At 55.3% G+C, this 53,402-nt stretch overlaps 1 protein-coding gene across 1 annotated transcript; it reads right to left on the bottom strand.

Annotated features, from left to right (window-relative positions):
• Positions 1–3,744: 3,744 nt before the first annotated feature.
• LOC133349149 (DNA (cytosine-5)-methyltransferase 3A-like) lies at positions 3,745–43,502 on the bottom strand. The gene is made up of 23 exons (XM_061562388.1): positions 43,373–43,502; positions 34,498–34,608; positions 31,551–31,857; positions 31,054–31,136; positions 29,185–29,316; positions 23,174–23,332; positions 22,683–22,907; positions 21,997–22,104; positions 20,266–20,301; positions 20,038–20,134; positions 19,399–19,515; positions 18,840–18,884; positions 18,553–18,632; positions 17,753–17,865; positions 16,045–16,228; positions 14,973–15,057; positions 14,043–14,188; positions 13,302–13,392; positions 12,540–12,688; positions 11,907–11,992; positions 11,077–11,146; positions 9,921–10,039; positions 3,745–9,640 (listed from the first exon to the last, which is right to left on the bottom strand). Exons 1-23 carry the CDS (start codon positions 43,403–43,405, stop codon positions 9,499–9,501), a joined length of 2,718 nt encoding a protein of 905 aa, XP_061418372.1. The 5' UTR covers positions 43,406–43,502; the 3' UTR covers positions 3,745–9,498.
• Positions 43,503–53,402: the final 9,900 nt, after the last annotated feature.

Genomic DNA, 53,402 nt, shown 5'->3' with positions numbered 1-53,402 from the left:
AAAGGGACAAACCCGCCCATGTGTGACACGGGTGGCCGCGCCTTCTCGAAGCAACCCTTTACACGCGGCGCGCAAGCCGCAACAACTTGAACCAACACGACAGAGCACACGCACGACACCACCACCATCACCACGGTAGAGGTGTCACGACAAACCACGTGCTCACTCTCTCGCGGGAAAGGTTAAAACGCGGTTCACTTGCACCAACAAGCGTGAACCACGTGGCTTGCTTGAGCCACGCGCGAACCACGTGGCTTGCTGCACGTGACTTACTCGAACCACGTGCCGAGTTCCACGCTGAGGGGAGGGGGGGCGGGCGGGAGACGTCAGAGCACCAGAGAAATTCCATCCCCCCCAAAGAGAAATCACCTATCGAACCACGAGCCCTCGCCAACCAAGCATGGAACCGTTGGGCCAACAACTGTTGCGGCAACTTTGGAACCAAAGGTAACGACGAAATGGCCAGCAACATTGCATGTTGACTTGGTCGCCCTAGCAACATACAAGACAACCAGCCACTAGTGTACTATCATGCCCCCCGCTTTATAAGATCCCACCCCCGTGCCTGTGTGAGACCAGATCCATCGAACTGGGACCGGGCACAAGTGTAGGGGAGCGTCTTGCTATCCGGAGTCCAACTAACCCGCCCCCAACTCAACTCTACCCACCCCAATCCCCACCTGCACCCAGCCCCCTCCGACCCCACCTCCTACCTGTCCACTTGTGTCTGTGAGTAGCACCTGGGGGGAGACGGGGGGGGTCATCTCTGCTGTTGGCTTCGTGGTGCGGGAGAGCGAGCGGGAGCGAGAGACGCAGCCGAATGATCGGCGTGTCAACGTGTTTCGGGAGACAGTATTTTGCGGTGTCAATGAACATGCTACAAAATGAACATGCTACAAAAATACTCCAGGGTAATTTTACGTGTAAACAATCCTGGTTTTCCCTACAACCACCTCCGAACCTACCCATCACAGCAATGTGTGCAGGCTTGCTACTGCTGCTGCTGCTATTGCTCCTGTTCAAGGTTCAGATCCGGAAGAAGCTCCTGGCACTCGGAGCGAAACGTCGGACGTGGGTTCGCTAAAGCAACACGTGGAGAGAGGTGTAAGCCAGGTGACACGTCGGAGAGGGCTCAACTGTGGTGTTTTTATCTCTCGCCAAAAAAAACCACACGGAGACGTGAAATCCCCGTCGCGCTTTAACCATTGTGCAGAAGCCTTTGGGCCGAGTGATATTGCTTTGTTTCCGCTTGTTTGCTGCGTGCCGCTAGCACCGTGGTCAGCCGACGGAGCGCGCACGCCGCTCTCACCACCACCACCGCCGCCGCGTGTCAGCGGCAGAAGCGCCGACACGGGCTGCCGATGCCCGACTGCTCTGGGACCGCTGCGCCGATCAGAAAGTTTTTAGCATCGCACGACCCCGGCTGTAGCGGCCGTGGTGGGGCACCCTGAGTCTTGTGTGTGAGGAGGGGGGGGGGCGTGTGGCTTCCGGTGTCTCTCTCCGCGTTCTTCACGACCGCTGACCATCAGCGATGCGCGCTAATCGACTCCACGACGGGGGTGGGGGGGCGGCATTGCCATCTCGGGGAGGGGGCCGGGAGGGCGTCCCCTGCCCGCCCTGTCGCAGGGACACCTTGGAGATGTCCCCGACGTTTCGGGAGAGTCCGCGGGCACCGCGGGGGATCGAAACGTCGCCCGAGCTTTGTGGCGAGTGGACGGGCGACGGGGATGGATCTCCCCCCCCAGCTCCCCCCCCCAGCTCCCCCCCCAGCCCCCCCTCCCAGCCCCCCCCCCCCCCCGTCTCGGCAACACATCGATGAGAATTGTGCAAAGAAAACGTCAATGGTCATCACACAGAAACGTAACGTATCGCATCACTGCCATAATCACAGTCATTATCAACACCGCCGTCATCATCATCATCGCAAGACGAGGCAGGGCTCCCACCTCCGATTAACACGACGCTGGCTATGCACGGTGCGCGACACAAGTTCCACATCCACGCATCGCCCTCCCCTCCTGCCCGACTGGCAGACGTGGCCTCGCGGTAAAGATCCCGTGGCGTGATTTGCAAGAGCTGGCCACCGCGTGCCGCCGTCAGGGTCCACATTTGCCCAAATAAAAAAATTCACTCCGCGAATTACGCAATTGGGATGGCACGCACGTACACAGCAGCCGCAGCAGTCATCACCCCGACTGGAGAGACTGATGCCCGCTTCCAGGCCGGGTGCTGCGTCACCTCGTGCCACGCAGGGACAGCTGCCACTGGGGGTGTGCTTCGAATGTTTGAGATGCGATGTAAATAGCTTCGCGTTTGCCGTGGCATTTGATTCACACATGCAAAACATAATTGTCCAATTTACCAGCATCGTCGAAATCTAATTTTACATTTACAGAGTGGCCTTCACTCGAGCCTACATGATACATGACGAACCGTAGAACGATACCAAACGATGGTGGTGGTGGCCCTTGATGAGGGTGCGCTGCTGCCGATTTCTGACGACGATGACCGCTCTCCGCCTCTCTCAGCGTCGCGGCCACGCGTCACACCGCGCGTCGTTGGTTCGGAACGACGTCCGACGTTTCGCGTTCCACGTGCCGCTTCAGGAACCGTTGTCATTGGGCGGTGGGGAGATTCCTCGAGGCGTTCTCGGCACGTGGGATGGAAACGTCGAGATAGCACGCGGTGGCACAGCCGCAAGCACGCAGCTGATAGAGGGACTGCAGCGGCTACAGCGGCTGCAGCGGCAGCAGCTGCAGCGGTTACAGCAGCAGCAGCTGCAACTGAAGCAGCTGCAACTGTAGCAGCAGCTGCAGTGCAATAGCGAAAACCCATCTCGGACACACCCCATGCGCGACCGGGGGTGGGGTTTCCCCCATCTCAGCTGGTGCGAGATTCAAACGTCCGCTCCACGTCGCGAGCCGACAGAGTACAACGTGACTGCGAACACGAGGGGCAATTTCAAAATAAAAGCCCCCACCACCACTCCACAACAAAGCACCTTGATTTCTATGTGTGGTGTGTGGGTGGTGTAGTGTGCGGTGTGTGTGGGTGTCGTATGTGTGGTGTGTAGTAGGCGTGGTGTGTGGGTGTAGTGTGTGTGGTATGTGTTGACCCGTGGCACCTGGGTCTGCCCCGTGACCTACCAGCGGGCGTTCGACACTTCACGTGGCCTCAAGGTGCACATGGCCTGGCACAAGCGTCGTGGTGACGTCGCCGCCACTTAGTGGCGAATGGCGGTTGTTGTAGTGTGTGTGTGGTGTGTGTGTGTAGTGTATGTGGTGTATGTGTGTGGTGTGTGTGGGGGTGTGTGTGTGGGGGTGCGTGGTGTGTGTGGGGGTGTGTGGTAATTGACCTAAGCTGGTCGGATAATGAGAGGTCGTCAAACCTCGGGAGTAGCCAGCGTTCCTCGAATATAATTGCCCCCCCCCCCATACAATTTTCCGTGTTTTTGTGTGTGTTGTAATAATGATAATAATACCTATTACGATAAAAGGCACCACGATTCCTAGACGGCCTGAGGACAACGGTAAAACAACGACAACTCACAAACGCCGTGGCGCGGTCACGGAGAGACATCGCCCGTCCCGTGATATTCCACAACTAGAGCACCATTATCCCATTTAGGTACCGCGTTCTCTCCGTTTCTCTCCCAACATCTTAACCCCAACCCCCCACTCCCCCTAGCCCCCCCCCCCCATAACCCCACACCCAAGTCCCTCCGCCGCCCCCCCCCCACCCCAAAACACATTTCACTTTAAAATCCAAAATCTGCTCTAACGTCATTATTTCACAAAACACCCCAAAAATATAGCACCAATAACAAGAATGGTTTTTTTGTCTTTTTTTTAGTTTTCCTCCGTTAAAAACCTTAAGCCTACTTTATTATTGTTTTAAAATGCGTAATAGTAGTAAGAGTCGAGTAGCAGTAATAACAATGTCCTTTGGCAATAGTCTGAGTGGCGTTTGGTTGAGAATGTCCGAGACGCCACGGGCCTGGTCCTGGTTCCCGCGGGGTCGACACGTGGCCCCCACCCTGACGAGGCTACAGCTGCTGATGATGACGATGATCACGACGACAGCCGCAAGTGGCCCTGTAAAGTTCCCATTTGTTTTCTCCCACTGGCACGTCCGAGCCGAGCCAGCACGGGGCCATCACGGTACGGGTGTGTTTTTTTTTTCTATTAGCCGAGCCGGAACCAAACCGTGCTTACCTATACGCTCGCCTCACGACACACGCGAGGCCACGGGGATAGGGTGGGTGGGTGGGGAGGGGCTGATGACGCGTTTGTTTGTGACGTCACTCGGTACGCCGTGAGCACGTGGTGTCGTTGGCCACATCATCAACGCGCGACTCAACTCGCTCCTTGCGTGCGACTGGCCACGAGCTGGCAGTACAGCAAGCGGGTCGGCTATTAACACAGACCCGCCTGTATGGACCTAGCAGCCAGTGCTAGCCACCCTGGTACTGTAAGTGGGGGGCTCTCTCCGCTTGACCGCTCCCACGAACCAAGCGCCCATTCTACACGGACGTGGACAAACAGTAGCGGGACCCTTCCGTGAGCCGGGCGACACTTTCCTGATTCTAATCATCCCCCCCTCCCCACCATGACGGAGACACGTGGCTCTCCCGGGGCACTCACTCATCCCTGCCCTACTGACGGGAACCCTCACCCATCCCTGCCCTACTCACCAGGCAGGAACCCTCTCACCCATCCCTGCCCTACTCACCAGGAACCCTCTCACCCATCCCTGCCCTACTCACCAGGAACCCTCACCCATCCCTGCCCACACCTGGTCCTAGAAAGGCGGGGTGGTGGGGCAGCTACCCCACACGGGCTGTGTGTCCCGGGGTGTCTCCCCCGAGTTGAGGGAGGGAGGGAGGCAGGTGTGGGTTTTGTTCAGGTCACGGTCTGGATCGTCAACTATTAACTATTGCACCCCCCCCCCCCAAGTGACATCACCGTGGTCACGTGACATCACCGTGGTCACGTGACCTCCGCCTGTGCGGGGGCAGCACTGGGAACCGTCCACGTTTGGGAAACTCGAATTCACCGTTTTGATTTTGTTTACACAACGGACACAGCAACAACAACAACAACAGAATGATTCGCGTATAGCCACTGCTGGTGACGATTACCGGCTAGGCAACAGTTGCCGGCGACGTTGCCCTGGGTGTCGCGCGCGCACGGGGGGGGGGGCACAAATCTCGGCACCGGCAACGCCGCCACGGCGCGTGGCGCTGAGCACCCAAAAGTGAAAAGCGGAACAGAAACTGAAAAAAGGGGAATGGACGAAGTCCCAGATGGGGTTGCAGCTTTTTTTGCAAACAGGTCGAGGGGGAAAATTTCGATTTAAAGCTTTCGTGACTGCAGGGATTCTTTTGGTAAAGTCGCGTAGAAGGGAAATAATAAAATAATAAAAATAAAACATCATAAAATAATTCTCAAGACGTTTCGGCCACAATGCAAGCAGCCGTCCTCAGTTGAAGAACAGGTCTGTCGACAGACCTGTTCTTCACCTTCTACGTGACTTTACCGAAAGAACCAAGAAGAATGTCGAGGGGGGTTTGGGCGAACGCTATGGTCTGATTGGCCAATCCGGCTCGGGGCTATGGTTAGTGGCCAGTGTCTGGTTGGCTCATTTTGCGGTCGGGTTAGCGGTACGGCTAGAGCGGTTGGCTACGGACGGTGCGAAAGAAGTTCAACATCCGTAACATGAGTTACCATTGGGTTACGAGATCGGCGGGGTGTTTGGTTTGGGGTAAGAGTGGGACTTGGCCTGCCATTGGCCACTGTGGTCAGGCGTGGGGCCAGTTTCTCTCCAGGCTGCTTGCATGCTGCACACTGCAACACTCCCCCCTCCACCCCTCTGTCCCCCTCTCTCCGCGTGCTCCCAACCCCCCCCCCCCCCCCCGACCGCACAAAAGGTCACGTGGACTTGTCAACTCCCCGTTTCACTTTTTTCAGTTTTCGTTCCGCGCCGCGCAATACCGCACGGGGAGGGACCCCTCGCGCTGTGCGGAGAGCACCAGGTACGGGTGAGATAGGTTCACAGGTGACGATGGTGGTGATGGTGGTGACAGTGATGACGATGGGGACGGTGGTGACGATGATGATGGTGGTGGTGGTGACGATGGGTACGGTGGTGACGATGGTGACAATGGCGAGGATAATGACGATGGCGATGGTGATGACGATGGCGTTGATGGCGTCGTACGTGTAAGAGTGACTGAGTTATCGTTGTATTGAGGTAGACGTCGGTCTGTGTGTGTGCGCCTGCGCGCGAGTGATGCTGGTGATTATAATCGGGTTACGCAATCGCGATGCGAGCGGGGGGGGGGGTCTGAAGAATCAAGGGAATCTATAAAATTATTTTAAAATAATAATTGTAGAGGGGGGGGGGGGTCTAAAAACACACCGCACACCGATCGTAAAGCCGCACACAAACGCTCACGCGAGTTTTAAAATCGCAGCCGAGAATCGGACAATTTTTTTACCGTTACGCTTTTCAGTTGTTGACCCCTCTGCTCTAAGGTAAAGGGGCAGGCCTGCAATTGTCCTGATCATTATACCGCTGCAAGTGGAGCAGGGGAAGGCCTCCTCCTCCTCCACGAGAGAGAGAGAGAGAGAGAAGGGTGCTCTATCGGTGTGTGGCGGCCTTCTCTCTCTCTCCACGCTGATGAGGTGGTGGAAGTCCCCACACTTTACCCCACCCCACACAGGGAGTCCCGTCCACCGCCCGTGCCCCGTGGTGAACCTGCTGACCCCCCCCCCCCCCCCCCCCGCGACGAAGGGCAGTACCGCGGAGGTGGGGGGAGGCCTTCATCCAGCAGCGGAGTCAGAGCGGGCTGTCGATTACTGGCGGCGTGCTGCTGATGAGTTGTCGAAAGACGGGGGACGGGGAAAGAGGTGAGGGTTTAAAATTCATGCCATCCTGTGCCCCGGCCACAGAACTGTGGATAAGTGCACAAACGCCGCCTACACGGTGTAATACACGTCCAGCTCTACCGATGTAGCCAATTAGACATTTAAGTAAAAATAAAACAACGGTGTGAAGTCTCGCTGCAATCGTCACTTCTTGCGTTGACGATTTCCATCTTTCTCTTCCGGTGGGGGAAGAGAAGATGAATTAAACTAAGACGTTATTGTTTTGTTAATGACGATATTTATCGTCGGTATTTTATTTCTTCTTAATTTGCAACGAGACCATCTGCACCGTCGCGATGCTCGGATGAGACTGGCAATATCACGGGGCAGGACGTGGCCGGGAAACCCAAAGATTTAAACTCAAACCGACGACTAAAATTGAAACTTCGACGGTTTAGGAAACGTGAACGGGAGTTTTTTGCCCACGTTTAAGGCAGCTGGGTGTCATAGACACGGACGGACCGGGAACACGGACAGACACACCGAGACAGACACACCGAGACAGACACACCGAGACAGACACACCGAGACAGACACACCGAGACAGACACACCGAGACAGACACACCGAGACAGACACACCGAGACAGACACACCGAGACAGACACACCGAGACAGACACACCGAGACAGACACACAAATAGAACGCAGCGACACAGTGAGACGTAGGGGCACACACGGAGATACAAGTCCTGATAACGAGAGACACAATGAGACAGGGACACAGTGAGACACACACGAACGTATCTACACAGGAAGATATGAAGACAGAGATAAAGACATGCACAGATGTGCAAACATAAGTGAACATTAGTGACATAGAACAGGAGACCAGATATACACGCAGACGCATTAAGACCGACACACAAACATCACAACACTAGCGTACACATACAAAATATGTGCATTGGGAAACGCACAAATGTGAGATGTACACATACATGTACAAAGACACATACATGTACACACACACAGACAGACATTGAGAAAAATACAGCCCATCAAAAGCAGAAACACACAGAGATAGACAGACTAAACTAAACTAAAACAATTGTATTTGACCAGGTAAGGTCCACTAAGCTATGAAGCTATTTTCCAGAAGCGACCTGGCCACAAATGACAGCTCAAGGAAGTGGCTGGTCACCACGTGGACATTTATAAACGCACGTTTATAAACACACAGCCACGGACACAGGCACAAGCACGGAGACAGACACAGAGACAGACATAAAACTGTGCAATCGCTTTTCACCGTGGGAGCATCGCCTCGATGTGTCCACCGCAGAGGGGAAGTCGCGTGGACAGGGGGTGTGCGATGGGTCATCGACCGATCGCACGCGACGGGGGAGGTAGCCACGGCCGGAGGGATACCCGACGTGGTGTGCCGGGCACGGAAATATGTTTTAGAGACTCCGACGCGGACAAACCCGAAATCTCACCAGCCACACGCGCGGCCAGACGAGCGCACGGACGGATGTCCGGACAGAGGGACGGACGGACGGGCGAGAGAAGGTCCTGACTGCCGGACCGGTGGACAGGCGGGACGGGCGAGCGAGCGTGTGAGTGAGTGAGGCTCATCCGCCACTCATCTCGCTTGAACTGCTTGTTGTGTGTAGCTTGTTGTCCTTCACCCCTCACCGCACCTCCGATTAGCAGAGTTGGCTACGTACGGTGAGAAAGAAGTTCAACAAACGTACGTACACACACATACGTACACACACATACGTACACACACATACGTACACACACATACGTACACACACATACGTACACACACATACGTACACACACATACGTACACACACATACGTACACACACATACGTACACACACATACGTACACACATCCTCAATCCACCATCCCCCCCCACCCCCGTCCCACAGTCCCACCCCTCGGGGCCAACACGCAGCAAGGGGCGGGGATTAAACAAGAACGATAAAAACCACACCACCACCGCCACCACCGCCACCACCGCCGCCACCACCGCCACCACCACCGCCACCGCCGCCACCGCCGCTGTCCCGAGATGGACACCGAGGGCGGGCGAACGCGACGACGATGAGGGTAGCGGGATCAAGGTCAGGGGTCAAACGAGGCTCGTCGCCACGCCGTCTCCGCATGCTTCGCGACGACCGACCGCCGCGATTGGTCGAGCCAGCGCCGACGCTAAAGTTTGGAGCACCTGAGTTTGACTGGTGGCTGTGGTGGTGCTGGGAATGGGGGGGAAGGGGGGGTAAGGGGTGGGTCGAGGAGGGGCCGACACAGGCCGTACCTCCCGGTTTAAGAAGTGAAGCGGTGCGGTTAAGTGGTCACGTGACGTGACTGCCGCCCCCCCCCCCCCCCCACAACCCACAAAGACAAAGATCCCCTCTGTAGCCTTCACAGACTGTTGGGGCAAGCTCTGTTAGCGAGCAGCACCTACGAAGGCCGGCACGGCACACGAGGCGGGTGGGCGGCTAGCACCACGCGCGACCAAACCCCCACCGTGTGTCGTCGCCACCACCGCCGCTCTCCGCCGGCCCCTCCCCCCCGTTCCCCCTCCACACCCTCCCCTCCACCCCCCGCCCCTCTAAGTACAGGCGAAGTAATCCTTGAGTGGAGCGAAGAGGTGGCGGATGACGGGGACGCTCCAGGAGCGGCCCAGCAGGCGCTGGCGACCCAGGCGGCTCATGTTGGACACGTCGGTGTAGTGCACGGGGAAACCGAAGATCCTGGGGAGGGGTCGGGGAGGAGGGGGGGGCAAGGGGGGGGGGGTGATGTATAAGAATTGAATGTCATCAAAGTTGCCGAGTGAGATGGCCGGCAGATGCACTACCTGCACTCCCCCACCGCGTCGCTGCTCCGCCCTCCGTTGTTGCCGGGGGGGGGGGGAGCGACTGCCCCCAACTGGCCCAGTCACGAGCCTCCTCCCCCACAGGAGAAGAGCTACTCACTCCTGCCAGCCGGGGCACGACCCGGCTGGCGAATGCCAGTGGCGGGCGTGGCGCTCACCTCTCCATCTCGGTGCACCACAGGATGTCGTCCTTGCCGTTCATCATCACGGGGAAGTGCTGGTCCTTGCCCTGCTTGATGGAGTTGGAGCGCGTGGTGATGGTGCGCACTTTGCTGAACTGCAGCGGAGAGACAAAGACAAAGGTTCCCCATATAGCGAGTAGCGCCTATGAAGGCCGGAACGGAACACGAGGGGGTGGGTGGCCAGCACCACGCCCGGCCGCCTTTGTCTCCCCAGTAGCGATTTTTTTACACACCGCACCAGGTACTCATTTGAAGCTGAGTCGACCTTGGGGAGTTCCCAGGACCAGTTCAGATAATCTTCAATGGTGTTGGCTGTGAGCGGGAATCGAACTCGGATCACCGGGTTTGTAGTGCGGCACTAACCATTACAACACCACTCCCCAGAGCAAGCACACACACACACGCCACCACCACCACCACGCACCCACCACCACCACCACCACACGCCACCACCACCACGCCACCACCACCACGCACACGCCACCACCACCACACGCACGCCACACTCACCCCGACTCTCACTCACTCCAACCCACTCTCACACTCACTCAACCTGACTCACTCTGACTCTCCCAGGGTGGTGGTTGTCCACCCTCCCAGGGTGGTGGTTGTCCACCCTCCCAGTGTAGTGGTTGTCCACCCTCCCAGTGTGGTGGTTGTCCACCCTCCCAGTGTCGTGATTGTCCACCCTCCCAGTGTGGTGGTTGTCCACCCTCCCAGTGTCGTGATTGTCCACCCTCCCAGGGTGGTGGTTGTCCACCCTCCCAGTGTCGTGATTGTCCACCCTCCCAGTGTCGTGATTGTCCACCCTCCCAGTGTCGTGATTGTCCACCCTCCCAGTGTGGTGGTTGTCCACCCTCCCAGTGTCGTGATTGTCCACCCTCCCAGTGTGGTGGTTGTCCACCCTCCCAGTGTCGTGATTGTCCACCCTCCCAGGGTGGTGGTTGTCCACCCTCCCAGTGTCGTGATTGTCCACCCTCCCAGTGTCGTGATTGTCCACCCTCCCAGTGTCGTGATTGTCCACCCTCTCAGGGTGGTGGTTGTCCACCCTGCCAGTGTCGTGATTGTCCACCCTCCCAGGGTGGTGGTTGTCCACCCTCCCAGGGTGGTGGTTGTCCACCCATGTCCTCACCTTGGCCATGCGGCCGTGCTCCAGGCAATCCTGCAGCTCCAGCTTGTCAGTCGTGTACGGGAAGAGCGGTCTACACGGAGGAGACATCGTCGTCATCGTCGTCATCGTCATCATCGTCATTGTCGTCATCATCATCGTCATCATCATCGTCATTGTCGTCATCATCATCATCGTCATCATCGTCATCATCGTCATCGTCATCATCGTCATTGTCGTCATCATCATCATCATCGTCATCATCGTCGTCATTGTTGTCATCATCGTCGTCGTCGTCATCGTCGTCATCATCATCGTCATAATCATCATCGTCATCATCATCATCGTCATCATCGTCATTTTCGTCATCATCATCATCATCATCGTCGTCATCATCATCATCATCATCGTCGTCGTCGTCATCATCATCGTCGTCATCGTCATCGTCGTCATAATCATCATCATCATCGTCGTCATTGTCGTCATCATCATCAGCAACATCATTATCACCATCATCATCAGCATGTATGTTGAACTTGCTAATGGAAGCATCGTTACTCCCACCATCATAATCATTATCACCATCATAGCGGCCACCACCACCACCACCAAAAGACAAAGGTCACCCGTATAGCCCTAACAGACTAATAGGGCAAGTGCCGTTAGCGAGCAGCACCTACGAAGGCCAAAACGACACACAAGGTGGGTAGGTGCCCGGCACGACGCCCGGCCGCCTTTGTCTTCCCAGTGGCGATGTTTACACCGCACCAAGGCTGAGTCGACCACCACCACCACAGCCGCCACCACCATTCTTATTGTCATCACTCCGCTGCGGGATGAAGGCGTCTCGTCACCTGTTCATGCCGGGCAGGTTGCCCCAGAAGTAGCGCGCGCGGTGAGCTGGCGAAACCTCCTTGGCGTCGATCATCGTGGGGCTGCACTGTGGCGCACAGCAACCGCACAACCGCACAGCAACCACTCAGCAACCGCATAGCAATCACTCAGCAACTACACAGTAACCGCATAGCAACCGCATAGCAACTGCATAGCAACCACTCAGCAACCGCATAGCAACTGCACAGCAACCGCTCACCAACCGCATAGCAACCACTCAGCAACCGCATAGCAACCCCATAACAACGGCATAGCAACTGCACAGCAACCACTTAGCAACAACTCACTTGTGTATATCATCGTACTAGGATTAAAATTATAATCGATGCCTCGAGTTTGCTTACTGTCTGGCTGCTGGCTGGGCTCCTTTCCACGCCAGCAGCAACAACAACAGCAACTCTGTTGGTAGTGGCTGCGGTGAGGGCGGTTCGTGTTGTGGCTGGACCGTGGTGAGGCTGTATCATGTCACATGGGGTGGTGTGTGTGTGTGGTGTGTAGTGTGTGTGGTGTGTGTGTGTGTGGTGTGTGTGTGGTGTGTATGTGTGATGAGTCCGGGTCGCGGTGAGGCCGGTGTCGTAGTGAGGCCGCCTCACGTTGAGGAAGCGGGAGATGTCGCGCTTGTCGCTGACGCCCATGGCCACCACGTTCTCGAAGAGCCAGAAGAATGGCCGCTCGTCCGTGGTCGAGGGCCGTGCCTCGTGCAGCAGGCGGTAGTACTCGAAAAACAAGCGGCCCGTGCCCTCTGTGCCGGGGGGGGGGGGGGGGGGTAGAGGGGGGAACGAGGGGGAGGTGTGTGAGAGGTGGAGGGCGCAAGTGTGCGCGTGCGTACAATGCCGCGCCGGCCTTCATAGGCGCTGCTCGCGAACGGGACTTTCCCCAATAGTCCGTGGCAGCTACACGGGGGGATCCTTTGTCTTTGTGCAGAATGGGGGAGTGGTGACACAATGGTCAGCGCACTGCACTGCAAACTCGGCGACCCGAGTTTGACTCCCGCTCAGGGCGAACACCGGTGACGTTCATGCGAAACGGTCCCGGGCCTCCCCTCGGTCGAATAGCCCTAGGATGACTGCCCGGTGCCGCGGTGCCTAAACATCGCCACGCGGGAGACAAAGGTGGCCGGGCGTGGTGCTGGCCAACCAACCCTGTGCTGGCCTGCATTGGGGCTCGCTGACAGCACTTGCCCCAACAACCCCACCTACTTGGTGGTAGCCAGTCGGTAACACCGTGGTGGTGGTAGTTGCTGGTTGTGGTGGTTGCAGTAGCCATGAGGGTATTCAGGCTATACGGGAGAGTGACAGAGAGAGCGACAGAGAGAGCGACAGAGAGAGAGCGAGAGAGAGCACAAATAATCTCACCGTAGAGACCCTTCCTGGCGGGGTTCACAATGGACAGGTCGTTGCAGGGACTTCCTCCGATCACCAGGTCAAACGGCCCCCATTCGACAATCTGGCCCAGGGGGTCACAGGGGTCGCAGGGGGTCGCGGTGGGGAGGGGGGTCACAGGGGTGGGGGGGGGGGGCGATCGTAAATCAATTCGGGGGCGATCGTAAAAATAAAACGCGCGCGTTCGTAAACACACAGCGAGCGGGCGGTCAAAGGTCACGGAAACTCTGCTCGGAAACGCGGGGAGACGCGGGGGGGGTTCATAATGGCCGTGTCGGAGAGGCTGAGATCCGGGGTTTGGACCCGGGTGTGAGCCGCCACGGCCACAGAGAGTTGAAGGTCTGGGCCACGCTCGCATAGAGACCCATCGACTCACACAAAGAAACATGGACGTGCATGTTTCATGTGTCTCGTATGAGCACACCTGTGTGTCCACGAATGAGTGAGTGAACAGGCGGATGGGCGGGCGAACGAGCGAGTGAGCGGCCGAGTGAAAAGGTGGGTGGGCGAGTGAAAAGGTGGGCGGGCGAGTGAAAAGGTGGGCGGGCGAGCGAGCGGGCGGGCTAGTGAGCGAGTGACTGAACAGACGGATGGGTAAGCGAGCGAGTGAGCGAGTGAGTGAGCAAGCGGGCTGGCGAGCGAGTGAGCGAACGGGTTAATGGACGGGCGGGCGGGGGAGCAAGCGTCCGGGCGTCGCCGCGGGCGGGCACTCACGTTGCGCGGGGTGATGTTGCGCACGTCTCCCACGTAGGTGATCTTGCCCTCGTGACGCACCTGCCCCACCGTCACGGAGTCCTCGCACACCTCGGAGGCCACGTAGCGCTCCACCTTGAGGCCCAGCTCCTTGAGCACCAGAAGCCCTGTGTGCGTGCGCGTGCGGGTGTGCGCGTGCGTGCGTGCGTGCGCAAGTTTATTTTGTTTAGCCGTGAGAACTGAAGAGAACAGAATGGGTCTCATTCGCGAGAGCGACCCGGGTCCCCGTGCAAAATCAAAATACGCTCAGCGTGTGCGGATGAGACGGAAGAGTGAGTGTGTCTGGCACAGGCCCCAACGTGCGTGGACAAATCAACGAGTCGCGCTCGCGGGAGCGGCAACCGTGGCGGTGGTAGCGAGCTGGCGAGCGCTGGCTCAGGAGCGAGCTGGTGAGCGCTGGCTCAGGAGCGAGCTGGTGAGGGCTGGCTCAGGAGCGAGCTGGTGAGGGCTGGCTCAGGAGCGAGCTGGCGAGCGCTGGCTCAGGAGCGAGCTGGTGAGCGCTGGCTCAGGAGCGAGCTGGTGAGGGCTGGCTCAGGAGCGAGCTGGTGAGGGCTGGCTCAGGAGCGAGCTGGCGAGCGCTGGCTCAGGAGCGAGCTGGCGAGCGCTGGCTCAGGAGCGAGCTGGCGAGGGCTGGCTCAGGAGCATCCCACTGCTTCACAGCGACCCCGATCCGGTGCGGCAGGAGGCATGGTGCTGGCCACCCAACCGCTCGGTACTGTCCACCCAACCTTAATTGGTGCTGCTCGCTAACAGCACTTGCCCCAACAGTCTGTTAAGGGTATACGGAGGATCTTTGTCTTTGTGAGCACGTGCGTGTGTGTCTGTGCCTGTGTGTGCGTGCATGTCTGTGTGTGTGCACGCGTATCTGTGCGTGTGTGCGGGGGGGATTGCCTGTAGCGATGCCGTCGAATAAGGAGAGGACACGGATCGGCTTGCGCTGAGACGCCGGGATCGGGGGGTAGAGACGCGGGGGCTCCTGCGCACACAAAGACAAAGGTTCCCCAGGTAGCCTTCAACAAACCAGTTTAACACGCAGTAGTAGTAGGGTTTTCGCGACCAATATCATCCATAATAGAAGTTTTTTTGAGTTAGATTGCGTAAATATAAAAGTGTGCTGTACTAGTAACGAATTGGCACGTTGTGTTCACGTGACAAACCTTACTAATTGGCTGTGTCGGGTGGTGGTGAGTTTAATGACACATTAACATTTACGCGATCTAACCCCCAAAAAAACCCCTCTATAACGGACTTGAACAGACCGTAGGGAGCGAGTGCCGTTGGCGAGCGGCAGAGGCGGCAGAGGCGCCGACCAAGGCCGCCACGGCACGGCAGCGCGCTGCGAGCAACGTGCACATTAAATTTCGATTTAAAGCTTTCGTGACTGCAGGGATTCATCTTCTTGGTTTTTTCGGTAAAGTCACGTAGAAGGGAAATAATAAAATAATAAAAATAAAACATTATAAAATACAATTCTCACGACGTTTCGGCCACAACGCAAGCAGCCGTCCTCAGGTGAAGACCAGGTTTGTCGGGGAGACAGCGTCTGAATGAAACACCACCACGTTTGGAGCGTATATTTAAGCTGGGTTGGAAGGGGGGAAGGGCGCCTTGACAAAATAATTTGCATATCAAGATGAATTTAGCATATTTATGGGAAATGCAGGTATGTGATTAGTACTACTTGTGAAATGCGTAGGAGGTGTGCGGGGGGTTTCAAAGTCATATTATGCCCGTGCATTATGCAGGATTAGCAGCATCAAAGGGAGGGGATAGGGGTAGCATTAATAAAGGGAAGGAATGTTAATAGTATGTAGCTGCAGTAACTAAACAACCACGTAAAAAACTAAAGTATACACTACATAGTATCATCAGTATACTAAATATACTCTCCAATAAGCTGAACGTGCACATTGCTCGCCGCGGACGGGCGGCGGAGAACGCACGGGGGAGGCGAGCCACTCACGAACTCCTGGTCGCGGTCGCTGGTGAAGAAGAGCTGGAGGCGCGTGGCCCAGTCGTCGCGGCGCCGCAGCAGCCCGTTGGTGCCGTGCGGCAGGCACATGTAGCAGGTCCACGGGTCCTCGGCCACCGCCGCCTGCGCCGCCCCGGCCCCCACCAGCAGCTCCACGCACTCCATGCAGAAGCAGCTGCGCGCCCCGGCATACAGCGTCCACTTTGGCTCTGGCGGTCGCCCGCCGCCCGCACCGTGTCGGCGGGCGGCGGCAGGGGCGAGCGTCGCGCGAAGGTTTGCGGCGAGCGTCCCGTCTCAAAGAATGAAACTATAAAACGGTGAACTCGTTGTTGTGTTACCAGGCAATGGCCCACTGAGCCTTTGCACGGCTCTTTTTCAGAAGCGGCCTGGCCGTCACGAACGATAGCTGTGGCTTATCATCACGTGGCAATTTGTAGCAACCAAATACTCTGAGCACGTAACGCTGATTGTGAGTGCGGAGAGGGAAAAAAACGAATGACCCAAAGAAAAATCCACGCTACCACAGGGAGAAAGAGACACACAAACTCCGAATATGAGTCGGGATCGACACCAACGACCTCCCGTACACCAGGCGAGTTAGTTAACATCTCGCCCCCACCCCTGGCAGCCATCCCTGTGCAGCTCAAGGCAGCTCGGAGGCTCGCATTGCGAGCGGCCATCGGTTTGGCGGAGGGGGGCGATGATTGCTGCGACTGCGCGCGATCCCCAGCGACGCGGACAACGCACCCTGCGCCCGGCACACCACGACACGGTCGACCGTCTCCGCTCAGAGCGCTCATCCGCCGTGCGCTCACTCATTTCACACGAAGGCTTCCCGTGACTTTGACGACAAGAGTATAGAAGTTTGGGGGGGGGGCCGTGGGGGGGGTGGGGTGTGTGCGGTGGGGGGGGGGGGGCGGCGAGGGGTCGGGTGTCGTGCGGGAAACCAGACGCGTGGCGTGACAATGACGCGCCGACCTGCGGGCGGATGGGGCGGGAGGAAGTCGTTAGCCTGCGACACAAACAGAGCTTGTAGCTGCACCCAGGCCGCCACGGGCCCAGCTGGCCGGCCTGGCCCACCAGCGGCCGCCAGTTTGGAAGACCGAGCGAGACGGAGCGGGAGCGCGCCCGAGCTCCGGACGGCGCCGGCTCGGGGGGAAAGATTTCATCCAGCAGTGGATAGGTCACGGCGGGGGGGCGGCGGCGGCGCTTGTTGCGCGGGGATTCCACGGTGACGATGATGACGATGAACGCGACTGTAAAGATGATGATGACGATGATGACGATGAATGCGACTGTAAAGATGATGATGACGATGATGACGATGAACGCGACTGTAAAGATGATGATGACGATGATGACGATGAACGCGACTGTAAAGATGATGATGACGATGATGACGATGAACGCGACTGTAAAGATGATGATGACGATGATGACGATGAACGCGACTGTAAAGATGATGATGACGATGAACGCGACTGTAAAGATGATGATGACGATGATGACGAATGCAACGGTGACGACGATGATGAAGAACGCAACAGCAACAATGATAGCGATGATGATGTCGATGATGATGACGATTATGACGATGAACACGACGGCGATGATGATGATGACGATGACAATGATGATGATGATGAACGCAACAGCGACGATGATGATTGACACCACCACGACGAGGTGGTTTACTCACCGGCAGCAGTTGACCTTGCTGCACATGAGCACCTCCTTGCCAGCGCAGCAGGCGCTGCAGTAGGACTGGTAGCCATCGTCGTCGTAGAGGTACGAGCACTCCAGGTACGTGTCCTGCAGACGGGGTCACGGATACACGGTGGGGGGGGGGGGGGGTTCAAGCCAGAGGGTGAAGGCGCAGCCCCTGCAATTGCTCCGCTCACGCCAACGCTGCGGATGGGGGCCTCAAGTTTGGCCTGCGTATTGGAAGAGGTGGGGTTACCCACATTTTACCCCACCGTTTACACTGCTGAGGGTACGGGTTTTAGGGTACGGGTTTTAGGGTACGGGTTTTAGGGTACGGGATTTAAGGTACGGGTTTTAGGGTACGGGATTTAGGGTACGGGTTTTAGGGCACGTGTTTTAGGGCACGGGTTTTAGGGCACGGGTTTTAGGGCACGGGTTTTAGGGCACGGGTTTTAGGGCACGGGCTGGTATTCGTGGCGCGCTTACATTTCTCAGCAACTCAACGCAACCATTCATTGTTATTAACCTCCCCCCGCCCCTGGCCCTGCTTGGCCCCGAACCAGATTCCGATGGCTTGTCTGGAGGCCAACAAGCATGGCACAGTTTGGTTCTGGCTCGGCTCAGATGTGCCAGTGGAAAAAAAAACGGAGGTCAAACGTTCTCCCCACGGTGCCAGCCGGCTGGACGGTTCGACGAACACTTCCAAGGGCACAGGTCGCGACGAAACCCTCTGACGTTGTCCGTGACCTACGATGATTGCGACGATTGGGGCCGGGGCGGTGGGGGTATCCGTACCTTGCAGGTCTGGCACAGCCCTCCCTCGAACAGCGGATGCTGAGCCGCCACGTACAGACTGCCACAGCCCATGCACATGTCTGGAGACACACGCACACACCGTCACAGTGAACCCACTATGGAGTTACAGCAATACCCACGGCGGTATTCACCAGGGCAGAATTAACGGACACACGCGTGGTCAAGGACACACCCAGTGGCAAATACGCGTGGTCTAGGACACGCGTGCTCATGGACACGCGTGGTCACGGACGTGGAAAATGTTCACGTTAAGGAAAGTGGCTCACCTTCAATGTTCCGGACTTTCATGCGGATCTGCTCGATGAGAACATCTGAAAGTGGACAACGTCGTTCATCGCTTCCATCAACGTCCCGATTCACACACGTCATCACACGTCATCACACGTCATCACGCAAACTGTGCACCATTCAATCTCAACAGGACCGGCAGTACAAATGAGACAGTACAAACAGAGCACTGGTCATAACCCATTCATTGACGTGGCTCGCGAGAGAGCGAGTCATCTGATCGCCCACTCATTTCAAATGAGCGTCAATTTCACCACCGCTGGCCGCACAAACAAGTTGGAACCACCAGTGAGCGAGCAGTCAAACATCCTAGTATATAGGACCACAGAACTTGGCAGATTGTGGGCAGCGCCCGGGTTTATGTCTGCGGATTCCCGTTCGAAAAAAAACTGCAAACTACCCTCCGTGATTCCATTCGCACGAATGCCGCGATATGAAGTCAAAAAATAATAACAACACGGCAACGTTCATTGCTGTCACCCCCGACTGCAAACCAATTTCAGGGCTGCACCTTGACCTCTGTACCGGGTCACTCACCCTTGGAGCCGCAGGGCAGCGCTGGCAGGGGAGCCGCTTTGTGCTTCTTGGGCGCCGGGCCCAAGGGGACGACCTCCGGTTGACTCGGCGCCATCCTCTTGGGGGCCTTGCGATCCTCTGGCACGCGGTCACGACACAAAGGCAAAGGGTCCCACCGTGTAGCCTTCGCCGAGCGTTGGGGGCAAGTGCTGTTAGGCGGGGGCGGGCGTGCATGCGCGTGTGTGTGTACACAGATAAAGATCCCCCGTATAGCTGGAACAGGCTTTTGGGACAAGTGCTGTTAGCGAGCACCTATGAAGGCCGGCATGGCACACGAGGGGGTGGGTGGTCTCCCCAGTAGCGATGTTTACACACTGCACCAGGTAATCATGCCGTGCCGGCCTTTCATAGGCGGCACTCGCTAACAGCACTTGCCCCGACAGTCCGTCAAGCCCACATGAGGGGGATCTTTGTCTGTGTTGTGTGTGTACATGTATGTGTGTGTCTGTACGTGTGTGTGTGTGTACGTGAGTGTGTGTGTACGTGTGTGTGTGTGTGTTGTTCGTGTGTGTACGTGAGTGTGTGTGTACGTGAGTGTGTGTGTATGTAAGTGTGTGTGTGTACGTGAGTGTGTGTGTGTACGTGAGTGACCGTGCGTACCCTCTGTGGGCTGCAGGCCGCGTGGGCCCGTGGGCTGGAACCCGCCGGTGGCCCAGGCCAGCAGAGGCTTCAGCGCCCGCTCCAGGCCCGGGGACAGCTCCCCCTCCCCCCTCCCCCCAGCGGCCCCTCCCCCCCGGCGACCCCGGATGACCCCGCTGCCGCCGACCCCCCCAGCCCCTCCCCCCCGCCGGTGACCCCCAACGGCCCCCCCGCGGCCCCCTCCGCCGCCGGCTCCAGGATCTTCCCCGCGCGCTGGCTCGCCATCTGCGCGCACAATTCCACGTTACCGTGGCAGGAGCCGCGCCGCGCGTCCAGGCAGGGGCGAGCCACCGCCGCAGGACCAACGTAGCAGGCGGTGCGCGCTGTGCACAAGGGCCATTACCCGAAACGTCGTCTGTTGTGTTTTCTCCTCTTAAGACAACCCATATAGCCTTCACCAGGGCCGTCCACGTTGGGGGGGGGGGGTGCCCGCGCTAGCCGCTACGCTCCCGCTCCCCACACGTGCACACACACACGCGGTGTTGTGATTGACACAGTGTGTTGTTGTTGACTGTGCTTGTGCACCGCTGACAATGCAGCAGCAGCAGCATCAGCACCGCGAGATCCGCCGTGTGAGTCTTGAACGTCTTAAATTTCACGTCTTCCGCGCCACAGTGCGTCACTCACTACACTAAACTATTTATCATTTTACCAGGAAAGCTATATAGCTCTTTTTCAGAAGCGACCTGGCCACAAATAACAGCCCAATGAAGTTGCTTATGATGTGGAAATTCATTGCAGCCAAATGCTCTAAACGCACTGTGATTCTAAATGTGGAGGAAAAAACCGGAGGACCTGGAGAAAAATCCACGCGACCACGGGGAGAGAGACACGCAAACTCCAAATATGCAGCAGCAGGCGTCAGGGTCGGGATGGAACCCACGACCTCCTGCATACCAGGCGAGGTAGTTAACATCTCGCCATCACATGGAAATGTATAGCAGCCCAAATACTCTAAACGCGTGTTGTTGATTCTAAATGCGAAGGGAAAAACTGGAGGACCCGGAGAAAAATCCACACAAAGAGGGGAAGAAAGTCACGGGGACTCTGAATATCCAGCAGGCGTCAGGCTCGGGACCCCTCCTCGGGGAATCACCACGTCCAGGTGCTGCTACCCCTCCTTGTATTCTCGTCACCATCCTTTCCCGATCTTTCCATTGCTCCCCACTAATCCCAATCATTTCCCCCGTAACGGTCTCCCAACCGAAACCCTCATTTGCATTTATTTTTCCCCGACGACCAATCGGATTTGAACGTTCTCCACCTTCAAATCCGATTGGGCGTGCCCTACGTCTGCCCCCCACCCCACCCCTGCCGTGACGGCTGCCCGCCAGCCAATGGGAGCCGAGCACGCTATTCGAACTTGCGTGGAGCCGTTAAGACTCGGCGAGCGTCTATTTATTTATTTCCCAATCGGTTTTGACTCTCGGCATCCCTCCTCGCACATGCTGCGCTCAACGCAGCCGGTGTGCCGCCGCCTGGCCGGACCACTGACACACACATACAGAGCACACGCGTGGCGTCACGCGCACACGCGTGGCGTCACGCGTGTGCTACTGTGTGGCGGCGCCGGGGTGCCTGGGTCACGGGCACGACCCCACAGGCACGACCGACCCAGGGAAGCCCGTGGGTGTTTTCGGGGGGTTGCTGCAGAACCGGGGGTTTGGTTTGGTGGATATTTCTTTTGCCACAGGTCACAGCCCACTGGGCAAGGAGCAGCCCCATTGTGACGGTGACGACAATGACGACGATGACAACGACGACGACGATGATGAATTGCTCGACGACGACGATCGTGATGATGTTGTTTACGATGGCCACGTGAGGCAGACCCAGGCGCTACGAGTCAACCGACCCCAATTATCATCATCATGGTGACGATGACGATGACGACAAATAGGTTGAGGAGGTGGGCGGTACCTTGAGAGCCTCGTAGACGGCCCGCTTGTAGGCGGACCGCTTGTTGTAGGTGGCCAAGTGGAAGTGGTCGTTGAACTCGCTCAGAGGTCGCAGCTTGTCCCCTTGCACCTTCGCATACACGCACACAAAGATGCCCCGCGTAGCCTTCAGCAGCGCCTTAGGCAAGTGCCGTTCGCAAGTAGCACCTCTTAACGGACGGCACGGCGCACGGGGAGGTGACGCGGCCAGCGCCACGCACAGTCGCCTTTGTCTCCATGGCGCTGATGGTTACGCATCGGGTACTCATTTCAGGCCGAGTCGACCTAGGAGATGCGCAGGTCCGGTTTGCCACTGTTAGTTGTAGTGAGCGGGATTTGAATGCGGGTCGACGGGTTCATGGGGCAGTGCACGAGCCACTACGCCACCGCTCCCCACACCATTACACAAAGACAAAGATCCCCCGTATAGTCTAAACAGACTGTTGGGGCAAGTACTGTTTGGGAGCACTTATAAAGGCTGGCACGCACATACACACACGTACATACAGGCACGCGGACACACACGTACATACAGGCACGCACATACACACACGTACATACAGGCACGCACATACACACACGTACATACAGGCACGCACATACACACACGTACATACAGGCACGCACATACACACACGTCGCCGCGGCCGGCGCGGGTTGCTCGCTCACCATGGAGAACTTGCAGTCTCCGAACCAGCGGATCCAGCTGGAGCCGATCGGAGCGGGGTCACGGCCCGTCTCCAGCCAGGACACGGTGCAGCCCGGCCACCAGCTGTAGCCCTTGATCTTCCCCCACACCAGGTCCCCCACGCCCAGCGGCGGCGGCGGCGCCAGCGGCAGCAGCGAGGATGAGGACAGCGACGAGGAGGAGAGCGACGAGGAAGAGCCTTCGTCCTGCGGCCCACGAGGAAGGAGGGGAGAGAGGGAGGAGGAGGAAGAGGTGGTGACTGACAGGAGTACACACAGTGACATGGAGGTGATTGGCGGTGGTGGGTGGTGATGGTGATGATGGTGATGATGATGATTTATAGCAGTGATGATAACAGTCACAGTGACTACAATGATGTTTATGATAATAATGATAATCGCAATGATTATCATAACAACAATGATGCTGATGCCCACGATGATGATAATGACGAAGTCCAATAAATTCTCACCGGCTCTTCCCTAGCATGTGACGCTGTGGGGGTGGCGACATGGTTGCTCGGCATTGTGGGTAGGGGCGAGAGGCCGGGGGGGGCATGGCGACTCCGGGGCTCGGGGGGGGAGCCCCCCATGTCCATGGCAACCGGTGACTTGGGCACTCCGCGGAAAGACTGCGGGAAAATCCCGCGACAATCAACCAATGAATCAATTATAATCAATCACCTGCATAACGAGCAATTAATCACGAGCCTAGATCCGATAGACCGGCCATCACCACACCTTTGTCTCCCCAGTGCTGATGTTTACACTGCACACCAGGTACCCATTTAAGGCTGAGTTGACCCAGGGGAGACCCAGAACCGGTTCCGATATCACTAGCGCCACTGATGTGGGCCGGAGTCGGGAATCGAACTCAGGTCGCCGGGCGTCGTAGGGCAACGCGCTAACTACTGCGCCACCACTCCACCCACAAACGCACACAGGACACAAACAGGCAAAGACAAAGATCCTCCGTATAGACTGTTGGGACAAGTGCAAATGGAGAGCATCTATGAAGGCTGACACGTCACACGAGGGGGTGGGTGGCCAGCACCACCCCTGGCCGTCTTTGTCTCCCCAATGGCGATGTATGCACATAGCACCAGGTACTATTTTGAGGCTGAGTCGACCTAGGGGTGGCCCAGGCCCAGTTCAGATATTCGTCACCGATAATTATTTGTTGCGAGCGCCAATCGAAGTCGGGTCGCCGGGTTCGTAGCGCAGCGCGCCAACGGCTGGGCCACCGCTCCCCCACGCACGCACACACAGGACACACGCGCACACACAGGACACACGCGCACACACAGGACACACGCGCACACACACGCACACACAGGACACACGCACACACAGGACACACAGGACACACGCGCACACACAAGACACACGCACACACACACGCACACACAGGGCACACGCGCACACACAGGACACACGCGCACACATAGGACACACGCACACACACAGGACACACGCACACACACACGCACACACAGGGCACACGCGCACACACAGGACACACGCACACACACAAGACACACGCACACACACAGGACACACGCGCACACACATGCACACACATGCACACACACGACACACGCGCACACACATGCACACACACGACACACGCACACAGAGAGACGCACGGACACGCAGCTGCAGTGCACAGAGTTGGCAGTGGAAGTTCTCCGAGTTGCACCTTTGCCTCGCGTTCGAGAGAGAGAAATGTGAACGGATTCTCCGGGCGTGCCAGCTTCCCCCGCCCCCACGCCCCCCACTGCCGCGTGTAAACAAAAACCTTTTGTCAACAAAGCCTCTTTGTTTACAAGCGAAACTGATTGAACCCATCGGGATTACGGCTGATAGCGGGCTGCCAGTGGCGCCGCACCACACCTCCTCACCGCCTGCTGCGAGGAAGGACCTTTGTGCCGGAACGACGTCGCCGCCTGGGATATACTTCCCCTATTTTAGGCGGCCGCTGCCGCGGTGTTGACATCGACGCGCATCGTGCCGAGCGATATAAACCGCTGCATCGTCGCGTTCCCCGGGGTGGCGTTTGAGCGGCACGCCAAGATTTAAAGGGAGCCGGAGGAGGAAATGCAGGGAGGGTGGGGAGTGGTGGGGGGGGGGTCCAGGAGTTAAGGGGGCGAGGGGGGTGGGTGGGTTTTGAGGTTTAAGGATTTGAGAGATTCCTAGAAATCAGCCGGAGGGTAAAGGCCACCACCGCCACCACCGCCACCACCACCACCGCCACCACCACCACGAACTGAAATCATTTACTGGAAAAAGCCGGGACACTTTTGTGTCAACACAGAACGTGTTGGGAGAGACACACACACGTGCTTACGTTCACACACACACAGACAGGAATGCACACACGTGTGAACATAGGCACAAGTATACACACAAGTAGTAATGCATGTGTGTGTGTGTACACAAAGACAAAGAGCCCCCGTGTAGCCTGAACAGACTGTTGGAGTAAGTGGTGTTAGCGAGCAGCACCTATGAAGGACGGCCAGCACCACGCCCGGCCGCCTTTGTCTTCCTCGTGGCGATTTTTACACACCACACCAGGTGTTCATTTGAGGCTTAGTCGACCCAGGGGAGTCCCAGAACCGGTTCAAAAAATCGTCACCGGTGTTGGGCGTGAGCGGGAATCGAACTCAGCTTGCCCGGTTCGTAGCGCAGGGAGCTAATCGCCACACTACCACTCCCCACAGCCACACACACGCACTGACACACACTGACACACACACACAGACACACAGTGACACGCACTGACACACACTGACGACACGCACTGACACACACTGACAACACACACTGGCACGCACTGACACACACACTGACACACACTGACAACACACACTGACACACACTGACACACACACACTGACACGCACTGACACACACTGACGACACACACTGACACAACGGGGCAGGATGAAATTAAAAATGTGCCCGCTCAGCAGATGTTTGACGACAGATGTTCAGACGGAGATATCTCACGACCAGTGCTAGCCCACACACCCACACACCCCCACACACCCCCCACAATCCCCCACTGCCACAAAACCCAAATGTCAACACGAACACACAGATCGCTGGGTGTTTGTGCATTGTCAAAAATAGGCTTTTGAAAACAAATCTCTCGTTAGGTTTGTGTGTGTGTGAGAGAGTGTGTGTGTGAGTGTATGTGAGTGTGTGTGGTGACGTCACCGCCACTTAGTGTTGTTGTTGTGTATATGTGAGGGCCGTCCCGAGGTCTACCGAGCCTGAATGCCTGGGGCAGTTGTAAACGTCAGCGCTGGGGAGACGATCACTGCCGGGTACGGTTCGAGTTGCGTCACCGCCAGTGCAGCTTTCGACAGGCGCTTTGAGAAGTGCTGCTGGCGAATATCACCCACGGAGGCCGGCACGGCACACGAGGGGGCGGCGTGGCAAGCGCCACACCCGGGCCCCTTTGTCTCTCCGGTGGCGGCGTTCGCACACCGCGCCGAGGGTACTTGCTCAAGGCCGAGTGAACCTAGGCCCCGGACCGGTTCAGCGGCGCTAACCGCTGCACCGCCGCTCCCCGTAGACTTCCTCACACCCACGGTTGACCGTAGGCAGTGGTCAGCCTCATTTCCAGGAAACTGCAGCCAGAAGCCACGACCAGGCCTCATAGCCTGTCCATGAGACCTCCTATCTGTCCCGACCAGCCGCTCCCTCCCCCATCCCCCCCTCCCCCACCTCGACTCGACCCCCACCCTGAGTGGGGGAGAGAGCACAGCGCCCCATCCAACCACTTCCACTGCCCTTTCCTTTTTTCGGCCGCCGATAAAATCGACGACCATCCGGCAACGCCGGCAATTCGGACGGAACGACGGAACGCCGGGGGACCGTGCGGCTCGCAGGTCGTGCCGCCGCGTGGTCGTGCCGCCGCGTGGTCGTTTGGCCCGACGTCCGACGTTTCGCTCCACGTGCCGGGAGCTACTTCGGGCGCGAGAGCGAAAAACACGTGGCAAGCGCGATGCCCTGAGCAGGTGGCGAGCGCAGTGGCGGCTCTGCCTCGCTCTGATACGCACGCACTCGGGGGAATCAGCATCAGCAGCAGCATTCTCTTGATTTATTTAGACAATTTTCGATTTAAAGCTTTCGTGACTGCAGGGATTCACATTCTTGGTTCTTTCGGTAAAGTCACGTAGAAGGGAAATAATAAAATAATCAAAATAAAACAATAAATGTCTCACGACGTTTAGATTGCCACACAAGCAATCATCATCTGGTGTGAAAACCACAGCGAAAAACAATAATTTTATTGTTTTATTTGTATTATTTAGACATGTTTGTCTGTCACTGTAACCCTGACCCTAACCACACTAGCCAACCAGACACTAACCCTGACCCTAACCACACCAGCCACCCAGACACCAGCCCTGACCCTAACCACACTAGCCACCCAGACACTAACCCTGACCCTCACCACACTAGCCACCCAGACACTATCCATGACCCTCACCACACTAGCCACCCAGACACTAACCCTGACCCTCACCACACTAGCCACCCAGACACTAACCCTGACCCTAACCACACTAGCCACCCAGACACTAACCCTGACCCTAACCACACTAGCCACCCAGACACTAGTCCTGATCCTAACCACACTAGCCACCCAGACACTAACCCTGACCCTAACTACACTAGCCACCCAGACACTAACCCTGACCCTAACCACACTAGCCACCCAGACACTAACCCTGACCCTAACCACACTAGCCACCAAGACACTAACCCTGACCCTCACCACACTAGCCACCCAGACACTAACCCTGACCCTAACCACACTAGCCACCAAGACACTAACCCTGACCCTAACCACACCAGCCACCCAGACACTAACCCTGACCCTAACCACACTAGCCACACAGACACTAACCCTGACCCTAACCACACTAGCCACCCAGACACTAACCCTGACCCTCACCACACTAGCCACCCAGACACTAACCCTGACCCTCACCACACTAGCCACCCAGACACTAACCCTGACCCTCACCACACTAGCCACCCAGACACTAACCCTGACCCTAACCACACTAGCCACACAGACACTAACCCTGACCCTAACCACACCAGCCACCCAGACACTAACCATGACCCTAACCACACTAGCCACCCAGACACTAACCCTGACCCTAACCACACTAGCCACACAGACACTAACCCTGACCCTAACCACACCAGCCACCCAGACACTAACCCTGACCCTAACCACACTAGCCACTCAGACACTAACCCTGACCCTAACCACACTAGCCACACAGACACTAACCCTGACCCTAACCACACCAGCCACCCAGACACTAACCCTGACCCTAACCACACTAGCCACCCAGACACTAACCCTGACCCTAACCACACTAGCCACACAGACACTAACCCTGACCCTAACCACACTAGCCACCCAGACACTAACCCTGACCCTAACCACACTAGCCACACAGACACTAACCCTGACCCTAACCACACCAGCCACCCAGACACTAACCCTGACCCTAACCACACTAGCCACTCAGACACTAACCCTGACCCTAACCACACTAGCCACACAGACACTAACCCTGACCCTAACCACACCAGCCACCCAGACACTAACCCTGACCCTAACCACACTAGCCACTCAGACACTAACCCTGACCCTAACCACACTAGCCACACAGACACTAACCCTGACCCTAACCACACCAGCCACCCAGACACTAACCCTGACCCTAACCACACTAGCCACCCAGACACTAACCCTGACCCTAACCACACACATGCTTGTGGACACAAGTGGATAAATGCACACACATATAAGACCCGACGTGTACGTGCGCAGACGTAACAAGGTGAACGCACTTGGGCACAAAGGCTTACACCAGAACTGGCGTGTACACATACTCGAGTGCGCGCACGCGCAATGTGTAAGGACTTGCACGCGTGTACATGCGTGTGCACACGCGTGTACATGCGTGTGCACACGCGTGTACACGTGTGTACACACGCATGTACACAGCGCGGGGGCGCAGTGGGGAGCACGGTTGGGTACATCTTCCAGTCATCTCAATCAGCTGACGCATGGCACCACCTGCGTCTGTCCCGTGACCTCCTGCTAGCGACGAGCCTTCAACACTTCACACGACAACCTCAAAGTGCACCTCGCCTGGCACAAGAGCTGTTGTGACATCAACGCCACTTAGCGACGAACGGAGGCTGTGGGTGTGTGCGTGTGCGTGTGTGTACCCTCTGTGTTGTTCTGTGCGCGTCCGTGTGCTCATGTGTACTCCCTGTACTGTTGTGTGTTCGCGTGTGTGCGTGTGTGTGCACTCCCCGTGTTACCGCGTGTGTGTGTGCACTCCCCGTGTTACCGCGTGTGTGTGTGCACTCCCCGTGTTACCGCGTGTGTGTGCGTGTGTGTGTGTGCACTCCCCGTGTTACCGCGTTTGTGTGCGCGCACCTTGCGGAGCGTCTTGGGGGTGGGCTGTGGGGGGCTGAACCCCACGGCACCCCCGGCCTGGAAGGAGCTGCGTGGAGCGGGCCGCGGTCTCAGGCTGTTCTCCCACCCCGCGTGACCCCGCGACCCCCGCACCTTCACAAACAAAGACAAAGGTGCCCCCCCCCCCCACCGCAGCGGTGAAGCCTTGCACAGTCTGAAGGGGCCAAGTGCGCGGTTAGCGACCACTCGTTAAGGCCGGCACGTAGAGACCCACACTCACACAGAGACACATAGACTCACACAGAGACACAGAGACACATAGACTCACACAGAGACACATAGACTCACACAGAGACCCATAGACTCACACAGAGACCCTTAGACTCACACAGAGACCCAGGGAGACTCACACAGAGACCCTTAGACTCAACCTGAGACCCTTAGACTCAAACTGAGATCCATAGACTCACGAACACACAGATCGCTGGGTGTTTGTGCATTGTCAAATGTGGAGGAAAAAAAACCCAGAAGACCCGGATAAAAATCAACGCAGTCATGGTGAGCGAAACACGCAAACTCCAAATATACAGCAGGCGTCAGGGTCGGAATAGAACCCACGACCCCTGGCATACCAAGAGAGGGAGATAACATCTCCTAGCCACCGCGGCGCCACGGGTAAAGATTCTGATTCTGAGTGTGCCCTTAAAAGTGGCATCGCACGACAAGACCGCTATTGCGATTGTGCCCAGCCAGCCCCTCCACATTCTCAACGTTCTCCGAGGCCACGGAGCCCTGACACTCAGCCAGGGTCTGGGTGTCAGCCACATGCCTTTGTGGTAAAACTGGGTTTACTCGTTTCGCAAGCTCCCTTTGTCAGACCGGTTTGGCGTGCATTACAACAGGTTCGTACTGCTAAACAATAACAATGTCTTGAGCCAGCAGTAGGTCAACGCTGATCACCGCAGGACTCCCTGGAGGGCCCTGTCGCTGTGCTCTATCATTGTTGTACACGCGGAAGGAGGAAACTGGAGCACCCGAAGAAGAAACAAATCATTGTAGGACCCGACTACATCTCGCAAGCGGTGATCAAACGACATGTTCTGGTCGAGTGTGGTGCCGAGGCTCTTGAGATGAGTAGAACACCGATTCGTGGAGTCCGCGACTATCACACCGTTGCCTCTCACAAGTGTTTGAGTTTGAGCCGCAGTGCCAACCGGCAGAACCTCCGATAGTCCTGGATCGACCAGCATGTCGCTTCGTGCACACCGCACGAAGCGACACGCTCGCGTGGCAATCTTCGAGGTTATTACCTCGGCTCTGCGAATCTAACGTTGACTTCGCTGCGGTGTGTACAATTGTGCATAATTAGCAAGTTGATGGGACTCGATGTCATGCGATCGGAGAGAGACACACGTTGAAAACGGGAAGGCCACGAGGAGGGCGGTTAAGCGAGGACTGTTCATCATCCAGCTCGGCGAACTCTGATCGACCATGTAGGTATGACTCAATCCACCCCGGTGCCGTACCCGATGGTATTGAGTGCCACTTGCTGTACTGCCTTCTCCTGGGAGGAAACCACAAGCCCACTTGGGTTTTTTTTTCTCTGATGCTCAAGGCGATGATCTCTGACCTGCTAACTCTGCTCTCCGCTCCACACGTCACAAGGATGAACAACACACAGACAATTACTTTATTTTTAAAATGTCTCCGGAATTCACATTTGTTCAAGCGAGCAAATGCCAACGGGCTCGCGGGCCACTGCACCACCTCACCGCCATCTGCGAGGCGGCGGCGGCGGCGTCAGCTGCAGCCATCGTGCCAATGCAGCGTCGTTTGGACAAGGCGAAGAGAGAGCGAGCGGAGACTGCAGGCCGGTCACCCGGGGCTCACCTGGTCGGACTCCGCCAGCGCCGAGGGGGAGTTCTCCGCGGTCCAGCTGTTCGCGGGGCTCCCCGGGGTGCGGAACAGACTTTCTGCTCCGCGCACACAAAGACAAAGGTCCCACGTGTAGCCTACGACGGGCTGTTGGGGCAAGTGCCGCTCGCGGACGCCTACGTGGGCCGGCACGGCGCACGACTCGGTGGCGTAACCAGAGGTGATGTCTGACACACCGCGTGAGGTACTCGTTTAAGGCTGAGTCGACCTACAACAGGCCCAGGACCAGTTTAGCACAAAATCCAAGCAACGACGGTGACGACGACGGTGACGACGATGATGACGACGATGATGACGACGATATTCATGATGATAATGATGATGGCAATGACGATGATGATGGCAATGCTGATGACAATGATAACGAAGGCAATGACGACGACGATGATGTCAGCGATGACGTCAATGATGACGTCAGCGATGACGTCAGCGATGACGACGACGTCACCCACCTGTGCTGTCGGGCGAGCCCTGGCTAGCGTCGTCCAGGCTGTCGCCCGCCCTGCGAGCGTCCACCGCCGGTCCCGGGCGACGCTGCGCCACCCCGCGCCCCCCCGCCGCTCCACCCACGTTGTTCTCGGGGGTGGCACCGGGGCCGGTGACGCCGTGCAGCTGTTTGCCCGGGGACATGTTGTTGTTGTTGTTGGCGTTGTTGTTGTTGTTGTTGCTGCTGGCGGTGACGCCGACGTCGGCTGGCTCGCCGTTGCTGAGCGGCGGCGCGAGGGGGGGGGAGCCCACGGCGCCCGAGCAGTTCTCGTTCTGACGGGGGGGGAGTTGGTGTGGGCAAGGAGGGTTTCATCCTTGTCATCGCCATCAGCAGTCGCATCAGTAGCAGCATGAGCAGCATGAACAGCAGCATCATCAGCAGCAGCATCATCATTATCAGCATCGTCAGCATTATCATCAGCAGTAGCAGCATCATCATGAGCAGCATCATCAGCAGCAGCATCATCAGCAGCATCATTATCAGCATCGTCAGTATTATCATCATCAGCAGTAGCAGCAGCATAATCATGAGCAGCAGCATCAGCAGCATCATCGGTGGTATGAACATCGTCACCATCAGCAGCATCATCATCAGCAACAGAATAAGCAGCATCAGCAGCAGCATCATCAGCAGGAGTAAACACATTGTTAATCCTCATCGGGCCTTCACGCCATGAGAAGCACGTGGCTCCATCGTCGTTAATCGATTAATCGTCACAGCCATGAATAATAATCATTTACATAATCGAACCAAAACCCCTACCATCACCACCCCCATCCCCTCCCCCACCCCCTCCGTTAATGACGACCCTCTCATCACCCTCTCAAACCCTCACCGATCTCGCACTGACCAGCGTGGTGAAGTATGGTCAAATACCCAGGGGTGGAAATGGGATTTTTTTTAAAAGTCCGCGTGTTTCCACCGGGGGTCGAGTGACTCCCTCTCGAGTGAATATCTCGAGTCAACCGCCGCGTCTTAGAGGCGACTCCGTGTTTATGGCCTTTTAATAATTCGCCAAAAGCCGACACCACCACGTGGTACACGTGGGTGCACTTTATGTTTATATGGCCGTGTCGTGGTGAAGTCGATGGTCTACGTCGCGCCTGTTGGGCTGGCTGATTACAGACAGAGGCGTGGCCAGGGGGGAGTTCCTGGAGCACACACGCGGGGGGAGCTCTTCGTCGCGAGTGGTAAACAGAAGTGGTGGACATGGAAAGTTAAACGGAAGTGGTGAACATGGAAAGTTCGCGGAAAGTTTGGGAGAACAACAAACTTTTTAATGATAAATTCTTGAATCCTCATGGAACGCAGTCACGTGGTTACATTTTCGGAATCAGAATACATGTAGTCCCCGACTTACGATGATCCGACTTACGATATTTCGATCTTACGATGGCGATATCGATACGACAAAATTGTTAAATGTTTTACATCTGGCGCGGCAGGCAAACGCAGCAGCGTGCGAGGTACGATGCTGTAGGTTGGGACGCTGCCGGGATGTTACTGAACGCATCTCCCGCCTTGTGTGGTGATGCCTCCCACTCTCACCAGCGGTGGACGGAGTTAAGTTGTCTCGGTGTTTACAATACGATACGCTCAATGCGTGTGTGATGCGTAGCTTTAGCGATTTCATTTTAAGGTTACCACGATACGATGCGTTCAATGCATGTTGAAAGTTTTTACAGCAGATAGGATTGTTTCCTGAAAAAACTTTATATGAAATTGCAGTTCATATAGGTAGGCTAAGAATTTACCTTGTTTTTTACTTTAAATTTTACTGTGCAATACAGTATTGTAATTAATAAATACACACAGTATACAGTTTATACAGTACGGTACTGTAAATTGCTCTGTTTTGTTAAATTATCGCCATTCTTTAAGACTCCTGGGCAGGCTATAGGCCATCTTCGACTTGCGATATTTTCGACTTACGAAGATGGGGTCGTCGTAACGCATCTCTATCGTAAGTCGGGGACTACCTGTTTTTATTTTACTGGAGGAATCCGATGAGCTGTAAAGCTCTTTCACAGACCGTCCAGCAGGGGCACTGAGTAAGAACGTCACAACAACAAACAGCACAAACACACGAGAGGAGTGCAAAGTACACGGAAGGTAAACAAATCCCCGCGGCTCTCCGATCAAATTGTCACCACTGAACCCCTCCCCCCACGCTCCCCCAAACCACGGAGGGCACAATGATCAATTCCCGGGACAATCGCCTCTACAGGGGCTATGTTCATGCGCTGTGAACATATGGGCCGATATTAGACAGTCCAGGCCACACAGCGACATTGACAAACAACGTGTTACTGTTGTTGTTGTTACTGTTGTTGTTACTGTTGTTGGTGGTGGTGGTGCCACAAAGGTTCACTCACTGCCGGGCCACGTGACGATCTCATCGTGGAGGTCGACGAGTTCCCACACCACGTGCGTGCCACGTGGTGCGGCGCGATCACGTGCCCGGCAACAAGGGGAGGGGGTGAGTGGGGGGCGTGGGGGGCGTGGGACGGGTGGGGGTCGATGGTGGGGGAAGGGGGCGAGGGTGGGGGATGGGGCGAGGGTGGGGGGGAAAGGGTGGGGGGCGAGGGTGGGGGAGAGGGGGTGGGGGGAGGGGGCGAGGATGGGGGGGATAGGGTGGGGGGCGAGGGTGGGGGGGAGGGGGCGAGGGTGGGGGGGAGGGGGCGAGGGTGGGGGGGAGGGGGCGAGGGTGGGGGGGAGGGGGCGAGGGTGGGGGGGAGGGGGGCGAGGGTGGGGGGGAGGGGGCGAGGGTGGGGGGGAGGGGGGCGAGGGTGGGGGGCGAGGGGCGAGGGTGGGGGGGAGGGGGCGAGGGGCGAAGGCGGGGGGGAGGGGGGCGAAGGCGGGGGGGAGGGGGGCGAGGGCGGGGGGGGTGGGGGCGAGGGTGGTCCTCTCACCTCGTGGGGGGTCCGCATGAGCTCCGATGACGGGGGGCGACCTCTGCTGTGGCTCGTGGGGGGCCGTTTCCCGGAACCAGAATTCCGTGCTCCACCTTTGTAGCACCCGCGCTGATTAAATAAATAATTAGAAATAAATAATTAAATGCGCGCACATGGATCGGGTGCTCGCGGCCACTGCTCTGACGCCACTCCTCGCATTCGGGTGACACTTTTCACCCCTCGTTATAACGCGGTTTCTGAGCACACCTCGTTATAACGCGGTTTCTGAGCACACCTCGTTATAACGCGGTTTCTGAGCACACCTCGTTATAACGCGGTTTCTGAGCACACCTCGTTATAACGCGGTTTCTGAGCACACCTCGTTATAACGCGGTTTTTGAGCACACCTCGTTATAACGCGGTTTCTGAGCACACCTCGTTATAACGCGGTTTCTGAGCACACCTCGTTATAACGCGGTTTCTGAGCACACCTCGTTATAACGCGGTTTCTGAGCACACCTCGTTATAACGCGGTTTCTGAGCACACCTCGTTATAACGCGGTTTCTGAGCACACCTCGTTATAACGCGGTTTCTGAGCACACCTCGTTATAACGCGGTTTCTGAGCACACCTCGTTATAACGCGGTTTCTGAGCACACCTCGTTATAACGCGGTTTCTGAGCACACCTCGTTATAGCGCGGTTTCTGAGCACACCTCGTTATAACGCGGTTTCTGAGCACACCTCGTTATAACGCGGTTTCTGAGCGGAACTACTTTCTCGAGCTGCGCGGGTCGAGCGGGAATGACGCGGTACGGCGCGGAATGATACGCGACGCGGCGGTGTAAACTCTCATTGATGTACTTGTCCCGTCATCTCACTGCGCATGTGCCACTTTTCAGAAACGCATCTTCGGCGTTAAACGAGGACTCCCTGTGCCCTACTTGATTCGTCGTTGGCACTGACCTCGTTTGTGTATCCGGGGGAGTTTTCAAGACTCGGGTTTCAAGCGGCTGCTGCCGAATTGGAATGTTTGGCGGAGTCCATTCATGAACGTTTGGCTTCTGGCTTCTTATACGGGGGATGGAGGGGGGGGGGGTAACACTCAAAAAGATCCGCACAGATGGGTTCATGAGCCCACTTGCCGTACTGCTGTCTTCCAGCCGTCACACCACGCTGTCCAGTGGGAGTTTGGGGGGGGGTCTCACTAATATATGCGTGTTCACACCAATCCTTGCATCTTATAAGCACTGGATCACAAGCGCATGTGGCCGGCACGAAAAGGTGATGATGATGATGTGAATGATGGTGATGATACATTCTGTATGCATTTATGATGATCATACACTGTACGTGATAATAATGATGGTGCATTGTAGATGATCGTGATGATGCTACACTGTATAAATAATTGATGACGGTGATAACAATTATAATTGGATGGTGGTGGTGGTGATGGCGGTGGTGATGGTGGTAGTGATGACGGTGGTGGTGGTGATGATGATGGTGGTGGTGATGGCGCTGGTGATGATAGTGATGGTGGTGATGATGATGTTGGTGGTGGTGATGATAGTGATGGTGGTGATAATGTTGGTGGTGGTGATGGCAGTGGTGATGATAGTGATGGTGGTGATGATGATGTTGGTAGTGGTGATGACGGTGGTGGTGATGGTGGTGGTGATGGTGGTGATGATGATGATGGTGATGATGGTGGTGATGATGATGATGGTGGTGGTGATGATGGTGGTGGTGATGGTGGTGGTGATGGTGGTGATGATGATGGTGGTGATGATGATGGTGGTGATGCCAGGGCCGCTCAGCTTCCTCGTGTCACGACTCCGCTATTGAGGAAGTCCGCAGGACAGAGAAAGGGGAGCGTTTAGAGAGAGGCGGGGGAGAGTGGAGAGAGCAGAGGGAGAGTGGAGGAGGTGGAGAGAGCGGGGGAGATTAGAGAGGAGAGAGGGGAGAGAGTCTAAAGAGGGGGGAAGAGTGGAGAGAAGAGTTGAGAGACGGGAGAATGGAGGTAGAGAGAGGGGGAGAGCGTGGGGGAAAGTGGAGGGCGAGAGAGCGGAGAGGGAGTGTGGAGGGCGAGAGAGAGAGAGCTGGGAGAGAGGGGGATGGGGGCTCAAAGGGAGAGGGAGAGAGAGAGTGGGTGCTCAACAAGAGAGGATCGAGAGAGTACAATGAGAGTAGCAGTGGGGAGAGTACGGGGAGAGATTAGCGGCAGGAGAGACGTGGGGGGGTGGGGGGAGTGTACAAAGAGCGTAGCAGTGGAGCGAGTGGGGGTAGAGAGAGAGCACGAACTGTTCTCCACTGTCCTAGATAGCAACATGTACAGTACCCCCACAGACAATGGTCCCCCGGGTAGCCTCAACAGATATTTGAGACAAGTGCTGTTGGCGACGTTTTATAAAGTAGCCCCCCCCTCCTCCTCCACGCCGCACCTCGCCACCGCCGCCGCAGGCAATGTGAATATTGTAACGAAGACCAAGGCGCAGCACGGCAATGCCCTCCTTTGTCTGCTGCTGGCGGGAAGAGTGGTGGGGGGGTGGGTGAGTACCCACACTTTAGCCCACCGCCCACGACCCGACGTGATTGTGGGCTCGCCGCTGTGGCCGCCGCACAAGTTCGCATCGCCGGGTGGCGGCCGAAGGGAACTTTCCCATCGACGGATGCTTGGTTCTTTCGGTAAAGTCACGTAGAAGGGAAATAATAAAATGATAAAAATAAAACAATAAAATTCTCACGAATATGAATCCCTGCAGTCACGAAAGCTTCAAGTCGAAATTTTCCCCCATTGACGGTTCGGCTGCCGCGCCCGGAGGTCGACGCCGCGCTCCTGACCACGACTCCACCACCGCCACCACCATCATCATCACCGCCATCATCATCATCATCACCACCATCACCACCACCATCATCACTATCATCACCACCACCATCATCACTATCATCATCATCACCACCATCATCACTATCATCACCACCACCATCATCACTATAATCATCATCACCACCATCACCACCATCATCATCACCACCATCATCACTATCATCATCACCACTATCATCATCACCACCATCATCATCACCACCATCATCACTATCATCATCATCACCACCACCATCATCATCACCACCATCATCACTATCATCATCACCACCATCATCACCATCATCACCACCATCATCACCATCATCATCATCACCACCATCATCACTATCATCATCATCACCACCACCATCATCATCACCACCATCATCACTATCATCATCACCACCATCATCACCATCATCACCACCATCATCACTATCATCATCATCACCACCACCATCATCATCACCACCATCATCACTATCATCATCACCACCATCATCACCATCATCACCACCATCATCACCATCATCATCACCACCACCATCATCACTATCATCATCATCACCACCACCATCATCATCACCACCATCATCACTATCATCATCACCACCATCATCACCATCATCACCACCATCATCACTATCATCATCATCACCACCACCATCATCATCACCACCATCATCACTATCATCATCACCACCATCATCACCATCATCACCACCATCATCACCATCATCATCATCACCACCATCATCACTATCATCATCATCACCACCACCATCATCATCACCACCATCATCACTATCATCATCACCACCATCATCACCATCATCACCACCATCATCACTATCATCATCATCACCACCACCATCATCATCACCACCATCATCACTATCATCATCACCACCATCATCACCATCATCACCACCATCATCACTATCATCATCATCACCACCACCATCATCATCACCACCATCATCACTATCATCATCACCACCATCATCACTATCATCATCACCACCATCATCACTATCATCATCACCACCATCATCATCACCACCATCATCATCACTATCATCATCACCACCATCATCACTATCATCATCACCACCACCACCATCATCATCATCACCACCACCATCATCACCACCATCATCATCACCACCACCACCATCATCACCACCATCATCATCATCATCACCACCACCATCATCATCATCGACTGTCCGACACACGGCAGTGACCGCGCAACGCCGTGTAACATTAAGGCGGTAAATTTCCTCTTGTGGTTGTTCCATTGTACTAGTTTCATCACCATCATCACGATGATTATGATGATTATGATATTATTATTTTAAAAAATTACGAACTTAACTTCATCAGCTGGTGAGCAGAGAGGGCACGAGAGAGAGAGGTGGGGTCAAGGAGACGGAGAGAGCAACAAAGAGAACGTGAGAGAGTGAGAGAGAGTGTGTGAGTGTGTGTGAGAGTGTGTGTGAGAGAGAGTGTGTGTGTGAGTGTGTGTGAGAGTGTGTGTGAGAGAGAGTGTGAGTGTGTGAGAGAATATGTGTGTGTGAGAGAGTGTGAGAGAGAGAGTGTGAGTGTGTGTGTGAGAGTGAGAGTGTGTGAGAGAGAGTGTGAGTGTGTGAGAGAGTATGTGTGTGAGAGTGTGAGAGAGTGTGAGTGTGTGTGAGAGTGACAGAGTGTGAGTGTGTATGAGAGTGAGTGAGTGTGAGAGTGTGCGAGTGTGAGTGTGTGTGTGAGAGCGTGTGAGAGTGAGAGTGTGTGAGAGTGTGTGTAAGTGTGTGTGTGATTGTGTGTATGAGAGTGTGTTAGTGTGTATGTGAGTGTGTTTGAGAGAGTGTGAGAGACTGTGAGTGTGTGTGTGAGAGTGTGAGAGACTGTGAGAGTGAGTGTGTGTGTGAGAGTGTGACAGACCGTGAGTGTGTGTGAGAGTGTGAGTGTGTGATTGAGAGAGAGAGAGTGAGTGAGAGGGTGTGAGGGTGAGTGAGAGAGAGTGTGACAGACTGTGAGTGTGTGAGATAGAGAGTGTGTGCGAGTGTGTGCGTGTGAGAGAGTGTGAGTGAAAGAGTGTGTGAGTGTGAGATAGTGTGTGTGTGAGAGAGTGAGTGTGTGTGAGAGAGAGTGAGTGAGAGAGTGTGAGAGTGAGTGAGAGAGAGTGTGACAGACTGTGAGTGTGTGAGAGAGAGTGAGTGTGTGTGAGAGTGTGTGTGAGTCTGTGAGTGAGTGAGAGTGTGAGAGAGTGAGTGTGTGCGTGTGAGTGTGAGAGAGAGTGAGAGAGCGTAAGTGAGAGAGAGTGAGTGAGTGAGAGAGAGTGTGAGTGTGTGTGAGTGTGACAGATTGTGAGTGTGTGAGGATGTGAGTGTGTGAGTGTGTGTGAGAGAGAGTGTGTGTGAGTGTGAGACAGTGAGTGAGTGAGTGTGAGAGGTAGTGAGTGTGTGTGAGAGTGTGTGTGAGAGAGAGTGTGAGAGAGAGTGAGTGAGAGAGAGTGTGACAGACTGAGTGTGTGTGAGAGTGTGAGTGTGTGTGAGTGTGTGTGAGAGTGTGAGTGTTTGTGAGTGTGTGAGTGTGTGAGAGGGTGTGTGAGTGTGTGAGAGAGTGTGTGAGAGTGTGAGAGAGTGAGTGAGAGTGTGAGTGTGTGAGAGAGTGAGTTTGAGTGTGTAAGTGTGTGTGAGTGTGTGTGAGAGTGTGACAGACTGTGAGGGTGTGTGTGTAAGTGTGAGGATGTGAGAGAGAACGCGGGGGCCGTGGTGCGGCGAGGCTGGTTGCCATGGGCTCGCGGTTCACGCGCTCTGTTGCTACACCATTCGCTGGGCCCCCGATGAGCCCCGCTGACATTCACACGAAACCCCCTCTTGGCTTCAGGCTGAGTCGACCTAGGGGAGGCCCAGGACGGGTTCATATACAGTATTCGCCACTGGATTTTTTTGTCTCGTGGGGAGAGAATGGAACTTGCAGCGCGCTAACCACGACGCCACCACCACCCCGACACTCGCACACAAAGACAAAGATCCCCCGTACAGAATTAACACATTGTAGGGGCAAGTGCTGTTAGTGAGCACCTATGAAGGCTGGCACGGGCACACGAGGGGGTGGGTGGCCAGCACCACGTCCGGTCGCCTTTGTTTACAACACATCGCACCAGGTACTCATTTGAGGCTGAGTCAACCTAGGGGAGGCCCGGGACCGGTTGAGAAAATCGTCATTGGTGCTGTTGGCGGTTCGTGAGCGGGAATCGAACTCGGGTCGCCGGGTTCGTAGCGCAGCGTAATGTTAACAGCTACACTACCGCTCCCCACACACACTGACTTAAATACATATGCACACACTCAACACTCGCTCACCACTCGCACACACGCACACTCGCACACTCACACGAGATCTGGCAAAACCTCCGGCTCCTTTGTTCTGTGGCTCAGCATTCTCCCTCTCTCTCTGAGTCACCAGCAAAACGCCAGGGTCCTTTGTGAGCGTGCGTGAGTGTGCGGGTCAGCGTGTGTGAGTGTGTGTGTGTGCGAGTGTGTGTGTGCGAGTCAGCGTGTGAGTGTGTGAATGTACGTGAGTGTGCGGGTCAGTGTGTGTGAGTGTGTGCGGGTCAGCGTGGGTGTGTGTGTCTTTGATGGTGAGTGCGTGTGTGTGAGTGTGCGGGTCAGCGTGTATGTGTGTGAATGTACGTGAGCGTGTGGGTGAGTGTGTGAGTGAATGTACGTGTGTGTGTGAGTGTGTGTGAGTGTGAATGTACGTGAGCGTGTGTGTGAGTGTGAATGTACGTGTGCGTGTGAGTGTGTGTGTGAGTGTATGTGTGAGTGTGTGAGTGTGTGTGTGGGGGGCGGTGGAGTAGTAGTCTGTGCGCTGCTCACGGCCACCAACACCAGCAGTGACGATTATCTAAACCGGTCCTGGGCCTCCCCTAGGTCGACTCAGCAGCAGCAGTGTCATTAGCCCATGCAGCCCCTACAGTATGTAAGGTTATACGGGGGATCTTTGCCTATGTGTGTGAATGTGTGTGGATGTGTAAATGTGTGTTGATGTGTGCGTGTGTGTGAGTGCGAGTGAGAGTGGGTGAGCGGTGGTGCAGGGGTTAGCGTGCTGCGATCCTGGCGACCCGGGTTCGATTCCCGTTCACCACCACCGACACGAGTGATCTTAACCGGTCCTGGGCCTTCAAATGAGTACCTGGTGCGATGTGTAAACATCGCCACGAGAGAGACAAAGGCGGCCGGGCGTGGTGTTTGCCGTGCCGGCCTTCATATGTGCTCTCTAACAGCACTTTCCCCAACAGTCTGTTACAGGCTATGTGGGGGATCTTTGTCTTTGTTGTGTGATTGTGTAGCGGTTTGCGCGCTGCGCTACGAACCCGGTGATCAGAGTTCGATTCGCGCTCACCACCAGGCGAGACTATTTAAATATTGAACCACCTCATGAACTCGGCCTCGAGTGACTACCTGGGGCTGACCACCCCGTCGCGTCAACCCTTCCTCGGCGCAGTTCTCTAACAGCACTTGCCCCAGCAGTTTGTCGTCTGTGTCTGTGTGTCCTGCACGAGCGAGTGTGATTGCATCATCGACTGTGTGGGTGTCACAGTGCAGCTGTGAAGGCCCGCACGGCACACCAGGGGGTGGGTGGTTAGGGTTAGGTCCGCAACCACGCCCGGTCGCCTTTGTCTCCCTCGTGGCGATGTTTACACATCGCACCAGGTACTCATTTGAAGGCCCAGGACCGGTTAAGATCACTCGTGTCGGTGGTGGTGAACGGGAATCGAACCCGGGTCGCCAGGTTCGCAGCACGCTAACCGCTGCACCACTGCTCACCCACTCTCACTCGCACACACACACGCTCACATCCACACACATTCACACACATTCACACACATCGGCAAAGATCCCCCGTATAACCTTACATACAGTAGGGGCTGCATGGGCTAATGCAACTGCAGCTGCTGAGTCGACCTAGGGGAGGCCCAGGAACTGTTTAGATCATCATCACTGGCGTTGGCCGTGAGCGGGAATCGAACCCGGGTCGCCGGGTCCGCTAACCGCTACGCTACTGCACACACACGTGCACACTCACACACGCACTCACACACATTCACACACACACTCACACACTCACTCACACACTCACACGCACACACACACGCACTCACTCACACACTCACGCACACACACACACGCGCACACACACACTCACGCACACACATACACTCACGCACACACACACACTCACACACACGCACTCACACACACACCCCCAAGCACGCACGCACACACACGCACTCACACACACGCACTCACACACGCACTCATGCACACACACACTCACACGCACGCACATACACGCACTCACACACGCACTCACACACACACTCACTCACACACTCACACACACGTCGGCTTCATCTTCTTGGTTCTTTCGGTAAAGTCACGTCGAATGGAAATAATAAAATCATAAAAATAAAACATAATAAAACAGGTCTGTCGAGTAGACAGAGTCTGAATGGCACTGTGTTCTCCACAGACCTGTTCTCCACCTGAGGACGGCTGCTTGCGTTGTGGCCGAAACGTCGTGAGAATTATTTTATAATGTTTTATTTTTAGTATTTTATTATTTCCATTCTACGTGACTTTACCGCAAGAACCAAGAAGATGAATCCCTGCAGTTACGAAAGCTTTAAATCGAAATTTACACGTCGGCTTGTTGCGGCGAGCTTCGCCCCCAGCGGCCGCGCTCGTGAAGACGGTGTCGCTGCGCGAGGCTGTCGCTCAGCAGAGGGCCGTGCGAGATCTGCGCATTGTGCGCCGGGCGAATTCAAATCAGTTCGTTATGAACACAAACGACGACTCGGTGGATTATGCGGGTCGCCTGACTCCGTGAGGCCTGGCGAGACGTCGGAGTCCGACAGCGAGCAACAAGGCAGAGTGGAGTCGAGCTTGCGCGTGTTCAATGGAACGTGTTGAATGGGACGTGTTGTTGTTTACGATCGCCCGTCGCGTACCCTGGATGCTGAGTTGGCAGTCGAGGCTCGCATCCCGTCGCCCTCTTATCTCTCCTCTCTCTCTCTCCTCCTCCTTCTCCTCCTCCTCTCTCTCCTCTCTCCTTCGCTCTCCCTTTACACTCTCCGCCTCCTCCTCCGCCTCCTCCTCCTCCGCCTCCTTCTTCTCCACCACCACCACCACCTCTGTGAACAGGGAGTATGGATGGAGATGGAGAGAGAGCAACCATCGTCAGTGGGAGTCGTCAACAAGCAGAAATAAAGGCAGTGGCGTGCTTCCAGCCTTAGCGCGTTCGCCGTTTTGTTGGCGCAGATGCGCGCGGTTCGAACCCAGCGGACGCCCTGGCTAATACTGCGAGTGTAGTGACGATGGTGACATTCCGCACCACGTCTGCTACGCTCACAGTGGAGGTTACAGATTCCGTGACCCAATTGGCAAGAGGAGTGCCGTCGTGAGACGACGCTCATCAGCGATCATCACCCCACCCCCCCTCTACTGGCGATAGACTCGTGCCCCAACCAGGCCACTGCTGTTGCGACTTCGGCTCATCCTGGCCTCTAGAGTTCGCACCTGGTTGAGCAAAATCAACTCGTAAGTGTCCCGACGACTCCCACCGGAAGGATCTGTGCAGAGAGCTCACTCTTGGCCTACTCTTCCACGCTGTCCCCATGCGTCTTGGGAGAGGTGGGAGGAGGACCCCCACACTTTACCCCACCGCACACGACATCGACTAGTCTGGCGAGCAGATCAGATGACTAATCAAGACTTCCCTCGAGTGGAGGCCACTACCACGACAGCAGCGGCGTTTGCAAGCAATTGCGGGGCTGCGCCTTTAGCTCGTACACGTGGAGACACGAGAACGGAGTTCCACTATTGCCTGGCTCCAAGACCGACCCGAGCGCGTTGGGGTTTTGTTTTTTAGCGCAAACCAAAGGCGTGAGCTTCTGTCGTTCCGGAGACTGCGGTGGGAGCATTTCTAAAGCCTCCAGGTGGGTGCGACGGTTCAGACCATTGTCTCGGGGTCTTCCCCAGAGTCGCGAGCGGTGGACAAAGCCGTGGACAATTTTGGAAACGGACCAACTGTAACCTCGCTTGTTTTTATTAAGATCATGATGATGATGATCTCTCTGGAAGAGGCGTCGTTGTGCTGCGTATTTAATCGTTTGTTGTGTTGCCGCTCGAGTGGGCAAAAGGCAAGGGGGAGTAGCGGATAGCGAGATGGGACGCGGGAGAGATGAGAGGCGCGCTGCTCAGGAGGAGGAGGCGCGCCACGTGGTGGGACGGACACGCGCGGGACGTGTCCGGGGGGCGTCAAGAGGAGCGACGGCTCGGGCTGGACGTGCCGCGTCCAGCAGCAGGAGTGGGGGGGGGGGCACTGGCCGATGAGGGTCGAGGCCAACGACGGAGTGGCAGCCAAAGGAGGGGGACGCGCCTGGAGTGGCCGTGCAGCGCTCTTCGTTGCGGGGCCCCGCGGGGGGCCCCTGGCGGCCTCTAGTGCGGCCCCTGGCGTGCGGCCCACGACAATCCACAACACGTGATTTGATGCTTTCGTGACTGCAAGGATTCATACTCTTAGGGTTTTTTCGGTAGCTGTGACGGTCCCACCTAATGACAGAGACTCGTGTTGCCTCCGAAACGTCGTGATTTATGATTTTATTTCTATTATTATTTATATTATTTTTATTATTTATTATTTATTTTATTTTTACCGACGTGACTTTACCGAAAAAACCTAAGAGTATGAATCCACAACACGTGACACCCCCATCATCATCATCATCGTGCTGCTGGAAAAAAAAATCTGCCACTGGTTACAAATGTGTGGCGGCCCTCACACTGATCTGATGTCTTATCGGCCAAATTCCCCCCGTCCCTGCCCCCCCCCTCTCTCTCTGCGTGACAATAAGTGGAGAACGCTGCGCTCGGGATTGAAGTCGGTGGAGGTGTTGAACGCACGGTGGCTTTTTATTTTATCTGTACGTCTAGACGTGTCGCCGCTCGATTGGTCACTTCGCATGTCAGCTGCCGCGAGGCCGTATGGGTGAGAGAAGAGGATGCACGTGGGTTTTGTGCGAGCGTCGTGGTTAGCGCACCGCTCTACCCGATAAGAGCGGCACATATTTGAACCGGTCGCAAACAGCACTTGACCCAATAGTGAGGTGAAGGCGATGCGGGCGGGATCTTTGTGTTTGTGCGATCCGCAGATATGGAAACTTCTTCCTTCACACATTCCTCGGCGTGGTGGCTTTGAAGGTTTTGGCCAAGCAAGATAAAAACACGCACAAGTGTTGCTCTCGATAAGAATGCACGTTTCATAGTATCGCTCTTCAGAGGTCACAGGGTCGATTTCTATCTCCCGGCGAGGCAGTAAAAAAGAGGTGCAAGTGTTTTTTTTTTATTATCCCCCCCTCCCCCAGCTTCTGTCCTATGAAGGGCCATTGCCCGAAATGTCGCCTATTAAATATGCGTTTCCTTTCAACGCCGCAGTGGTTTAGCCTCACGTGTAGGCGCACTTCCTGAATGAGTGCATTGTCGTCAGCAAGTCCGAGGCCGCCATCGAAATGAATGGGGAACTGTGACCACGTGACAACAGCAGCAGCAGCAGCTGCGGCTGTGGCATTGTGGGCCGGTTTCGTGCTCATTCGTGCTCATCAGCACGGCACAGGCACTCGTGTCTCTGCACCGTGTTGATGACCCCTCCCCGGCCCCGAGCGTTCCACGTAGCTAACTCGACCTGCACATCTTGTTTAGCTTTTTTAAAGTAGCGGCGGATGATCATGGCCGTTGATGATGATGTTAATCGTCATCGTCAGAAACAATGACACACATCCGCAAAGATAAAGATCACCCCGATAGCGTTAACATACCGGTGGGGCAAGTGCTGTTAGCGAGCGCCTCTGAAGGCCGGCGCGGCACACGAGCAGTCGGGTGGCCAGCACCACGCCCGGCCGCCTTTGTCTCCCTAATAGCGATAATTTACACACCGCAGCAGGCACTGATTTGAGGTCGAGTCAACCTAGGAGAGGCCCAGGAGCGCTTCAGATAATACGTCTCGGGTCACCGGGTTCGCAGCGCAGCGCGCTAACCGCGGCACCACCACTCCCCACGCACACAAACACAGACACACCGCACCTTGTGCGCGGGGCTTGGCCATAAACAACTCAGCACGTCGCCTGAGAGCCAAAGCAACCACACGCACAAGATGTTGCCCACAGCCTGCGTGTCTGGATGTTGGAACCTTCTTTCGCGCCGTACGTAGTCAAACGTTGCTAATCGGAGATGCAAATACTGATGGAGACCCATAAAGTCGAAACCGGTCCAGCGTGTTTGGCTGCTATGCTGCTGCTGATGCTGCTGCTGATGCTGCTGATGCTGCTGCTGATGCTGCTGCTGCTGATGCTGCCGATGCTGCTGCTGATGCTGATGCACTTTGTGACAATCTGTGTATTTCATTGCAGGCAAGGAAGGGCAGCTGCTGCCAGCTGCGCTGTGAATGGTCAACTGCACGCACGCGGCTGCAGGGCCGCTTGGAAGAGTTTCTTAAATCTTAAATCCGCTCCCCCTCCTCCTCCACCCCCACCTCCCCCCGGCTCTGTGCACCCAGCAGGGTGCGAGGGTTAAGCCCTCAGCAGTCTATAAGTCGCAAGCGGTGGGGTAGAGTGTGGGTAGTCGACGTTTCGTGCAACGGCCCTTGTACAGTACTGCTGAAGTAGGGCCATTACCGCGAAACGTCGTCTGTTATACATATTTTACTTTCAAGACCACCGTTGGTGACTTCCTCCGTGGCTAACAAGAGGTCCGGCCATCGTGGAAGAGGAGGCCACATTACTCCCCGACAGTGGGCGGCTCTGCAATTGCAGGGCTGCGCCTTTGCCTTCTTGTATATGCAAACGAGTACGCAGGTCCCCCGGATCGGCGCAACATTCTCTTTGTGTGGCGAGGGCTGTGAGCGAGCACCTGTGAAGGCCGAGAGGCCACCTTTGTCTCCCTCGCGGCGATGTTTAAACACCGCACCGGGTACTCGTTTTAGGCTGAGTCGACCTAGGGCAAGCCGAGGACCGGTTCGAGTAATCATCACTGGTGGTGTTGGTGGCCGTGAGCGGGAATCTAACTCGGCTCGCCGGCTTCGTGGCGCAGCGTAGCGCTAACCGCTGCACCACCGCTCCCCAACACCGCTACACACACACACGTGCTGACACACGTCGTGATGGCATTGATGAGTACCGGACACACACACCCAGCAACCACACGCACGATACGTGCACATACTTTTTTACACGCATGCAAAATGTGTATACAAAGACAAAGATCCCACGTATAGCCTTAACAGACGTTTAGGGCAAGTGCTGTTCGCGAGCACCTATGCAGACCGGTGCGGCGCACGAGGGGGTTGGGTTACCAGCACCACGCCGGGCCGCCTTTGTATCCCCAGTGAGGATGTGTACACACCGCGCCAGGCACTCATGTGCGCGCACGTGTACACACCCAGCATGCTACCTACACGTGTGCCGCACACAAAGACGACGAACCGCCACCCCCCCCGTGTGGCCTTTAACAGACTGTTGGAGCAAGCGGTGTTAGCGAGCGCATCTTGAAGCCGGCACGGGGAACGAAGGGCAGAGTGGAGGGTAACCATCACCGACGCGGCCGTCTTTGTCTTCCCACTGCTACCACTTTTTTTTGTTAAGGCTGAGTCTACCTAGACGGATCAACGCCCATAAATAAATGGACCGGTCACGGACATCACTCCGTGCCGCGGTCGTCGCTAGCGGAGCATGGTAATTGAACTCGGGGGGGTGGGGGGGAAGATTCAGTAACACGGCGCCCTAACCGTCGACCCACCGCTCCATCCGACAAACAAACGCTCGCACAGACACACACACACGTACAGGCAGACGCACACGTACAGGCAGACACACGTACAGGCAGCCACACACAGCAAGGCCCGTACAGGCCTGGCATCGCCTCGACTCTCAGTGTCCACCACCTCCTCTTCCTCCCCCTCCTCCTCGGATGGAGGAGTCTCGCGGTGACGGGCTCCTGTGCACACACGTGTACGTACGCACACGTGTGCGCGCGCGCGTGTACACACACGTGTGCGCGTGTGAGTACACGTGTGTGTGTGTGTGCGCGAAATGCGAGGTGACGGTGAGCCTCTACTCACGCTGATCTCTCTCCGTGCACCGCTCTCTCTCTCTCGGCTTGTGCAAAAAAAAAATCCCCTCTCTTCCCCCGGTTCACAGATCCCCCGCGTTCTCTTCCTGCTCCCCCCACCGCTCTCCCTTCCTCCTCCTCCCTCTCGCTCGTGCAGCGGCTCTCCTCCTCCTGGGGCCACTGCTGCCTCCTTCTCCCCCACCCCCACACTCACCTCGCCTTTGCCATGCACACACAGTCACACACGCGGGGTCAACTCTCCCTTGGCGCTCTCCCCCCTCTTTCTCTCGCTCCCCCCCGCCCGCTCCCATCTAACACAATGGCGAAGCGGTCTTGCAAACTCTTCCCGTGCCGCGCTCTCTCTCTCTCTCTCTTCGTCTCTTTCCATCGACGCTCGCTGTCTCTCGTTTGAGTTGCTGATCCGTCTCTCTCTCTCTGTGTCTCTCTGCTGAGTCGCTCTGTTTCGTTATCCCCTCGCTCTGAGTTTCTCCACTCTCTCTCATCCTTTATTTCTCTCTCCACTCTCTCTCTCATCCTTTATTTCTCTCTCCACGCTCTTTCTCTCTCTCCTTGTGTCTATAAGTTACAACCCTCTCTGTCTCTTTTCCCTGGCGCTCCCTCGCCACGTGGAAACTAAGACACGTGTGTGTTGTGTGTTTGTTGTGTTTGCTCATCCTTATCATCACCAGCACCATCATGACTGCCATCAACAACCACCACAATCACCGCCATCATCACAACATCACCATCGACACAGCCACCGCTATCACTGCTATCATCAGAACCACTGTCGTCACTTCCATCATCAATGATCATCATCACGATCACCTCCAGATGTTTTCATCGCCTGCACCTTGCACCACGTGTTCTATCACAGCTGCAGGCAGACACGCAGCAGGGTGTGTGTGTAGGTGACCTCGACGTGCACCTAGTCTGGCACCAGAGCTGCGGTGACGTTCACGTTAGCGAGCGACGATTCGGCGGATGTGTGCATGTATGTTTTGTAGAACTTTTTTTGCACCGTACGTAACCAACCGCGCGGTGCTGTGTGTGTACATACGTGTGAAGGTGTGAGTGATTATGTGTGTGTGTGTGCGTGCGTGTTGCATGTATCAAGAAGTATCGATCAGAAGTCATCAGACCATCAACAATCAACAGCGTGCTACCAACATAGCCCAGCCGCGCTGACACTCCGTGAAGAACGCAACACAAATACTCATCTTGGGGAGGGAAATCCACTCATCAAACGCAACGTGGCCTTCAACGCATAAAATATATAATCGGCGACGTTTCAGGCAATAGCCCTTCTTTGTTACACGTGCGTTGTTGATACATTCATCATCAACGGTGCCGATTGTCGCTGGTCGTTTGGCGCTTCGTTGGGCAGCAGTGCGACAGAGACTTTGTCTCGGGAGGAGGCTACGAGGGGGTGGGAGGGGTCGGTGATCCCCCGTTAGTTGTGGGGGGCGGGGGATCCCCCCCCCCCCGTCCAGTGGCCATCAATCAGCGCGCGTGAGAATGCGTCGCGAAATTTGCATGAGAATGGGGGGGGGGGGAGTCGGGGCGGGAGTCGAGGGGGGGGGTCTGGTAATTAATGCCATTACATCATCGGCATCGTCTCGGATGGCGATCATCAGCAGCGTGCAGCATCTTCATCAGAAGCGACGGCAAGGAGTGGTTTGGCGATTAAATGGCATCGCTATCATCGACAGCATCCTCACGTTCCACAGCAGCAGCAGTGACAAGCGATGTGGCAGTAACAGCAGTGGAGTCATCAGCAACGGAAGAATTATCATCAGCAGCAGCAGAAGTAACTTTAGCAGTAGAATCTTCAGCAGCAGCAGCAACAGTCGTAGCATCATCATCAGCGGCGGTGGAATCGTAATCATCATCCATACGCAGTTGCATCAGCAGTATCATCAGCAGCAGAAGACTCATCACAATCATCATCATCCACTTTGGTGGCAGGAAATTGGTCCACCATCACCACAATCATCCCCAAAGACAAAGATCCCCCGTATAGCCTTAAAGACTGTTGCGCCAAGTGCTGTTATCAAGTAGCACCGATGAAGGCCGGCACGGCACACGACGGGGTTGGTGGGCAGCACAGCGCCTGGCCGCCTTTGTCTCCCGAGTGGCGATGTTTACACACCGCACCAGCTACTCATTTGAGGTTGAGTCGACCTAGGGTGAGGCTCAGGACGCGGTTGTTCAGATGAACGTCGCTGCGGTGTTGGTGGCCGTGAAGCAATGTCGGGCCGCCGGGATTCGTAGCACAGCGCGCTACCCGCTACGCTACCGCTCCCCACCACCACCACCATCACCACCACCACGTGGCGCTCAGCGCTGGCATTGCCGGCGTAGACCGGCAGGGAGCGCGCGTGCCACGCGGCGAGATCGCAATGGCGCAGAGACACGCGGTCGGACAAAGGCGCTGCAGCCGCTGCTGCAACAGTGCAAAGTATAGGAGAGGTAAACAAGTCACTTAAAAATAAACAAATACAACTAAACTATTTCTATCTTAGCAGGTGAGGCCCACTGGGCTATCAGTTTCTTTGTCAAAAGCGACCTGGCCACAAACGATTGCTCAGCCGAGTGGCTTATCGTGGAAACGTAAATCAGCAATTTCATCTAAGTGATGTAGAGTTCTAGAACCACTCTCTACTCACACCGAACCTGACGCCCTGCCCATCACCGTCCCGTCGTGCGGCGCGTGTGAGCCCGTTCATTCGCGACTTGCCACATTGTTTCACCTGCCGCACCCGGAGATTGTGTACCATATAGCCTACAGGCGCTCACGTGGCCTGGCTGACGGTAGGTATGCTTATTGCTGAATTTCTCGGTTCGAAATCCAGCGGCCGCCCTGATTAATACGCTGTATGAATACGCTATCACCCATTATAATATCAATACGCTATCACCCATTATAATATCAATACGCTATCACCCATCATGATATCAATACGCTATCACCCATCATAATATCAATACGCTATCACCCATCATAATATCAATACGCTATCACCCATCATAATATCAATACGCTATCACCCATCATAATATCAATACACTGTCACCCATTATAATATCAATACGCTATCACCCATCATAATATAAATACGCGCCGTTTGTTTCACAGCGGACGTTTGCAAGGGTAGGCCCTTGTGTGCCACCAGCGTCACGGTGCATTTTTTGCGAAATTTAACAAAAAAATCGCAACATAGGTTAACTCCATTGGGGGAACCACACGCGGCGAACAATCATCGCCTCCCCGTCCTCCTCCAATAAAAAGAGCAAGATCTTGGCAGGACTCTCCTGCACTGGAGTCATGAGGCTCAGTGAGGCTTCCATGGCCAAACAAGCAGCATCACAAACAAACAGCATCACAAACAAACAGCATCACAAACAAGCAGCATCACAAACAAGCAGCATCACAAACAAACAGCATCACAAACAAACATCATCACAAACAACCAGCATCACAAACAAACATCATCACAAACAAACATCATCACAAACAACCAGCATCACAAACAAACAGCATCACAAACAAACATCATCACAAACAAACATCATCACAAACAAACAGCATCACAAACAAACAGCATCACAAACAAACAGCATCACAAACAAGCAGCATCACAAACAAGCAGCATCACAAACAAACATCATCACAAACAAGCAGCATGACAAACAAAGTATCATGAACAAACAGCATGATAAACAAAGTATCATGAACAAACAGCATGATAAACAAAGTATCATGAACAAACAGCATGATAAACAAAGTATCATGAACAAGCAGCATGACAAACAAAGTATCATGAACAAGCAGCATGACAAACAAAGTATCATGAACAAACAGCATGATAAACAAAGTATCATGAACAAACAGCATGATAAACAAAGTATCATGAACAAACAGCATGATAAACAAAGTATCATGAACAAACAGCATGATAAACAAAGTATCATGAACAAACAGCATGATAAACAAAGTATCATGAACAAACAGCATGATAAACAAAGTATCATGAACAAACAGCATGATAAACAAAGTATCATGAACAAACAGCATGATAAACAAAGTATCATGAACAAACAGCATGACAAACAAAGTATCATGAACAAGCAGCATGATAAACAAAGTATCATGAACAAACAGCATGACAAACAAAGTATCATGAACAAACAGCATGACAAACAAAGTATCATGAACAAGCAGCATGACAAACAAAGTATCATGAACAAACAGCATGACAAACAAAGTATCATGAACAAGCAGCATGATAAACAAAGTATCATGAACAAACAGCATGACAAACAAAGTATCATGAACAAGCAGCATGATAAACAAAGTATCATGAACAAGCAGCATGATAAACAAAGTATCACAAACCAGCAGCATCACAAACAAAGTATCACAAACCAGCAGCATCACAAACAAAGTATCACGAACAAAGTATCATAAACAAGTAGCATGACAAACAAAGTATCATAAACAAGCAGCATGACAAACAAAGTATCATAAACAAACAGCATGATAAACAAAGTATCATAAACAAGTAGCATGACAAACAAAGTATCATAAACAAACAGCATGACAAACAAAGTATCATAAACAAGCAGCATGACAAACAAAGTATCATAAACAAGTAGCACGATAAACAAAGTATCATGAACAAACAGCATGACAAACAAAGTATCATGAACAAACAGCATGACAAACAAAGTATCATGAACAAGTAGCATGACAAACAAAGTATCACGAACAAACAGCATGACAAACAAAGTATCATAAACAAGCAGCATGACAAACAAAGTATCATGAACAAGCAGCATGATAAACAAAGTATCATGAACAAACAGCATGACAAA

Source organism: Lethenteron reissneri, chromosome 29 (assembly GCF_015708825.2).
Source record: "Lethenteron reissneri isolate LAM-NWPU_2019-01 chromosome 29, ASM1570882v1, whole genome shotgun sequence".
In the NCBI taxonomy this organism is placed as follows: Eukaryota; Metazoa; Chordata; class Hyperoartia; order Petromyzontiformes; family Petromyzontidae; genus Lethenteron; species Lethenteron reissneri.
This window is presented reverse-complemented; position numbering and strand designations above follow the sequence as displayed.

What these genes read in the sequence shown, in the direction of transcription:
- LOC133349149 (XM_061562388.1), bottom strand. Translation starts at nt 43,405, where the DNA reads ATGCGAGCCTCGACTGCCAACTCAGCATCCAGG. An exon ending in CGGCCTGCAGCCCACAGAGG is followed by an intron (nt 19,516 to 20,037) that starts GTACGCACGGTC and finishes ACCGCGTGCCAG; the next exon opens with AGGATCGCAAGGCCCCCAAG. An exon ending in CGCCAGGAAGGGTCTCTACG is followed by an intron (nt 12,689 to 13,301) that starts GTGAGATTATTT and finishes CCCCCGGCACAG; the next exon opens with AGGGCACGGGCCGCTTGTTT.